The following is a 72089-nucleotide window of genomic DNA, read 5'->3' as shown; positions in this document are numbered from 1 at the left end:
AAAGGACCCCATTTGACTGAAGCACAATGTTCCATCTTTGGCTGGTTATGTAAGAGGTTTCAATTGTCCCGATTACTCTCCGCTGGCTTTTATTGGCCATGGTGGGGGGTGCACCCTCAAACACACTTTATAACGCTGATGCCTTCCAACCTTCTCTATGCCTGATAATTAGTTGCAAAGGTCTTCATCAGGGCTTGCGAAATTTCGCAGCGGACACATTTTTGATGTAGTGTGATGTGATGTCAAGGCACAAGTGATTAGAAAACTAGCATCTCCCAGGGAGACTGGAATTCATACTGTGGTCTGTAGCTGGTGGGTGGGGCTCCACTACGTGTGGTTAGCTATTTGAACTGTGGTCCACTTCATCACCACATTACTTGAGTCCTTACACCGAGATGGTCACAGCTGTAAGATGCTGTCCCATGTGAATATGCCATGGCATCCAGTGCGGGGCTTGAGAACTCACGGTGCTACATGCTGGCTGCATTTTTGCCTCTTCAAAGTATGTTCAACTTTCATTGTATGTTGTTTCACCTAAAACTATGTCTATGACTAAAAGAAAACTAGCCAGCAAATGAATATGAATAGTTTAGCATTTGCAAATGGGTGAACTTCTCATGCTTTTTAAATAATGATAAGTCATGTAGACCATTGTTTGTAAATCATGGCAGGATTCACATAACATTTTGCAGACATATTACAGAAACTGCTGTATTGACGGTGGTCCTCAGACGAAAAGGGACTTGAAGTAGGTATTGGCAGCAGAAAGCCAGAGATAGGTGGGAGTTAATAAAACCACAAGTATGGAGGGGATCCCCAGAAGATGACATGCACTATCCACAGATGCATGACATTGTAAAGAGGGAGTTTGAGAGGCACCGCAAAATGGCATGAAAGGGGGATGCAAGAAATTGAGAGGGAACTGAGAGGAGGAGCTATGACAGTGGGAGTGGTGAGCTCAGCTGCACAACATGTCCTGGGCTCTGGGGAGCTGTGATGCTGTGATGCTGTGTCGCCTAGAGGAGGTGAGGAGTAGAAGGCTGAGGTGGAGTAGCGTAGATAGTGATGTGATGCAAAGAGGAGGTCAAGAATGGTTGAATGAGGTGGAGGGCATGGAAGGTGCTGTATCACTTAGAGAGCACCAGGATTAGACAGCTTAGGTGGAACATGGGTGGTGCTCTGCCACCTACAGAGGGTGAGGACTAGAATGCTGAGGTGGAGGAGCGTGGGTATTGCTGTGCCCCTAGAGAAGGGCAGAAAGAGAAGGCTGAGGTAAAAGAACTTAGTAGGTGATGTGCCACCTAAAGGAGATGAGGAATAGAAGTAGAGAAGTGCGGGTGGTGCTCTCCTTCCTAGAGGGAACCAGGATTAGAAGACTGAGGAGAAGGAGCATGGGAAGTAGTGTGCAGTAGAGAAGAGGGTATGCACGAATGACTAAAGGCCTGCAGGGAGGAGCAGTAGCAATTCTAATCAACAACATGGAGGCAAGGACTGTCTTCTTATAAATGGAAGAGGATGCAGAGTCAACTCAAATCTCACCACATCAGTGAGGGCTCCCAATTTCAGTTTTTGTGAGAGAGAGAGTGTTATCAAGAGCCGCACTAAACATGGGGAACATAATGGCATATTTAAATGAGGCCCTAGAAGAGAGGTGAGAGTCAATCTGTTGGTGGTCCCTCTCAGGTGAGAAGCCAACTTCCCCTTGTGCTCCCACAGGTTGTCTCCTCCTTCTCTATTCCTCTGGATGTCTCTCTCTCCAATCACAGCTCTCAGACTGAAAAGTTGTGAAATACACCAGTCAATCGGAGGGTGAGCTGTCAACACAATGATCAGCCAACCTCTTCTTCCCGCGGGGTTGTCCCCATGTGCACGAGCTAACCACGTGAGCTCAAATTAAGTTGTGTGAGCTGAATTACCACAACAAAAATAAGATTCACCTTTTTGATCATTGCGAAGACAAAAAACAGGGCAATATAATAGTCAGTGCGAGTTGTATCTACACCTGTGCTGTTTGTTAGACGTTTTTACTGCATCTGTACATTTTAGCAACATGACCATTGCAATGTACTGCCTGCTAGCCGTGAATAAACACCACACACGCACAAAACGCTCTTGTGCACGCTCCGTCCTCACCGACGTCAGTGTGTGCCGAGCACTGTCATTGAAGCATGCTGACAACACAAATAAATAAGCCGAAATAATGACTACAAATTGATTTTACATCCACCCACAGTCTTTTCAATAGTTTTTTATCCATCCACTTGAGCAATACGCTTTTAAATTTAACTGCAAGCCCTTCATGCGCCCCGGGCTCCTGAGAACTTCGTATTAGCCGCGGACTTGTTCTGTTTTTAGAGTGGTTTACTTTGTTCTGAGATTCAAGAAACTTAATGAAGTTGAATCTCTCAACAGATTCAATTATAGGTTCCTGGGCTTCACAGCTATTTGTTTAGGATTTAGTCAATGCTCAGCGGGCCTAAAAACTCCAATGTGAAATACAATGTTCCCATTGCAGCCAGACACACCGCTTGAACCAACCAGGCAGGAATTAAATGGACGAATAAAAAAATGACAAAAATACATAAATAGAATAAAGTTTTCAGTAAAACAAAGCCTCATTCCAAGTGATATTTTTGGTGGCAGTACCAGCCTTGTAAATGCTCAGTTCGCAGAATGCGGCATTTATTGAGTGGCAAGTTGCCCTCCTATCCCAGGTGCTGTAGGAAGCTAGGAGCTTTTACAGGAGGAGGTAATGAGTCAAACCCTGTGACACATCTGGCCCTTAGTGCATAGAACCATTTGTGCCTGAACCGCAGTTTCCAAGACACTCAGAATGAGAACCTTCAACAAGAAGAGGCCAAAAGGATACATCATGAACATATGACATTAACTCGGAAATGACTAACTTTGCTTTGCACATGTATTTTTCCATCCGGTTCCCACAGTGTGTAATCAGGTACCAATGTGTCAGATTATAATAAAAATAGCATGCTACACCAGCTGGACACAAAAAGGCTCACAGCATATGGTGACAGAGCGTTGTGTTTGCGGTGTCTTCTGCCATGACGATGGCCTTTATTGGTGGTCTAATGGCTCCCAAAGGAGTGGTTGAAGCCCATGACTGACCCACTCTTTTTAGGGTTATCTGGCTAGGAGTGGGGTGGCGCATTTGCAAACAATGTAACTATAGAAATGGTCACACTACCAAATTATAATTATTTTTATATTATGAAAATGTTTCCTCAGACTTTTTTTTATACCTATCCAGTTTATTAAAGGGGGCCAATACCCTCACCAGACTGTTACTGCACACTGTGTGGGTGTGTCAAAATGGATGACCTATCATAATAGCACTTGGTTGTTCTTTCACTGTGAGAAAATGCCCCTTTTGTATGGTCATAACTATCTTTTTGCAGAAGTTTCCACAAGTGGCGAAATTCAGTAGGTTGCACTGCTTGAACTGATTTATAGGGGAGAAAGCTTGGCCCACGCATTAAAATCAGAGCAAACGCACCATGCGGCGCACCAGATGGCGCTGCTTTTTTCTGCCACTTCAGTATATTTTGTACTGGAGTCGCGGATTTCTCAACGTGACCTGCTGTGACCGCCCGTGTAAAGCAATCTTGCTCCCACATAGCCATGTGCAAGAAAAAACTCTGCCACGCAGCCGTTGGTGGGGTGTTTTTCCAGAATTCCATGCTTCAAGTGGTGCGCAGAGTGGGCAAACCCCTGCGAACTCCACCAGAGGAGCGGAGTTTATTGCCCACCCCTACTTGTTACTCTGGACACACTGTGGGTGGCCACAGATGCCCTGCATTAAGATAGAAGAACTTCCCCATCTTGGATTTTGGGGCCTAGTGAATTGTTTGCACAAGGATAAGCAGGAACTGCTGCAAACATGGTTAGGGTAGCCCCAGGGACTGTTTATCTCACTGGTTTAGGAAGATTCGAGAGTCAAGCTGGTACCAGGTATAAATGTGGAACACCAAGGCACCATCCACAGAACACTTTCTAGCCCTGTAGAAGAACAGATGAAGGACCATACCTGCTGTTTCAGACCTGTGAGGAGACCCGAAGAGCTGAACCTTCTACCACTTCTAACCAGGAAAAAGAAGTGGACTCGAAGGGTCAGTTGGCTGGCCTCCTATTTGGCCACAGGGAAACAACAAGCTACGACAGGCCTGTTCTCTAAAGTGCTCATCTGACAAATAGCAACTGGGCCAGGACTGTATCCTGCTTTTGGCGTACGCCTGACTCCCTGAGAGTCTCTAAGTGACTCTCCTGAAGCCTGAGGTCCTTAGAAGTATACTCCTCTTGTTGTTTGGGAACCAGAAGAAAATTGGGAAACTTTTCCGGGGGAGCTCCACAAATCATTTCAATTCAATTAAATTCACTTTATTTTCCTGACACTTTTTCATCTTAAACCTTGACAAATTTATATCACTAGTATCCCATATTGAATTTTTGTCACATTGGTGCCATTTTGCTTATTATGTTTTGCTCTATTTTTTCTAAATTGGAGCAAAATTTTATTGAGTTGTGTCTCTGACTTTTTAACTGTTTTGGTACTTTTAAAAGCTTTAAATGCTTTGCACATGTTCTATAAGTTAAGATGTTGCAGGGTTTCTGCACATACACAGAACTATGAACAGGAAAACAGGACCTCGGTGAATAGGGGTGAACTAACCTACCACATTAGTACCCAAAATCCCAAACCAACTAGCTATAGTGTCTCATTCGTTCTCCTCTAAATATCCTGGCTCTACAAATGATTAGACAACCTAGAACACAACACTCCTGACTCTCTCAGGAATCGCGGAGCAAAACGTACTCTTTCGCTCACTCACTCATTCTTCTCCACAATGAGAAAAGGCAGAGTCACTGAAATAGTTCCAAATGTTTATTTTAACTATTGTGCTCTACAATACAGTGTACGAGCCACTGCTAGCAGCAAAATGCATAAACTCAGCACAGTTAGCATTGCTACAATTCCATAGAATACAAAGGGAGAAGTCATTTTATATAAAGACTGTGGAAATAAGGGCCAATAGGCCTGACAATCCTCCCCTTGACTAGAAGAAGTTTCTTTTATAACAAGCATTTGCAATGCAATAGGTCTCACATTAGGAAAGTTTGAGCTATTGGTATTGTAAATGACAGTTTTTTCATTTATGTGTTGGTTTTGAAAATAGCGAAATTAGTAGCTTTGTCATTTACAATGCCAATAGTTTTAACTTTCGCAAATGTGACACCTATGGCATTTGTAATGCAATATGTGCTGTATTTATATAACTTAGATATACTTAGATGTATCCAAACACTTCAGATGAGCCCTCGGTGGGAAACAGCAACAGGTCGGAAATTTGGATCCATTTCAATCAGGATCAGATGCAGCATGAGACGCACTCCGGCACAGGCATCTCTCCTGTTCCTTGCCAAACCGGTTTCGGGATTGTCCTCCCTTTGTCAATGGCAGCTGTTCACTCGAAGAACCTGGTGTGCACTTTCATACTTAAGAGCCTGCCCCAGTGGGCGTGTCCAAAAAGGAATTGTGGTTCTTGTAGTGCTTCGATAATTCCTCAGGTGAGTAGGTTCTGCGTGGCAGCAAAGTTAATTATAAAAGTTTTTAAAACCCCTGTGGTCTGATGCATTGTGGCGTTGGGCATCCTGCTGTGTTTTGTCATCTGGTCACAGGACTCTGACCTCCCGAAAGGATGACACCGCTTGGCGCCATCACGGGTCCGCCCTGGAGCGGCATACTTCATTCCCGCGGCTGGACTCAGGCCGCAAAACATCCAAACACTTCAGATGAGCCCTCGGTGGGAAACAGCAACAGGTCGGAAATTTGGATCCATTTCAATCAGGATCAGATGCAGCATGAGACGCACTCCGGCACAGGCATCTCTCCTGTTCCTTGCCAAACCGGTTTCGGGATTGTCCTCCCTTTGTCAATGGCAGCTGTTCACTCGAAGAACCTGGTGTGCTCTTTCATACTTAAGAGCCTGCCCCAGTGGGCGTGTCCAAAAAGGAATTGTGGTTCTTGTAGTGCTTCGATAATTCCTCAGGTGAGTAGGTTCTGCGTGGCAGCAAAGTTAATTATAAAAGTTTTTAAAACCCCTGTGGGCTGATGCATTGTGGCGTTGGGCATCCTGCTGTGTTTTGTCATCTGGTCACAGGACTCCGACCTCCCGAAAGGATGACACCGCTTGGCGCCATCACGGGTCCGCCCTGGAGCGGCATACTTCATTCCCGCGGCTGGAACCTACTCACTTGAGGTATTATCATAAGCACTACAAGAACCAGAATGCCGTTTGGACACGCCCACATGGGCAGGCTCTTTAATAAGGAAGTGCACGCAAGGTTCCCAGAGTGAACAGCTGCCATTGATGAAGGGATGATGATCCCAAAACCGGTCTGGCAAGATGAAGGAGAGATGTCTGTGCCCGAGTGCGTCTCCTGCTGCATCTGATCCTGAATGAAATGGATGCAAATTTTCGACTGTGTTGCTGCTTCCCACAGAGGGCTCAACTAGAGTGTTGGGATGTTTGCGGCTCGAGTCCAGCCGCGGGAATCAAGCATGCCGCATCAGGGCGGACCCGTGATGGCGCCACCCGGTGTCACCTTGACGGGAGGTCGGAGTCCTGTGATAAGATGACTAAACACAGCAGGATGCCCAACGCCACAGTGCATCAGCCCACAGGGGTTTTACTAACTTTTAATTTTGCTGCCACTCTGAACCTACTCACTTGAGGTATTATCATAAGCACTACAAGAACCAGAATGCCGTTTGGACACGCCCACATGGGCAGGCTCTTTAATAAGGAAGTGCACGCAAGGTTCCCAGAGTGAACAGCTGCCATTGATGAAGGGATGATGATCCCGAAACCGGCCTGGCAAGATGAAGGAGAGATGTCTGTGCCCGAGTGCGCCTCCTGCTGCATCTGATCCTGAATGAAATGGATGCAAATTTTCGACTGTGTTGCTGCTTCCCACAGAGGGCTCAACTAGAGTGTTGGGATGTTTGCGGCTCGAGTCCAGCCGCGGGAATCAAGCATGCCGTTTCAGGGCGGACCCGTGATGGCGCCACCCGGTGTCACCTTGACGGGAGGTCGGAGTCCTGTGATAAGATGACTAAACACAGCAGGATGCCCAACGCCACAGTGCATCAGCCCACAGGGGTTTTACTAACTTTTAATTTTGCTGCCACTCTGAACCTACTCACTTGAGGTATTATCATAAGCACTACAAGAACCAGAATGCCGTTTGGACACACCCACATGGGCAGGCTCTTTAATAAGGAAGTGCACGCAAGGTTCCCAGAGTGAACAGCTGCCATTGATGAAGGGATGATGATCCCGAAACCGGTCTGGCAAGATGAAGGAGAGATGTCTGTGCCCGAGTGCGTCTCCTGCTGCATCTGATCCTGAATGAAATGGATGCAAATTTTCGACTATGTTGCTGCTTCCCACAGAGGGCTCAACTAGAGTGTTGGGATGTTTGTGGCTCGAGTCCAGCCGCGGGAATCAAGCATGCCGCTTCAGGGCGGACCCGTGATGGCGCCACCCGGTGTCACCTTGACGGGAGGTCGGAGTCCTGTGATAAGATGACTAAACACAGCAGGATGCCCAACGCCACAGTGCATCAGCCCACAGGGGTTTTACTAACTTTTAATTTTGCTGCCACTCTGAACCTACTCACTTGAGGTATTATCATAAGCACTACAAGAACCAGAATGCCGTTTGGACACGCCCACATGGGCAGGCTCTTTAATAAGGAAGTGCACGCAAGGTTCCCAGAGTGAACAGCTGCCATTGATGAAGGGATGATGATCCCGAAACCGGTCTGGCAAGATGAAGGAGAGATGTCTGTGCCCGAGTGCGTCTCCTGCTGCATCTGATCCTGAATGAAATGGATGCAAATTTTCGACTGTGTTGCTGCTTCCCACAGAGGGCTCAACTAGAGTGTTGGGATGTTTGCGGCTCGAGTCCAGCCGCGGGAATCAAGCATGCCGCATCAGGGCGGACCCGTGATGGCGCCACCCGGTGTCACCTTGACGGGAGGTCGGAGTCCTGTGATAAGATGACTAAACACAGCAGGATGCCCAACGCCACAGTGCATCAGCCCACAGGGGTTTTACTAACTTTTAATTTTGCTGCCACTCTGAACCTACTCACTTGAGGTATTATCATAAGCACTACAAGAACCAGAATGCCGTTTGGACACGCCCACATGGGCAGGCTCTTTAATAAGGAAGTGCACGCAAGGTTCCCAGAGTGAACAGCTGCCATTGATGAAGGGATGATGATCCCGAAACCGGTCTGGCAAGATGAAGGAGAGATGTCTGTGCCCGAGTGTGTCTCCTGCTGCATCTGATCCTGAATGAAATGGATGCAAATTTTCGACTGTGTTGCTGCTTCCCACAGAGGGCTCAACTAGAGTGTTGGGATACTTAGATGTATGTATTGATATTACACATAACAATGGCTTTTATTTTTTTTAATAATTAATACTTAAATAAAAGCTATTGTAATTTATAAAGGCAATAGCTTAAACGTTTGTAAATAACTTTTGTGAAGATTATGTTCAGTGTATTTTATTGTGACGAAAATCCAAGAACATAAGTGAAATATTAACATCTTTTTGTGACATTTGTAATAAAGCTTGAAACATTGAGAGAAAATATTTGAACCAATTGTTGTTGAATTGTTGCACAGATTGATGCTGTGGTGGCGCTGAGTGATGTTGTGGTGGCGACGAGTGATGCGGTGGTGTTCAGTGATGCTGTGGTAGTGCATAGTGATGTTGTGGTGCCCCTGAGTGATGCTGTGGTGGTGCTGAGTGATGCTGTGGTGATGCAATAGAGTGAGTGCGATAGATAGACAGAGAGAGGGCGATAGATAGATAGAGGGAGGGTGAAAGATAGAGGTAGGGTGATAGATAGATAGATAGATAGATAGATAGATAGATAGATAGATAGATAGATAGATAGATAGATAGATAGATAGATAGATAGAGTGAGGGCGATAGATAGACAGATAGATAGAGTGAGGGCGATCGATAGATAGAGTGATGGCGATAGATAGAGTGAGTGCGATAGATAGAGTGAGGGTGATAGATAGATAGAGTGAGGGTGATAGATAGATGGAGTGAGGATGATAGATAGATAGATAGAGTGAGGGCGATAGATAGAGTGAGGGTGATAGATAGATAGATAGATAGATAGATAGATAGATAGATAGATAGATAGATGATAGATAGATAGATAGATAGATAGATAGATAGATAGATAGATAGATAGATAGATAGATAGATAGATAGATAGATAGATAGAGTGAGGGCGATAGACAGATAGAGTGAGGGCGATAGACAGATAGAGTGAGAGCGATAGATAGAGTGAGGGCGATAGATAGATAGATAGATAGATAGATAGATAGACAGACAGACAGACAGATAGATAGATAGATAGATAGATAGATAGATAGATAGAGTGAGAGCCATAGATAGATAGATAGAGTGAGGGCGATAGATAGAGTGAGGGCGATAGCTAGATAGATAGATAGAGTGAGGGCGATAGATAGAGTGAGGGCAATAGATAGAGTGAGGGCGATAGATAGATAGAGTGAGGGAGATAGAAAGAGTGAGGGCGATAGATAGAGTGAGGGTGATAGATAGATAGAGTGAGGGGCGATAGATGGATAGAGAGAGTGAGGGCGATAGATGGATAGAGAGAGTGAGGGCGATAGATGGATAGATAGCGTGAGGGTGATAGACAGATAGAGTGAGGGCGATAAATATATAGATAGAGTGAGGGCAATAGATAGAGTGAGGGTGACAGATGGATAGTGGGAGGGCGACAGATAGATAGAGTGAGGGCAACAGATAGATAGAGTGAGGGCGACAGAAAGATAGAGTGAGGGAGACAGATAGATAGAGTGAGGTGGCCTCGTGGTGAATGTGGTGGTGACCATAGTGGTGGTGGTGGACATGGTGGTGGTGGACATGGTGGTAGTGGTGGATGTGGTGGTAGACGTGGCGGTGGTGGTGGGTGTGGTGGTGGTGGAGGTGGTGGTGGTGGACATGGTGTTGGTGGGTGTGGTGGTGGTGAACGTGGTGGTGATGGACGTGGTTATGGTGGAGGACGTGGTGGTGGTAGACGTGGTGGTGGTGGATGTGGTGATGGTGGATGTGGTGGTGGTAGTGGTGGATGTGGTGGTGGTGGTGAAGGTGGGTGTGATGGTGGTGGACGTGGTGGTGGACATGGTGGTGGTGGATGTAGTGGTGGTGGATGTGGATGTGGTGGTGGTGGTCGTGGACGTGTTGGTGGTGGGTGTGGTGGTGGATGTGGTGGTGGTAGTGGACATGGTGTTGGTGGTGGGTGATGGACGTGGTAGTGGTGGTGGTGGAGGTGGGTGTGGTGGTGGTGGAGGTGGTGGTGGTGGTGGTGGTGGAGGTGGTGATTGTGGATGTGGTGGTGGACGTGGTGGAGGTGGAGGTGGGTGTGGTGGTGGCGGTGGATGTGGTGGTGGACATGGTGGTGGACATGGTGGACGCGGTGGTGGTGGATGTGAGGGTGGTGGGCGTGGTGGACATCGTGGTGGTGGACATCGTGGTGGTGGACATTGTGGTAGTGGACGTAGTGGTGGTGGATGTGGTGGTGGTGGTGGACGTGGTGGTGGTGGTCATGGACGTGGTGGATGTGGTGGTGCTGGATGTGGTGGCGATGGTGGTGGTGGTGGACATGGTGGTAGTGGTGGATGTGGTGGTGGACGTGGCGGTGGTGGTGGGTGTGGTGTTGGTGGAGGTGGTGGTGGTGGGTATGGTGGTGGTGGACGTGGTGGTGATGGACGTGGTGATGGTGGAGGATGTGGTGGTGGTGGACGTGGTGGTGGTGGATGTGGTGGTGGTGGATGTGGTGGTGGTAGTGGTGGACGTGGTGGTGGTGGTGAAGGTGAGTGTGATGGTGGTGGACGTGGTGGTGGACATGATGGTGGTGGACGTAGTGGTGGTGGATGTGGACGTGGTGGTGGTGGTCGTGGATGTGTTGGTGGTGGGTGTGGTGGTGGATGTGGTGGTTGTAGTGGTGGTGGACATGGTGGTGGGTGATGGACGTGGTGGTGGTGGAGGTGGGTGTGGTGGTGGTGGAGATGGTGGTGGTGGTGGTGGTGGTGGAGGTGGTGATTGTGGACGTGGCGGTGGACGTGGTGGTGGTGGTGGAGGTGGTGGGTATGGTGGTGGTGGTGGATGTGGTGGTGGACATGGTGGTGGTGGTGGTGGACATGGTGGACGCGGTGGTGGTGGATGGGGTGGTGGTGGATGTGGTGGTGCTCAATGTTCAGAGGGGACTTGCCCCTTCATGCAACAATAATTGTGTTTACACAACAGAGCTGCCGGTTGCTCCCTCAGTTGTTGTCAAGGATTGTTTGGGTTTAGAAACCGGTTCTGCGGCACTTGAAACAAGTTGTGCCTTGTCAGAAATTACAGCCAGGATGCTCCGTGTTCTTTTAATATTGCACTTTTATATAATTTCAGCAAACGATCAGGTTTAATTAGAATTTTCCCGTGTGCGTCCCGGTAGACACCGGCTTAAATTAAGCCCCCTGTAGGGGCCTACATTACGCCCCTGGTTTGAGCGAGCCGCAACAGCTTTGCGTAGTGCACACATAAACAGTGAAAGGAGTAGTAATACACGGGTTGGTGGATGAGAGGAGAGGCAGAGGGGAGAGGAGGGCTGGAGAGGAACTGTTTTGAAAGAAAGGGACAGGCTGAGGGGAAAGAGGAACAGAGGGTGTCTCATGGCGTGGAGACAGAGAGTGCATGCTAAGGAAAGAAGGGGGTATAGAGAGGGGTCCATGGTGTAGAGGGGAGAGAGGAAGCGGAGGGCACACGTTTTAAAGATAAGGGCAAGCTGACAACAAAGAAGGCCAGGAGGAGACCTGATGGGGTGGAGGAAGAGGGGAATGAAAAGCACCGGTTAGAAAGGACACCCGCGCTGCGGTGGTTGCAGAAAGGGCAGGCTGAAGGGAAAGGGAGTCTAAAATTTAGTGAGGCAGTGTGCTGAAAAGTGCGGTGTAGTGATGTTGAATGCTCCAAGTGAAATGTATGAGTCAATAAATAGAATCAGTGAAAAGCTTTTGAGGTGCACAAGGGCCCGAGGAGAAGCGAGTCTCCATTGATATGCTTGAAGGTGTTGAAGAGGAGTGAATGAGACGTTATCAAGGTACACAAGTTAAATAAAAGGGGATGAGCCAGGTCCAGTTGATGTTACAACCAGGGAGTGCGCGAGATGGCACTGTAGAGAACCAACAATAAGTGCGCGCATTTGCACTCTTAATCACTCCCTGAAATGAATATGTTAGAGGGGTGATGAAGTGAGAGCTCATTCCACAGCACTAGTTACTCCTTTCACCCACAGCCATCCAACCTTACATTAAAGACTTGGTGTGTAGCAACTTTTAGTTTTTAATTGCATTTGCCCATATGTGTTCCGGCAAACACCGTCTCAAATTAAGCCCCCTGCTGGAGCCTGCGTTAGGCCCCTGGGTTGAGCGAGCCCCAACAGCCTGGAGTACTACACACACAAACACACTCAAAGGAGCTTTAAAACAATGGCACGCCTGATACACAGTAACTTATCTTTAGATCTTCTGTAGAGTGAAAATGGGCTTGCTTTCTAGGCTGTCCCCGTGTGTTTTTACAGTGCAGATGGAAAGAGCATTTGGTAATCCATCGCTCAAAAAAGACATCTTTTAATGCTCCATTCAAAGTTACAAGGTAAAGTGTATTAGCATGACCTAACCAATACGGAGTTAAAGAGAGAAGACGTCAAGCTTGTTAGTGAACAAGGAGTTTAAGATGGGGTTGTATTTATGCAGCTCTTAAAGAACTATGCTAAACATTGTGCCATTACATTTCTTTTTAGCCCTGCTGTCAGCTATTAAGATTAGGATTTTAAAGTCTGGGCATTATGTATGTGACTGGGCAACCTATGAGTGCAGTTACACCTACTCATACCACTTAGCAGCCCCCAAAAACATGAAGTTACATTTGTCCACCCTGGGGGACAAGAACCATCAATTTACTTCGAGATGCAAAAACGTTTTATAAATAGGTTTAGTATTTTCATTTCTAAGCAAGCATATGCAGCATCATGTACTGAACACAGCCAGTGATTTAATCAAGAAAGGCCATGCTTTCGCCCTAGAAAACTGCCTAAGAAAAGTGAATTACAAAAACAGCAGGTTATCTTATGCAATGAGTGCATAATCTGTCATCACTAAAAATCACTTTGGAAAACATTCGAAAAGCAGTTTATAAATAGTCTATGTGCATTATAATCAATCAATCAATCAATCAATCACAGAACTTGTAAAGCGCGCTACTTACCCGTGAGGGTCTCAAGGCGCTGTGGGGGGGGAGGGGAGAGGTGGCTGCTGCTACTCCTCAAAGAGCCAGGCCTTGAGGAGCTTCCTGAAGGTGAGCAGGTCCTGGGTCTGCCGCAAGCAGGTGGGGAGGGTATTCCAGGTCTTGGCAGCGAGGAAGGAGAAGGATCTGCCTCAGGAGGTGGTACGTTGGATTCGTGGGACGTCGGCGAGGGCGAGGCTGGCGGAGCGGAGCTGGCGGGCGGGGGTGTAGAAGTTCAGTCTGTGGTTCAGGTAGGCTGGTCGGGAGTTGTGGAGTGCTTTGTGAGCGTGGGTGAGGAGCTTGAAGGTGATTCTCTTGTTGATGGGGAGCCAGTGAAGGTCTCTGAGGTGGGGGGTGATGTGGCTGCGTCGGGGGAGGTTGAGGATTAGACGGGCTGAGGCGTTTTGGATGCGTTGTAGTAGCTGTAATTGTTTGGTCGGGATTCCCGCGTAGAGTGCGCTGCTGTAGTCCAGCCGGCTGCTGACCAGGGCTTCGGTCACTGTTCTTCTGGTTTTGATCGGGATCCACTTGTATATCCTGCGAAGCATGCAGAGGGTGTTGTAGCAGGAGGATGAGACGGCACTGACCTGCTTGGACATGGAGAGGGAGGAGTCGAGGATGACTCCCAGGTTGCGTGCGTGGTCCCTGGGTGTCGGTGCTGTTCCTAGCGTTGTCCGCCACCAGGAATCGTCCCAGGCAGACGGGGTGGAGCTGAGGATGAGGACTTCCGTATTGTCTGAGTTCAGCTTCAGACGGCTGGTCCTCATCCACTCGGCGACGGCCTTCATTCCCTTGTGGAGGTTGGTTTTGGCGGTGTGTGGGTTCTTGGTGAGGGAGAGGATGAGCTGGGTGTCGTCGGCGTAGGAGATGATGTTCAGGTCGTGTTGGCGGGCTACTTGAGTGAGGGGGGCCATGTAGATGTTGAACAGCATCGTGCTGAGGGATGAGCCCTGGGGTACGCCGCAGATGTTATGTTATGTTATGTTATTGTGTGTTTTATATAGCGCTGAGCTACTCCGAAGAGTGTCCCGGCGCTACAAACCATTAGGCGGTACCAGGCAGGTGAACGATAACCGACTCTACTGAACAAAAAGCCAGGACTTAAGCTCTTTCCTAAAGGCTAACAGGTTGACGTTCTTCCTCAGAGAGACCGGCAAGGCATTCCACAATTGTGGCGCCAGGCGTCTGAAAGAACGACCTCCAACACGGGCTCGCCTAATAGTAGGAACCGCGGCCAAAGCCAGCGAAGCTGACCTAAGCGCTCTAAATGGCTGGTAGAACACCAACCGTTTCCTGATATATTCAGCGCCAATGTCGTGAAGAGCTTTGAAAGCCAGCGTGAGCACCTTGAAAACAATGCGTTTCCGAATAGGAAGCCAATGAAGGGATTTCAAGAGAGCCCTTGCACTGGATCTCCGATGGAGGCCAAAGATAGCTCGAATTCTGAACAATTTGCAGACGTGATAAAAGATATTCCGGAAGTCCGAGATAGAGCACGTTAGCGTAGTCGAGACGAGAGCCTATTGGTGCCTGTACGGTGATTTTTCTGTGAGCGTGAGAAAGCAAAGGAAGAAATTTCCTAAGCATTTAAAGGAGGCCGAAGCATTTACCGACTAGGCTGAGGATCTGGGGCTTCAAGGTGAGGCTGTTGTCTATCTTCACTCCCAGATTTTTGGCCATAGAGGATGCGCCGGAGGGAGGGAACATGGCCTCGGGCCACCACGACTGCCACCTAGGATCGGGGAACAGCCGAAAAAGAGCACTTCAGATTTGTCCGAGTTGCACTTAAGGCTGTTAAGCTGGAACCAATCAAACACTGCCCCAAGGCAACTTCTGATGCTCTCTCCATTGAAGTCAGAATGTTTCTCACAGGAGAAGAGGAGCTGGGTATCATCAGCGTACGAAACGATCTGGGCACCGTACGCCTCCGCCAAAGGGGCCAAGAAGATGTTAAAAAGAGTAGGGCTCAAAATTGAGCCCTAAGGGACTCCTACCTCCAATGACGGCACCGCGAGAGAGAACGGGGGGGCCCAGACCGTTTGACGGCGGACCGCAAGAAAGGACTCGAACCAGCTGAACACCGCCCCCCCGCAGACCAATCTCGTTGAGTCTTGAAAGGAGACCGCTGTGGGGGACGGTGTCAAAGGCCGCCGATAAGTCCAGCATCGCCAGCATCGCCTTACCTCCCGAATCCAGAACCTCCTTGATTGCCTCAGTTACTTCCAACAGCTCTGTCTCCGTGCTCATATTTGAACGGAAGCCAGACTGAGTGCAATGCAGGATATTGTTGGTTTCAAGAAAAGTGGAGAGGGAAGAGTGGACATGCTTCTCCACAATCTCGGCGAAAGCTGGAAGGAGAGAGATGAGCCTGTAATTGGCATGTACCAAAGGATCCAGATTTGAATTTTTCAAGAGTGGCAGGATAAGGGCCTGCTTCCATGCCGGGGCACCACTCCCATGCTGAGCGATAGATAAAGCACGGGATTAATTAGGGGATTGATCGCGTGTGCTGTTTTGGCGAGGAACTTTGCCGGACAGGGATCCAGTGGAGAGCCTGATTTTAATTTGGTGAGAAGGTGCAAAGAGGCAGAGAGAGATAAACAAGGAAAACTTGAGAGAGTGGGGCCCGCCACACTCAGGGACGAAGAAGGGGGACTATAGTACAAGAGGCTGCCCCAACACCGAAAGATGGAAAAGAGTCCTGAATGGACTTAATTTTGTTGGCGAAGAAATCGGCTAGTTGGATGACCCAAGATTCGGAGTGAGAACATGTGGGAGTGCTCATGATGGGAGAAGTAAATTCTTTAACAATTGAAAATATTTCTTTGCTGGTGTTAGTAGCTGCCTCGATTCTTCTGGCAAAATAGGCTTTCTTTTCCAAAGAAATATCACTATGGTACGATTTAATGGATTCCCTGTAAGCCATCTTAGCTATGAGATCATAATAGCGACGCCAGACCCTTTCCGCTTTATTACACTGCCGCCGATTCTCAGTCAAAGCAGCGGTGAACCAGGGGGCAGAGGCCCGACAAGCAGCTTTATGGGTAATCGTAGCAGGGGCTAGTTCGTCTAGTCGCTCCACAAACCATGTTTGCAAGATGTCAAGGTCGGCCTCTAGACTACCTGACAGCTGGCAAGGGTGGGATAATAAAGCTCGCGCCAGCATGTCAGGGGAAATGCGGTGAAAAACTCGTAAAGTCTGAGGTTGGCGGGCATGCTTACTTGAGAAACGTTTGTCTGAGTGCACGATCTGAAAATTCACCAAATAGTGGTCCCACTACAGCACAGGTACTGGGGTGGCCACGCCAATCGGAACAGTGGAAAAATTTGGTCGAGAGTGTGGCCTTTGTTGTGTGTGGGAACGGAAAGATAAGGGAATGAGGCCCAGTGGAAAGGTAGTATCTAGGATCTTGATCGTGTCTGCACCATCCATCGTGTCCATGTGAATGTTAAAAATCCCCCAGAAGTAGACAATGATCAGATTTTAGACAAAGTGCTGAAACCACCGAGTGGAGCTCTTCATGAAAGGAGCCGATGGGACCAGGGGGTCTGTAAATCAGTAGCCCCGTACAGGATTGTTGCGGGGACAAGGATAGAGAGCAGCCCAGGGCCTCACTCCCTTGAATGTCGTCGGTTTGAAGGATGGAACAGGTGAAACGGTTGTCCACCACTATTGCTACGCCACCTCCCCTGCCGTTAACCCTGTCCTTTCTTAAAATAACATAGTTGGGAGGGAGTGCAGCGGCTATGTCAGGGCCCGAGCAGTCACCCAGCCACGTCTCGGTAAGAAAGAGACAGATGGGGTTGATTTCGGACAATAGGTTATAAAGATCTAAGGCATGTTTACTCAAAGATCTAGTATTCAGAAGTAAACAAATGCTCTTATTACGCAGATTATTGGGGATGGAAACGGAGAAATTGCCCGGTCGCCAACCGCAGCCGGGGCAACGTCTTCTGCCATCGGGCTGACTGGGGAAAACAGTACAACAATTTGCAGCCTTACCCCTGAGGATTGTGAGCTCATCCAAAGTATATTTCAGCATGTTGCCAGAAAAAAGGAGCAAAGACCCAGCCCCTCCTGCACCCGTCCGCATCCGGGATGCTGACGGGCGCAGACGGGCTTTCCGTAGGCGCTCCTTTGGCGCGCCCGCTGCTCGCTTCCGCTGCGCAGAGCTGAGGGCCTCTAAATTTATGGCGTGGCCGGCGAGAGACCGCACCACTAGTCAGCCGACCAGCGGGCCTGCCTCTCCCCAAGATGGCCGCTACCAAGGTGAAAGGCCTACTGGTCCCAAAATACCCTGCGGCTCCAAATCGGCCGTGAGGGTAAGGGACGATGAAAGAAAGTGCTGCGCAGCGCAACTGCCTGAAGACAGAAAGGTAAAGATAAAAATCGTTATAGAGAAAGCAAACGACCAAGAAGTCACCCGGCTTTCCACCTCAGGTAATGAAATAGAGCAAGAGGTACACAGTAAAATAGATAGTAGATGAGGTTGGTAGCTTTGGACTGGCGGGGTGGGAGGCGGACCCTCTGGGTTCTGTCGGAGAGAGGAAGGAGGTGGTCCAGTCTAGGGCTTTTCCCCAGATTCCGGCTTCTTGGAGGCGTGTTCTTAGTGTGTGGGGGCAGACCGTGTCGAAGACAGCTGACAGGTCCAGGAGGATGAGGGCTGAGGTTTTTCCGTAGTCTAGTTGGCGTCGGATGTCCTCTGTGGCGGCAATGAGGGCTGTCTCGGTGCTGTGGTTCCGCCTGAATCCGGATTGCGACGGGTCTAGGATGTTGTTGTCCTCGAGGTGGCGGGTCAGCTGCATGTTGGCGATTTTCTCAATGACCTTCGCCGGGAAGGGCAGCAGGGAGATGGGGCGGAAGTTCTTGAGGTCCGTGAGGTCCGCCTCGGCTTCTTGAGGAGGGCGTTGATTTTGGCGTGCTTCCAGCTTTCCGGGAATGTTGCTGAGTCAAAGGAGATGTTGATGACCTTTCGTAGTTGGAGTGCGATGGTGATGTCTGCTTTGTTGTACACGTGGTGTGGGCAGGGGTCTGCTGGTGATCCTGAGTGGATGGAGTTCATGATCCCTCGTGTCTTGTCGTCGTTGACGTGGGCCCAGGATTTCAGCTGGTTGGTGCAGGTGGTGTTTGGGGTGGGGTCTGTCGTGGTCGGGGCTGGCGGTGCATTGAAGCTGTTGTGGATGTCTATGATCTTGCGGTGGAAGAAAGTGGCCAGTGAGTCGCACAGTTATTGCGAGGGCGGGATGTCGTTGGTGTTGGCGCTGGGGTTGGAGAGTTCCTTGACGATGCTGAAGAGCTCTTTGCAATCGTGTGCGTTGTTGTCCAGGCGGGCATTAATGGAGGATCTCTTGGTTGTTCTGATGAGTTGGTGGTGTCTGCGAAGGGCGTCTTTGTGGGCAGCGTGGTTGTCTGACGTGCGGTCTTGGAGCCATTTTTTCTCTAGCATCCGGCATGTGTGTTTGGAGGTCTGTAGTTCTTCGGTGAACCTTCTTTGTTGTCAGTTTGCCCTTATCTTGCTGTAATGGTTGCTGGAGGGCTTCTCTAGCGGGGCTAGGGTGTTGGCGCAGTCTTTGATGCACTGTCTGAGGTTTCGGGCGGTGGTGTCGGGGTCAGTGGGGTCGGTTGGAGGGTGCCAGGCGAGGGCGGAGGTCAGTTGGTTCTCTGTGATTTTGCCCCAGCAGCGGCGAGGTAGCTGTTGAGTGTGGTGGTGCGTGGTTGCCTTCTTGAATGTGAAGTGGATGCAGTGGTGGTTGGTCCAGTAGAGTTCGGTGGTGTGGTTGAAGGCGACGTAGGTGCTTGTGGAGAAGATGGGGTCCAGCGTGTGGCCGGCGGCATGGGTGGGTTCGGTGATGAGTTGTCGCATTATAATAATACGCTACACGGCGCAAACCACTTATCCCAGGAGATGCAATTCAGAACAAATTTAGAATACCTTGTATTTAATCTACGTCTTTTTTATTTCTAAAAATATTTATTTTTTTAATCAGGTAAACAAAAACAAATTTTTAGCATTCAACAAGCAATCAGCTTATGAAATGCTGAACAAACCGTAGCTTTCAACATCTACCTGTGATTAAAATAACCCTAAAGCAATCTCCCCTGGGTCTGAGGCAGGTCTGCTAGGAAACTACATCGGTATCATGCTGACCTTGAACCTTATCGGTATCCAAGACTGGTTGTGAAAAGAAGTTATAGGCTACAACAGCAGTGAACATTTCTTTGGAGTACAAACAAGTAGCCAGTACTTAATTTGCACTGGTGCTTGCATGTCATCGGGCCTCGGAATTCATTTTACATCATCACATTCTGAACCAGAGCAAAAGGAAAAGGAAGAGAAAAAGAGAAAAAAAAAGTACGGAGAAAGACGGGGCAAGAGAAAAAAAGGAAAACAGCGACACGGAGAAGCAGGAATGAAAACATGGATGCAAGAGTGACATGAAAAGACAGACAGGAAGGGTGGTGGAAGTGGCTTGGTAACCTTACTATTTGGCAACCACTGCATTCAGAAGTGGTGAACTAATAATAAACACATTCCTTTGAAGTCTGATGCGGGGGCGGGGGAGCGGATTCCTTTGAAGTCTGATTCCGAGGCTCTGACAAATGGTATGGTGTGCGGTGTGGCTGGCGATGTGCACGCGCCTGGCTCACATGAACTGTACCAAATCCGCAGTTTGGGAAGACTTTTGAAAGCCTTACTATAATCTCGCCAAACAAGCAATGCTGTAGGCCGAGACCCAAAGGCCGAGACCCAAAAAGGACAATCTCTGGGCTTTAACAGCAGACCCCATACCTTAAGCCTGGATGTAAGGTTTACATCATAGGATCAACAGAGCTCTTCTCCATGGAACGGCTTTCTCCAAGTGTGTTAAAACAACATGCAGCAACGTAATATCAAAGCATGAGTCTTCAGTACAGCAGCTGTGTTTAACATGTTATGTCTAGGAGCTAGGGACTGACCAGAACAGAATAACAAGGGGCATTGTTGATCGACCTTGCACATCGTGTACAGACTAAACTCCAGGAAAGGCAGAGAATGTGAAAGCACCCCGTTCTCATGTGCAAGGAACAAACAGAGTCTTGCAAAAACAAATTCATGCAGTAACATGCGCAAAAGCAGCATCATGGCAGCAAAGCTCATGCTAACGTAGCAATGTCGACAATGTCCCTAAAGCCATATAACACCCTAAGAAGCATATAACACCCTCCCCTTGGTAAGGTCATAGGACATAGACAATGGACCAAAACAGACTTCATAAGTCAAGCAGAGTTTAAAGTGTTTGAAAAAACAAAATTGGAAAAAAAATTGAAACTTGCCAGATTATTTTTTCAATATTGTCATCATTGCTTATTGAAATAGAACTGTCTCCAGGATAATAAAGCTATTATGAAAGAGTTATTATGAAGGAGTTGGAAAGTCCATCAAGGTGTGTGAATCGATGAATGCAATTCCCTCCAAAATATCATCCCTATCATTGGTAGAAAAAAGGGATGACATCCAATTAAGTAAGTCGAACGAACAAATGTGCTCCTCATCATCAGATGGCACTAAAAACATTAGTGGGCAACTTGCGTGATATTTGATGAAACTCCATTGCAGGGGGTTCTGTGCAGCCACACTGATATCCCATTCAGCCAGCACTCCAAGTGCAGCCGCACGCGCAGTACTGCCATCCCAGAACAAGCCTGTTCATGAGCCTCTAAGGGACCCATCAACTGGTTAAAACCCGGGACTGGATGTGATGTGTTGGAGAGGCATATATCCATTGCCCAATAGAAGGGGCAGCCCCAACATTAAAACAATGGCTGCACGCAAGTAAAGTAGGCAAAGCGAAAAGTTAATCCATAACTGACGCCAAGGGTTGCTAATGGCAAGCATCCAAAAACCTGTTGAATGTGATCACGGTACAGCCGCAATTGGTTTGGTCTGTGCATTACCGCAAGATGAGCAGGCATTGCGCAGCAGGAACAGAAGAAGCAGGATTATAGCACCTAACGCCAAGACTAAGGGAAAGCCTACAAAGATGCTGGAAAAAACTGAATGAATAAAAGCCAGCATTACTCCAAATATTGTCTGAAAAGAAGTCACAAGGCCAGATCCTACACATTAAAAAAATGTGCAAGGCCATTAGATATCTGGTGTATAAGCTCCCCAAATTGTTGTGGGAGGTTAGTGTTCAAAACGGACTGTACCGCGCAAGATGTCATAGCCACCTGTAACTCGTAGGTCTCTCGAGCCGAAGTGAGAGCCACCTCTTGTTGGAATAATAGTGCTTTGAGACTGCTCAATTTGTTGAAATCTGTTTTCAAAGTGGGAATGGAAGGCCAAATGGAACTATCTACACTCTCATGTGGGGTTGGAAAAAGTACATTGCTGCGTTGTGAACTGTTACTAAATACGGGATTCCTGCCCATAAAGCACAGCAGTCTTGGTTGTTCAAATTAAGATAATTGCCATTGTAAGCAAAGTAAAAGCGGGAATTATTGACTGAACTGGGGTCCCCTTAAAAAAACAAGCAAGATTCGGCACTGACACATTACTTAACTTAACATGTAACTTAACATGTTTGCAAACGAGGGAATGCCCTATTGTGGAATCGCAGTCCTCCCCTGTAAGAAAAACTTCCTTACCCTCCCTCTGAAATCTTTAACCCCTTCCATGCGGGCATATTCCCCCGCTGTGCTGGGGGGCCGGGGGCATGCACAGCGCCCCGGTGCTCATGATGAGCTCAGCTCATCATGAGGTACAATGCTCGTGTGCTCATGACGAGCTGAGCTCGTCATGACCACACCCGTTCCCGTTGACCGCTCAGCACAGCAGGGGAATTATCCCCACGTGTGAGCGTTCCACGGCTCATGATGAGCTCAGCTCGTCATGAGCACCGGAGCTCCGTGCCTCATGACGAGCTCAGCTCGTCATGAGCATGGAAAAGGTTAAGTGAAAGGTAGTGACCACAATTCATGTAGAAATGCACTACCTGGTGGTTAAAAACGACCAATGATTTAAATTGAAATGGCGAAGAAGGGAGAGAGATAGCCGCATCAATTAACCAAACAGCAGAGTCCGTTTCAGCTACCGAGAACGGCAAGGGCTCTAATTGTTCAATATGTTATAGTGTATATGTAGCATCTTTCAAGGACATAAATCTTTGTTCATCAGTTAGATTGAATGTAAAAAACAGAGCAGTGGCATTCAAATAATCCCAAGTTACTTTTCCCATTTTAAAAGTCTACAGTGTCCAAGAAAATTGCTTAACAGATCTCAACTGATTTTGAGCATTATATAACACTGAAACATCACTTTGAACAATATCAATAACAGATGAATCAATATTGTCCAATGTATAAATGTGTGAGGAAAGTGTGTGAATGCTGTTATCTTCCACGGCAAGGACCTTTTCTAAATTTACTTGATCAAATTGGTGCAGACGAACAGCAGCTTCAATCTGTGGAAGCTTCCAGATTTCATTGTACACGGCATAAAGAAATTGCTTAGCTCTAGGATTCCTCAGCCCTACGATGAAATCAGCCAGATTGATTACACTTGACCAGAATGAAAAATTTTGTTTTACTGATACCAGCGTGGAATGTTCCACCCATTGTTGGCATAACTTACCCACCGAATATGTGGTGACCGAATGTGTAGTGGTTTACCAAGGATCAGGTCTAGTGTAAGTGAAACCAGGTGTAATATTATAAAAACACAATTGGCATGCATTTGTATTAGATTGCCACACCAACCACCCAGAAGGATCAACTTCAGAGACATTGAAAATGTCATTTCGAAACAAAGCTTGCAGTGCCCTGATGGTATAAGTTGTGTGAGTGCGCTAATCAACATATTCTGCCAAAGATGGAAGGGATGGAGTATTTACATTTTTGACAGATGCCATGCCATAACAATGTGTTTGGAACACTGTATCATTTCAAAACAAAATTTGAGCTGGGATCAGTCAGGTACGATGTAAAGCTTCAGTACTCTGAATCTGCCAAGGTTCGTGCCCCAGACTGATTTTAAATCAACCGTCTCTTTCCAATGATCATAACCCTGCAAAGCCAATGTATTCCTAAACAAGGTGGTCTAAATCAATTTAGTGTGGGTCAACATAAATTTTGATTGTGAATATGATTAAAGTTTAAAGTAGTAGGGTTCCGGATTAGATACGTCATAATCGGTAAAATAAGTGAACTTATCCCTAAGAGTTTTAGAACTCCCCTCTACAGGAGTAGTACAATGTTCACATTGTGTATGATTATATACAGGTCTTAGAGTGTTCGTTTTGTGGAAAAAATGATGCCCATAATGCTGATAACCAATCAAACCCTCATAAGTGGCAGAATTTAAATACAAATCTTCAGCATCAAAGGCAGCTTAATATTTTAAATCTGTAAACAATGCATGTACTGCCTGTAAGTCCCAATCATAAGAATGTTTGTCCTGTGTCACCGCATCTTATAAAGAGATACAAAACATGTATGGTACACTAAGTAGATTGATCGGGCAGTGGATTTCGTCGGCAACTTTTTCCCAAACGATGCCATCTGCAACCGGAAATGCTGAAATGCTTACATGAGACTGATCATGTTCCATGATATGGGACAATGTGTGAGGGGCCAGAATTCCATTGACCAAGTTTACAGCAGAGCATTCTGGCAAATAATGACCATTAATTAGTAAAAAAAAATTGTCAAAAATCCAATTGATATGAAGAGGAAAATCAGGATAAGCACCAACCAAGTGTAGGTCCATGGAGGGACAAGGTAAGTCTTTTTCAACCAAGAGAAATAAAAAATATTCAATTTGGTCGGTGGGTCTGCCAAACTGGATGTCGAGGATAACGACCCGGAAGAGAGGCTGGCATGATCTCCATAGTAGCCACTCGTAGGTTGATTAATCAGAAGTAGAAGTGTCTGGTACACTTGATGTTCTCCAGGACTGTTTGGTACCTCACTCACGGACTCATCAGGATGATATTGATGGAGCAAGGATTCACACGTAAAGCGACTTGCTTGAATTCATGAACCTCAAGTAGCGGTAATTAACTAATCAATATGTTTGTCTTATAAATTTGCCTCTTTTCCGACATTTTGGGTGTCCAAGAGACGCTTGCTTTTGTGTTTCCTAATCCTAATATGCTTGCAACCTAAAATGGCTGCTGCTACGCGGGAATTTCTACTGCGCATGTGTCGGTCACACTCATGTGATGTGATGTACTCGCAGTTCTGGAGGGAATCTGTTCGCATCTGCGCATTAGAGCTAAAATGGCTGTTTTGTGCTCTCACATGCAAGAAGCTTGCATTGCTGCTTTTGCTATGCTGTTCGTTCTGCTTAATCACTAAAGCTATAATTATTATAAAGCAATGGGGATAGAATAGAAGTTCATGGTATACAGTGTATTCTTTTTTTTGTGTTCTAAAGCTGTTTCCTTTCCATTTCATGATACATTGCGTAATATGGCCTACTGTCCCCTGCTGCACTCCATCTTACTTGAAACTGAGTCTGCGCGAGATCTGCGAGTCTCCACAGCAGTGACCTTCGAATTACAGCCAGATGGCAGCCCCAGCCAAGATGCGCCTGGGAAGAAAATACTCACCTAGTCGAAGAAGCAGAACTGTACCATAACAAATACAATGTATATAATGTTAAATTCACCATTGTTATGTGTAAAGCATATGTCATGAGAAGCTAGAATTCAAGGGGCGGGTAAGAAATTCAAATGAGGAGCCTGAGAAAGCTCAAATTTTAGGTGGTGTGATGACCTGTCCTTTCCTCTGCCCAATCAAAATTAGGGATCCTTACACTTGCAACATTGGGGGGTGGTACACTGACCTGGAAAAAAGTATAACTAGCGTAGGTTTAGCTAGAGAATTTGTCCGACTTGTCCGAATAGCTGACCTGTCACTGACCCAATGCACTCAATAGCTGATCGAGAACAGAGGTGCTGTGGAGCACTCGGTCAGACAGACTCACAGACCCAATCGGGGTTTTGGTGACCTAAAGTGCTGGTGAAGCACTTTGCTGGGGAATTCGATAACCCAATCGGCGTTCTGACTGATAGCTGCAGAGAGGGTGTAGCGCAGGCGTTGCAACTGAACTGCGGGTGCTGGTCTCAACTTTGGTGGTCCGGTTCTGATCCAAATGTTCATGTTTATGTTTATGTTTTGGCAATTTGTACAGCGCGCAACTACCCTGGGGTGTCTCGGCGCTTAGGATTCTGAAGTCAGACAAATAGGCACAGGGGTTAATGAGTTAACAGCCAGGTTTTGAGTTGTTTCCTGAAAATGATGAGGGTGGGCTGGTTTTAATGGTGACGGGGAAGGAGTTCCAGAGTCTGGCTGTATTAACCACAAAGCACCTGTCTCCCCAGGTAGCTTTCTTAGTACGTTGGATGGGAAGGAGGTGTGCTGAGGCAGAACGGAGTGACCTGGTGGGTGCATAAGGGCGGAAGGCATTTTTTAGGAACTGAGGGCCAGAATTGTTAATGGCTTTGTAGGCAATACATAAGGCTTTAAATTTGGTCCGGCTTCTGATGGGCAGCTAGTGAAGCTGGCGGATAAAAGGGGAGATGGAACTGAATTTGGAGATACCGAGCAGAATTCTTGCTGAGGCGTTCTGCACCAGTTGGAGTTTGTTTAGGACCTTTTCTTGTGCATTGAGGAGGAGGGCGTTACAATAGTCGGTTCTGGAAAAGATTAGGGTAGTGATGAGAGTTTTGCCAGCCGAGGGTGGAAGGAATGGAAGTAGCGTCTTAATTTTTCTTAGGGTGAAGAATGAGGTGGATACAACCGCATTAACATGGTGATTGAAAAGGAGTTTGTCGTCGAAAAGGACCACAAGGTTTCTAACCTTGCTAACGGGTTGCGGTGGGGCGCCCATCTCGCTAGGCCACCAGTAAGGGGACCAACCAGGAGACAGTTTGCCGAAGGTCATTACCTCTGTTTTATCGGAGTTAAGTTGTAAACAGTTGCTCATCATCCAGGAGCTGATGGCTAGCATTCCCTCCTGGAATGTCAGCAACTGTTTCTCCATCCTTGTGAACTGATATTACTAGCTGGGTGTCGTCAGCGTAGGAGGTCAACCTTATGCCGTGTGATTTGATCACCCTCCCCAAGTCCAAAACATAAATGTTAAACAAGGTCGGACTCAGCGAGGACCCCTGCGGCACTCCACAAGGTAGGGAGAAAACGGGTGAGTAAAAAGAACCTAGCTTTACCGATTGTGTCCGATTAGCGAGAAAAGAGGCTCGCAGATCTCTGGCTTTGTGGTTGATACCCAGGGCTGAGATACAGTCGATCAAGGTGGCATGATCGACCGTGTCAAAAGCCGCGGACAGATCTAGGAGCATGAGGACTGCCACGCCGCCTCTGTCTAGGGTCATCCTGATCTAGTCGGCTGCCTTTATAAGGGCGGTTTCGGTTCTGTGGCCCTGCCTAAATCCGAATTGTGTGTCGTCCAGGAGATGGTTTATATTGATGAATTCGGATTGTTGTCTGTTGATTAATTTTTTGAAATTTTTTGAAGGAAATGGAAGACATGCGATAGGTCTGTAGCTAGAAGAGGAAGTGGGGTCAAGGGTGGGCTTTTTCAATAGAGGTTTGATAATTGCATTTTCCAAACGGAGGGGTAGGAGCCCATAAGGAACACGGTGTTGCAAATGTTAGTAATGGAAGGTGTTACGACGCCGGGGATGAGTTTGAGGATGGAAGGTGGACAGGGGTCCAAAGGGGAGCCTGATCTAATGGAGGAAATTAGCTGAGAGATCTGTTCGGGGGGAACCTGGTGGAAGTTTGAGACGGTCGGGATGTCGCTGGTGTGGTAGTGGTCGGAGTTGGTGTGGGTGGGGTAAGGTTGAGAAGCAAAGGCAGAAAAAATGGTGGTGACTTTGTCCACAAAGAAGTTGGAAAGGGAATTGCAGAGGGCTTGAGAGGTATTGGCGGGTGGGGCAGGGGGATTGGAGAGATTGTTGACCACTTGGAACAGCTGTTTGGGAGAATTGCTTGCAGAGTTAATTTGTGTTACATAGTAGTTGCTTTTTTCTGAAAGTATGAGGCGTTTGTAGATGGCAAAGGCGCTTTTGTAGGTTAGTTTGTGACGTGGGTTGTAATGCTTGCGCCAGTGTCTCTCTAGGTTTCTGCAGTGTTGTCTCTGTAACCTAAGGGGTTCAGTGAACTAGGGGGCTGAAGGAGTGCTACGGCTGCGGAAAGTAGGCTTCAAAGGTGCCAGGGAACTGAAGGCAGCGTGTAGGTGACTGAGATAGTTATTGGATGCTGTTTCGTTATCCGACTCAAGTTCCTTGAGGGAGTTGGACAGTGTAGTTGTGAGGAAGGAGCTGTCAAAGTTTTTCCAATCTCTGGTCATCGTAGGGATGGGGGGGTTGGACTGCAGAGGGGGGACCCTCCGGGGTTTGATACTGAAAAGAACTGCATCGTGATCTGTCCAGACGAGAGGGATAGTAGTAAAGAAAGTGATGTCAGAATTATTAGTAAAATACCATCAAGTGTGTGTTCTGCTTGGTGCGTGGGTGAAGTGACTAGCTGGCTTAGTAGGTCGGAGGTAAGAAGGGTGGTGTCATTGTCAGTAGGAGATTCTAAGTGGAAATTAAAGTCCCCCAGTATGGTGTAGTTGGGGGCACCCGCTGAGAGCTCGATGAGATTGTTCAGGCCTGAGAGGAAAGATGTTCTAGGGCCTGGAGGACGGTATAGAAGGGTCCCATTGAAGGACTGATTATTGGAGAGAGCAATGGAGTACGTAAGTGCCTCACAACCCAGAAAGTTTCTGGGTTCGATTTTGATGAGGTAGCGGTCTCTATGAATGATGGCAATGCCACCTCCCTTTCTAGCGACTCTGTCGTGTCTAATAGCACAGAAGCCACCGGGTAAAGCAGCCCGGAAATCAGGCCCGTATACGTTGTCACCCCAAGTTTCCGTTATAAAGAGAAGATCTAAGTTGTGGACGGTGATTAACTCAAAGATGTCCAGATTGTGCTTTGGAAGGGAACGAGCGTTAATAAGGGCAGCGAGACAAGGCTTAGGGGCGTTGGGTGGTGGATGGGGGAAGGGACTGTAAGGAGGAGGGGTTTGGTGTTACATCGGGGGCAGTAGAAAGGACCTGCGATAGGTTCAAAGGTGAGGGCATGAGGAGGAGGGAAGGGTAGGCGAGAGGAGGTGTTAAACGCTATAAGTTGGGGTGGGGTGTAGGTTATCCTTCGGTGGTGTAGTGGAGGTGAGGTAGGACCAGGGGGTGTGGCCCTGGGCCCGGTCCAGGCGCGGACGGGCGCAGACGGGCTTGCCTTTGGAGCGCTTTCGGCGAGCCAGCGGCGGGCCCACTGCGCGCATTCGCTGTGCGGGAGGGAGGGCATAGGATTTTATGCAGGGGGAAGGCCAGCAGCTAGACAGCTAACCTTCGCGCAACCGGAAGTGGTAGGGGGACACTTCCGGCTGTGGCGCTAGTTCCCTCCACTCAATCTGAACCTTCAGCGGTGGACCGGGGAACACGCCAGGGCACAGGAGAATGGTGGGTGGGGGGTTCGGGGTTATGTTTTAAGAAACTATATGGATCGCTGATTATGCTATGATATGCTTGTTGCAGTTCCTCTGGGGTACGGAGTGCTGTGTCTTCTGTGCGATCTATCAATAAAAAGAGTTTAAAAAAAAGAATAACATTGCGAGGTAAAGTGCAGTGTGCTAAAATCCGCTAGGAAGCCCAAAGGAGAACTTCCGTCGGCGATTGGAGTGGTACTCTGTTTACCTTTAGCTCGAGTGTGGGGGCTTGACTTGGGCTCAGGAGTTAGTCGTTGCGAGCTCAGAGCGCTCTATAGTCTAAATGGTTTCCATTCTGCACCTGCTGGCCTACTGGCAACTGCATTCCTTGGGGTTCGTCTGTCCTTAACTGACCCGTGGCCAGGGTTGGTCTCCACACCGTACTAGGTAAATATAAATCTGTGAGGGAAACACTCTTACGTCCTTTTCTTACCTTTCTTAAAATCTTGCTAGAATCATAACTGCATATGTTCTTTTTCCTCTGCTCCTCCTTTCTGGGACATTAAATAAATCGTGATTCTTGCTATTTTAGCATGACCCATTTTCTCCTATCCTTTAGAATTGAAGATAAAGAACGGTTCATAAGTATATAGATGTTCCTTTTCTTTACCCTCCTTTAGCCTAATAAAGTGGTTGCTCTGAATTATTAGCGTGTTCCATTCTTCCCCTTCCCTATAGATTACATGGTTACTCCATTTATCGTCATTCCAATTTGAGTTCCTTTTGCTTTATCCACCCGTTTACAGTGATTAAACTGTGATTTATAGCATGACTCTTATTTTTCCCGTCCTTTAGAAACACCATATTAAGTCTAATTTCTGAAAGTTTCTTATTAGCATGTTCCCTGTTCTTACCTTCCCTTTAGAATTCTAAATGGTTGGCATCATATATCTCTTACATGGTTATACACTTTTCATGATTCTGGTTATCGATAGTTTGCTTGCTGTAAACCTTATGCTTTCAAACCTTGAAGAAGAATAGATAAAGGTTTTCAAAACTTCTTGAGTTTGTGGTTATTTTAAAAGAGTGCAAATGTTATATATGTTATTTTAGACTGCTTATCTTTTCAGCTAGCTCCCTGATCCATTGTGGTCATAGGTACCAAATGACAAGGAATGGTAAGTCCATGGTATAGGAATTAGTAGGTTTAAATAACTGGTAGTAGAGTGTAGGTTACCCGATTAAATAAATATGGTGAATTGAATTATGGGCCCTAATGTGCATATGGTAAAATTATAGTCGGGTGACCTGCGCGCTCTATCAATATATATACCAACATCCATAATGGATGATAGAGGTCAGACCGGTGAAAGATCAATGATAGTGTTCATCACTTTCTTAGCTTTACGAGGACCAGTGGAGAAAGATGAAGTCTGTGGATCCAATGAAATTGTGTTGCACAAAACTGCAGGCGTGACACTATTCAGAATCCGCCACATGGTGTAGCTTGACATTGTCCACTGAAATGTATCTGTTGTCTTTACAACCAGGTATCAATGGTAAAATAACTGTGTTAGTACCCTTCTGTCCAAGCACTGGTACGGGTGCATGATAAGAAGGGCCAAATTCTTTTTTTGTTCTCCAACTTTTCTCGTACCAGATCTCCGATTTTAGGAAGCCAGCCGGCAACAGGAATCAGCAGTGGTGCATCAATGGAAGAGGGTAAATGTCCAGTTGCATAGCTGTCACATGTCTTTTGTAGATCCTGTAACACAGTAGAATGATTATCTACGTCAAAGGTTGCGGGAGCAGCAACAACGTCTAGACCATCAAGGTCTGGCACAAACATTTTAATGCCAAAGAGAGTTTTGTAAAGGGTCCACCCACCCAGTGATCGTCTAAGGAAGATTATTAAGTGGACGTTGAACCCAGTATAAGTGAGCCAGCCAGTTCCTGCCAGTACCTAAGACTCTAGCTGTCAAGGGTTGCTTTAAGTCGCAGTTAGTTCGCTCCACAATTGAATTGACCTCAGGCCTGTATGGAGACGAAAACTGCGCCAGCACCCCTATAGACTTAATCGCATTCTTGTACGCCTTAGAGGTGAATGCCAGACCTTGGTCTCAATCGAAGGTGCAGCAGGCAAACATCCCGACAAAGACACGTAAATCCCTGATGACATTTCAAGCGCCAGCACTGTGTTGTGGCCAAACCCAAAGGAATCTAGTGCACGAATCAGCTGCATCAAATATATATTTATACGCAGAATCAGAAGAAAGAGGACCACAGTGATCAAGATAGATACAGCCAAAAGGTTGATTAGAAATACACAGCTGTAATTGTGGTGGGTGGGTGACTGTAGACTGCTTGATTGGCTGACAAATGTCACAAGAAAGTACATAATTACGGGTCTGTTTATATAAACCATGCTGTCAGTAATGTTGCTGTAAAATAGAGACTGCCGCTGACATACCGACATGTGCAGACGCTATGCCTTCATGTGCAGCTTTGTGGGCTTGCTTTCTAGGCTGTCCCCGTGTGTTTTTACAGTGCAGATGGAAAGAGCATTTGGTAATCCATCGCTCAAAAAAGACATCTTTTAATGCTCCATTCAAAGTTACAAGGTAAAGTGTATTAGCATGACCTAACCAATACGGAGTTAAAGAGAGAAGACGTCAAGCTTGTTAGAGAACAAGGAGTTTAAGATGGGGTTGTATTTATGCAGCTCTTAAAGAACTATGCTAAACATTGTGCCATTACATTTCTTTTTAGCCCTGCTGTCAGCTATTAAGATTAGGATTTTAAAGTCTGGGCATTATGTATGTGACTGGGCAACCTATGAGTGCAGTTACACCTACTCATACCACTTAGCAGCCCCCAAAAACATGAAGTTACATTTGTCCACCCTGGGGGACAAGAACCATCAATTTACTTCGAGATGCAAAAACGTTTTATAAATAGGTTTAGTATTTTCATTTCTAAGCAAGCATATGCAGCATCATGTACTGAACACAGCCAGTGATTTAATCAAGAAAGGCCATGCTTTCGCCCTAGAAAACTGCCTAAGAAAAGTGAATTACAAAAACAGCAGGTTATCTTATGCAATGAGTGCATAATCTGTCATCACTAAAAATCACTTTGGAAAACATTCGAAAAGCAGTTTATAAATAGTCTATGTGCATTATAATCAATCAATCAATCAATCAATCACAGAACTTGTAAAGCGCGCTACTTACCCGTGAGGGTCTCAAGGCGCTGTGGGGGGGGAAGGGGAGAGGTGGCTGCTGCTACTCCTCAAAGAGCCAGGCCTTGAGGAGCTTCCTGAAGGTGAGCAGGTCCTGGGTCTGCCGCAAGCAGGTGGGGAGGGTATTCCAGGTCTTGGCAGCGAGGAAGGAGAAGGATCTGCCTCAGGAGGTGGTACGTTGGATTCGTGGGACGTCGGCGAGGGCGAGGCTGGCGGAGCGGAGCTGGCGGGCGGGGGTGTAGAAGTTCAGTCTGTGGTTCAGGTAGGCTGGTCCGGAGTTGTGGAGTGCTTTGTGAGCGTGGGTGAGGAGCTTGAAGGTGATTCTCTTGTTGATGGGGAGCCAGTGAAGGTCTCTGAGGTGGGGGGTGATGTGGCTGCGTCGGGGGAGGTTGAGGATTAGACGGGCTGAGGCGTTTTGGATGCGTTGTAGTAGCTGTAATTGTTTGGTCGGGATTCCCGCTTAGAGTGCGCTGCTGTAGTCCAGCCGGCTGCTGACCAGGGCTTCGGTCACTGTTCTTCTGGTTTTGATCGGGATCCACTTGTATATCCTGCGAAGCATGCAGAGGGTGTTGTAGCAGGAGGATGAGACGGCACTGACCTGCTTGGACATGGAGAGGGAGGAGTCGAGGATGACTCCCAGGTTGCGTGCGTGGTCCCTGGGTGTCGGTGCTGTTCCTAGCGTTGTCCGCCACCAGGAATCGTCCCAGGCAGACGGGGTGGAGCTGAGGATGAGGACTTCCGTATTGTCTGAGTTCAGCTTCAGACGGCTGGTCCTCATCCACTCGGCGACGGCCTTCATTCCCTTGTGGAGGTTGGTTTTGGCGGTGTGTGGGTTCTTGGTGAGGGAGAGGATGAGCTGGGTGTCGTCGGCGTAGGAGATGATGTTCAGGTCGTGTTGGCGGGCTACTTGAGTGAGGGGGGCCATGTAGATGTTGAACAGCATCGTGCTGAGGGATGAGCCCTGGGGTACGCCGCAGATGTTATGTTATGTTATTGTGTGTTTTATATAGCGCTGAGCTACTCCGAAGAGTGTCCCGGCGCTACAAACCATTAGGCGGTACCAGGCAGGTGAACGATAACCGACTCTACTGAACAAAAAGCCAGGACTTAAGCTCTTTCCTAAAGGCTAACAGGTTGACGTTCTTCCTCAGAGAGACCGGCAAGGCATTCCACAATTGTGGCGCCAGGCGTCTGAAAGAACGACCTCCAACACGGGCTCGCCTAATAGTAGGAACCGCGGCCAAAGCCAGCGAAGCTGACCTAAGCGCTCTAAATGGCTGGTAGAACACCAACCGTTTCCTGATATATTCAGCGCCAATGTCGTGAAGAGCTTTGAAAGCCAGCGTGAGCACCTTGAAAACAATGCGTTTCCGAATAGGAAGCCAATGAAGGGATTTCAAGAGAGCCCTTGCACTGGATCTCCGATGGAGGCCAAAGATAGCTCGAATTCTGAACAATTTGCAGACGTGATAAAAGATATTCCGGAAGTCCGAGATAGAGCACGTTAGCGTAGTCGAGACGAGAGCCTATTGGTGCCTGTACGGTGATTTTTCTGTGAGCGTGAGAAAGCAAAGGAAGAAATTTCCTAAGCATTTAAAGGAGGCCGAAGCATTTACCGACTAGGCTGAGGATCTGGGGCTTCAAGGTGAGGCTGTTGTCTATCTTCACTCCCAGATTTTTGGCCATAGAGGATGCGCCGGAGGGAGGGAACATGGCCTCGGGCCACCACGACTGCCACCTAGGATCGGGGGACAGCCGAAAAAGAGCACTTCAGATTTGTCCGAGTTGCACTTAAGGCTGTTAAGCTGGAACCAATCAAACACTGCCCCAAGGCAACTTCTGATGCTCTCTCCATTGAAGTCAGAATGTTTCTCACAGGAGAAGAGGAGCTGGGTATCATCAGCGTACGAAACGATCTGGGCACCGTACGCCTCCGCCAAAGGGGCCAAGAAGATGTTAAAAAGAGTAGGGCTCAAAATTGAGCCCTAAGGGACTCCTACCTCCAATGACGGCACCGCGACAGAGAACGGGGGGGCCCAGACCGTTTGACGGCGGACCGCAAGAAAGGACTCGAACCAGCTGAACACCGCCCCCCCGCAGACCAATCTCGTTGAGTCTTGAAAGGAGACCGCTGTGGGGGACGGTGTCAAAGGCCGCCGATAAGTCCAGCATCGCCAGCATCGCCTTACCTCCCGAATCCAGAACCTCCTTGATTGCCTCAGTTACTTCCAACAGCTCTGTCTCCGTGCTCATATTTGAACGGAAGCCAGACTGAGTGCAATGCAGGATATTGTTGGTTTCAAGAAAAGTGGAGAGGGAAGAGTGGACATGCTTCTTCACAATCTCGGCGAAAGCTGGAAGGAGAGAGATGAGCCTGTAATTGGCATGTACCAAAGGATCCAGATTTGAATTTTTCAAGAGTGGCAGGATAAGGGCCTGCTTCCATGCCGGGGCACCACTCCCATGCTGAGCGATAGATAAAGCATGGGATTAATTAGGGGATTGATCGCGTGTGCTGTTTTGGCGAGGAACTTTGCCGGACAGGGATCCAGTGGAGAGCCTGATTTTAATTTGGTGAGAAGGTGCAAAGAGGCAGAGAGAGATAAACAAGGAAAACTTGAGAGAGTGGGGCCCGCCACACTCAGGGACGAAGAAGGGGGACTATAGTACAAGAGGCTGCCCCAACACCGAAAGATGGAAAAGAGTCCTGAATGGACTTAATTTTGTTGGCGAAGAAATCGGCTAGTTGGATGACCCAAGATTCGGAGTGAGAACATGTGGGAGTGCTCATGATGGGAGAAGTAAATTCTTTAACAATTGAAAATATTTCTTTGCTGGTGTTAGTAGCTGCCTCGATTCTTCTGCCAAAATAGGCTTTCTTTTCCAAAGAAATATCACTATGGTACGATTTAATGGATTCCCTGTAAGCCATCTTAGCTATGAGATCATAATGGCGACGCCAGACCCTTTCCGCTTTCTTACACTGCCGCCGATTCTCAGTCAAAGCAGCGGTGAACCAGGGGGCAGAGGCCCGACAAGCGGCTTTATGGGTAATCGTAGCAGGGGCTAGTTCGTCTAGTCGCTCCACAAACCATGTTTGCAAGATGTCAAGGTCGGCCTCTAGACTACCTGACAGCTGGCAAGGGTGGGATAATAAAGCTTGCGCCAGCATGTCAGGGGAAATGCGGTGAAAAACTCGTAAAGTCTGAGGTTGGCGGCCATGCTTACTTGAGAAACGTTTGTCTGAGTGCACGATCTGAAAATTCACCAAATAGTGGTCCCACTACAGCACAGGTACTGGGGTGGCCACGCCAATCGGAACAGTGGAAAACATTTGGTCGAGAGTGTGGCCTTTGTTGTGTGTGGGAACGGAAAGATAAGGGAATGAGGCCCAGTGGAAAGGTAGTATCTAGGATCTTGATCGTGTCTGCACCATCCATCGTGTCCATGTGAATGTTAAAAATCCCCCAGAAGTAGACAATGATCAGATTTTAGACAAAGTGCTGAAACCACCGAGTGGAGCTCTTCATGAAAGGAGCCGATGGGACCAGGGGGTCTGTAAATCAGTAGCCCCGTACAGGATTGTTGCGGGGACAAGGATAGAGAGCAGCCCAGGGCCTCACTCCCTTGAATGTCGTCGGTTTGAAGGATGGAACAGGTGAAACGGTTGTCCACCACTATTGCTACGCCACCTCCCCTGCCGTTAACCCTGTCCTTTCTTAAAATAACATAGTTGGGAGGGAGTGCAGCGGCTATGTCAGGGCCCGAGCAGTCACCCAGCCACGTCTCGGTAAGAAAGAGACAGATGGGGTTGATTTCGGACAATAGGTTATAAAGATCTAAGGCATGTTTACTCAAAGATCTAGTATTCAGAAGTAAACAAATGCTCTTATTACGCAGATTATTGGGGATGGAAACGGAGAAATTGCCCGGTCGCCAACCGCAGCCGGGGCAACGTCTTCTGCCATCGGGCTGACTGGGGAAAACAGTACAACAATTTGCAGCCTTACCCCTGAGGATTGTGAGCTCATCCAAAGTATATTTCAGCATGTTGCCAGAAAAAAGGAGCAAAGACCCAGCCCCTCCTGCACCCGTCCGCATCCGGGATGCTGACGGGCGCAGACGGGCTTTCCGTAGGCGCTCCTTTGGCGCGCCCGCTGCTCGCTTCCGCTGCGCAGAGCTGAGGGCCTCTAAATTTATGGCGTGGCCGGCGAGAGACCGCACCACTAGTCAGCCGACCAGCGGGCCTGCCTCCCCCCAAGATGGCCGCTACCAAGGAGAAAGGCCTACTGGTCCCAAAATACCCTGCGGCTCCAAATCGGCCGTGAGGGTAAGGGACGATGAAAGAAAGTGCTGCGCAGCGCAACTGCCTGAAGACAGAAAGGTAAAGATAAAAATCGTTATAGAGAAAGCAAACGACCAAGAAGTCACCCGGCTTTCCACCTCAGGTAATGAAATAGAGCAAGAGGTACACAGTAAAATAGATAGTAGATGAGGTTGGTAGCTTTGGACTGGCGGGGTGGGAGGCGGACCCTCTGGGTTCTGTCGGAGAGAGGAAGGAGGTGGTCCAGTCTAGGGCTTTTCCCCAGATTCCGGCTTCTTGGAGGCGTGTTCTTAGTGTGTGGGGGCAGACCGTGTCGAAGACAGCTGACAGGTCCAGGAGGATGAGGGCTGAGGTTTTTCCGTAGTCTAGTTGGCGTCGGATGTCGTCTGTGGCGGCAATGAGGGCTGTCTCGGTGCTGTGGTTCCGCCTGAATCCGGATTGCGACGGGTCTAGGATGTTGTTGTCCTCGAGGTGGCGGGTCAGCTGCATGTTGGCGATTTTCTCAATGACCTTCACCGGGAAGGGCAGCAGGGAGATGGGGCGGAAGTTCTTGAGGTCCGTGAGGTCCGCCTCGGCTTCTTGAGGAGGGCGTTGATTTTGGCGTGCTTCCAGCTTTCCGGGAATGTTGCTGAGTCAAAGGAGATGTTGATGACCTTTCGTAGTTGGAGTGCGATGGTGATGTCTGCTTTGTTGTACACGTGGTGTGGGCAGGGGTCTGCTGGTGATCCTGAGTGGATGGAGTTCATGATCCCTCGTGTCTTGTCGTCGTTGACGTGGGCCCAGGATTTCAGCTGGTTGGTGCAGGTGGTGTTTGGGGTGGGGTCTGTCGTGGTCGGGGCTGGCGGTGCATTGAAGCTGTTGTGGATGTCTATGATCTTGCGGTGGAAGAAAGTGGCCAGTGAGTCGCACAGTTATTGCGAGGGCGGGATGTCGTTGGTGTTGGCGCTGGGGTTGGAGAGTTCCTTGACGATGCTGAAGAGCTCTTTGCAATCGTGTGCGTTGTTGTCCAGGCGGGCATTAATGGAGGATCTCTTGGTTGTTCTGATGAGTTGGTGGTGTCTGCGAAGGGCGTCTTTGTGGGCAGCGTGGTTGTCTGACGTGCGGTCTTGGAGCCATTTTTTCTCTAGCATCCGGCATGTGTGTTTGGAGGTCTGTAGTTCTTCAGTGAACCTTCTTTGTTGTCAGTTTGCCCTTATCTTGCTGTAGTGGTTGCTGGAGGGCTTCTCTAGCGGGGCTAGGGTGTTGGCGCAGTCTTTGATGCACTGTCTGAGGTTTCGGGCGGTGGTGTCGGGGTCAGTGGGGTCGGTTGGAGGGTGCCAGGCGAGGGCGGAGGTCAGTTGGTTCTCTGTGATTTTGCCCCAGCAGCGGCGAGGTAGCTGTTGAGTGTGGTGGTGCGTGGTTGCCTTCTTGAATGTGAAGTGGATGCAGTGGTGGTTGGTCCAGTAGAGTTCGGTGGTGTGGTTGAAGGCGACGTAGGTGCTTGTGGAGAAGATGGGGTCCAGCGTGTGGCCGGCGGCATGGGTGGGTTCGGTGATGAGTTGTCGCATTATAATAATACGCTACACGGCGCAAACCACTTATCCCAGGAGATGCAATTCAGAACAAATTTAGAATACCTTGTATTTAATCTACGTCTTTTTTATTTCTAAAAATATTTATTTTTTTAATCAGGTAAACAAAAACAAATTTTTAGCATTCAACAAGCAATCAGCTTATGAAATGCTGAACAAACCGTAGCTTTCAACATCTACCTGTGATTAAAATAACCCCAAAGCAATCTCCCCTGGGTCTGAGGCAGGTCTGCTAGGAAACTACATCGGTATCATGCTGACCTTGAACCTTATCGGTATCCAAGACTGGTTGTGAAAAGAAGTTATAGGCTACAACAGCAGTGAACATTTCTTTGGAGTACAAACAAGTAGCCAGTACTTAATTTGCACTGGTGCTTGCATGTCATCGGGCCTCGGAATTCATTTTACATCATCACATTCTGAACCAGAGCAAAAGGAAAAGGAAGAGAAAAAGAGAAAAAAAAAGTACGGAGAAAGACGGGGCAAGAGAAAAAAAGGAAAACAGCGACACGGAGAAGCAGGAATGAAAACATGGATGCAAGAGTGACATGAAAAGACAGACAGGAAGGGTGGTGGAAGTGGCTTGGTAACCTTTCTATTTGGCAACCACTGCATTCAGAAGTGGTGAACTAATAATAAACACATTCCTTTGAAGTCTGATGCGGGGGCGGGGGAGCGGATTCCTTTGAAGTCTGATTCCGAGGCTCTGACAAATGGTATGGTGTGCGGTGTGGCTGGCGATGTGCACGCGCCTGGCTCACATGAACTGTACCAAATCCGCAGTTTGGGAAGACTTTTGAAAGCCTTACTATAATCTCGCCAAACAAGCAATGCTGTAGGCCGAGACCCAAAGGCCGAGACCCAAAAAGGACAATCTCTGGGCTTTAACAGCAGACCCCATACCTTAAGCCTGGATGTAAGGTTTACATCATAGGATCAACAGAGCTCTTCTCCATGGAACGGCTTTCTCCAAGTGTGTTAAAACAACATGCAGCAACGTAATATCAAAGCATGAGTCTTCAGTACAGCAGCTGTGTTTAACATGTTATGTCTAGGAGCTAGGGACTGACCAGAACAGAATAACAAGGGGCATTGTTGATCGACCTTGCACATCGTGTACAGACTAAACTCCAGGAAAGGCAGAGAATGTGAAAGCACCCCGTTCTCATGTGCAAGGAACAAACAGAGTCTTGCAAAAACAAATTCATGCAGTAACATGCGCAAAAGCAGCATCATGGCAGCAAAGCTCATGCTAACGTAGCAATGTCGACAATGTCCCTAAAGCCATATAACACCCTAAGAAGCATATAACACCCTCCCCTTGGTAAGGTCATAGGACATAGACAATGGACCAAAACAGACTTCATAAGTCAAGCAGAGTTTAAAGTGTTCGAAAAAACAAAATTGGAAAAAAAATTGAAACTTGCCAGATTATTTTTTCAATATTGTCATCATTGCTTATTGAAATAGAACTGTCTCCAGGATAATAAAGCTATTATGAAAGAGTTATTATGAAGGAGTTGGAAAGTCCATCAAGGTGTGTGAATCGATGAATGCAATTCCCTCCAAAATATCATCCCTATCATTGGTAGAAAAAAGGGATGACATCCAATTAAGTAAGTCGAACGAACAAATGTGCTCCTCGTCATCAGATGGCACTAAAAACATTAGTGGGCAACTTGCGTGATATTTGATGAAACTCCATTGCAGGGGGTTCTGTGCAGCCACACTGATATCCCATTCAGCCAGCACTCCAAGTGCAGCCGCACGCGCAGTACTGCCATCCCAGAACAAGCCTGTTCATGAGCCTCTAAGGGACCCATCAACTGGTTAAAACCCGGGACTGGATGTGATGTGTTGGAGAGGCATATATCCATTGCCCAATAGAAGGGGCAGCCCCAACATTAAAACAATGGCTGCACGCAAGTAAAGTAGGCAAAGCGAAAAGTTAATCCATAACTGACGCCAAGGGTTGCTAATGGCAAGCATCCAAAAACCTGTTGAATGTGATCACGGTACAGCCGCAATTGGTTTGGTCTGTGCATTACCGCAAGATGAGCAGGCATTGCGCAGCAGGAACAGAAGAAGCAGGATTATAGCACCTAACGCCAAGACTAAGGGAAAGCCTACAAAGATGCTGGAAAAAACTGAATGAATAAAAGCCAGCATTACTCCAAATATTGTCTGAAAAGAAGTCACAAGGCCAGATCCTACACATTAAAAAAATGTGCAAGGCCATTAGATATCTGGTGTATAAGCTCCCCAAATTGTTGTGGGAGGTTAGTGTTCAAAACGGACTGTACCGCGCAAGATGTCATAGCCACCTGTAACTCGTAGGTCTCTCGAGCCGAAGTGAGAGCCACCTCTTGTTGGAATAATAGTGCTTTGAGACTGCTCAATTTGTTGAAATCTGTTTTCAAAGTGGGAATGGAAGGCCAAATGGAACTATCTACACTCCCATGTGGGGTTGGAAAAAGTACATTGCTGCGTTGTGAACTGTTACTAAATACGGGATTCCTGCCCATAAAGCACAGCAGTCTTGGTTGTTCAAATTAAGATAATTGCCATTGTAAGCAAAGTAAAAGCGGGAATTATTGACTGAACTGGGGTCCCCTTAAAAAAACAAGCAAGATTCGGCACTGACACATTACTTAACTTAACATGTAACTTAACATGTTTGCAAACGAGGGAATGCCCTATTGTGGAATCGCAGTCCTCCCCTGTAAGAAAAACGTCCTTACCCTCCCTCTGAAATCTTTAACCCCTTCCATGCGGGCATATTCCCCCGCTGTGCTGGGGGGCCGGGGGCATGCACAGCGCCCCGGTGCTCATGATGAGCTCAGCTCATCATGAGGTACAATGCTCGTGTGCTCATGACGAGCTGAGCTCGTCATGACCACACCCGTTCCCGTGGACCGCTCAGCACAGCAGGGGAATTATCCCCACGTGTGAGCGTTCCACGGCTCATGATGAGCTCAGCTCGTCATGAGCACCGGAGCTCCGTGCCTCATGACGAGCTCAGCTCGTCATGAGCATGGAAAAGGTTAAGTGAAAGGTAGTGACCACAATTCATGTAGAAATGCACTACCTGGTGGTTAAAAACGACCAATGATTTAAATTGAAATGGCGAAGAAGGGAGAGAGATAGCCGCATCAATTAACCAAACAGCAGAGTCCGTTTCAGCTACCGAGAACGGCAAGGGCTCTAATTGTTCAATATGTTATAGTGTATATGTAGCATCTTTCAAGGACATAAATCTTTGTTCATCAGTTAGATTGAATGTAAAAAACAGAGCAGTGGCATTCAAATAATCCCAAGTTACTTTTCCCATTTTAAAAGTGTACAGTGTCCAAGAAAATTGCTTAACAGATCTCAACTGATTTTGAGCATGATATAACACTGAAACATCACTTTGAACAATATCAATAACAGATGAATCAATATTGTCCAATGTATAAATGTGTGAGGAAAGTGTGTGAATGCTGTTATCTTCCACGGCAAGGACCTTTTCTAAATTTACTTGATCAAATTGGTGCAGACGAACAGCAGCTTCAATCTGTGGAAGCTTCCAGATTTCATTGTACACGGCATAAAGAAATTGCTTAGCTCTAGGATTCCTCAGCCCTACGATGAAATCAGCCAGATTGATTACACTTGACCAGAATGAAAAATTTTGTTTTACTGATACCAGCGTGGAATGTTCCACCCATTGTTGGCATAACTTACCCACCGAATATGTGGTGACCGAATGTGTAGTGGTTTACCAAGGATCAGGTCTAGTGTAAGTGAAACCAGGTGTAATATTATAAAAACACAATTGGCATGCATTTGTATTAGATTGCCACACCAACCACCCAGAAGGATCAACTTCAGAGACATTGAAAATGTCATTTCGAAACAAAGCTTGCAGTGCCCTGATGGTATAAGTTGTGTGAGTGCGCTAATCAACATATTCTGCCAAAGATGGATGGGATGGAGTATTTACATTTTTGACAGATGCCATGCCATAACAATGTCTTTGGAACACTGTATCATTTCAAAACAAAATTTGAGCTGGGATCAGTCAGGTACGATGTAAAGCTTCAGTACTCTGAATCTGCCAAGGTTCGTGCCCCAGACTGATTTTAAATCAACCGTCTCTTTCCAATGATCATAACCCTGCAAAGCCAATGTATTCCTAAACAAGGTGGTCTAAATCAATTTAGTGTGGGTCAACATAAATTTTGATTGTGAATATGATTAAAGTTTAAAGTAGTAGGGTTCCGGATTAGATACGTCATAATCGGTAAAATAAGTGAACTTATCCCTAAGAGTTTTAGAACTCCCCTCTACAGGAGTAGTACAATGTTCACATTGTGTATGATTATATACAGGTCTTAGAGTGTTCGTTTTGTGGAAAAAATGATGCCCATAATGCTGATAACCAATCAAACCCTCATAAGTGGCAGAATTTAAATACAAATCTTCAGCATCAAAGGCAGCTTAATATTTTAAATCTGTAAACAATGCATGTACTGCCTGTAAGTCCCAATCATAAGAATGTTTGTCCTGTGTCACCGCATCTTATAAAGAGATACAAAACATGTATGGTACACTAAGTAGATTGATCGGGCAGTGGATTTCGTAGGCAACTTTTTCCCAAACGATGCCATCTGCAACCGGAAATGCTGAAATGCTTACATGAGACTGATCATGTTCCATGATATGGGACAATGTGTGAGGGGCCAGAATTCCATTGACCAAGTTTACAGCAGAGCATTCTGGCAAATAATGACCATTAATTAGTAAAAAAAAAATTGTCAAAAATCCAATTGATATGAAGAGGAAAATCAGGATAAGCACCAACCAAGTGTAGGTCCATGGAGGGACAAGGTAAGTCTTTTTCAACCAAGAGAAATAAAAAATATTCAATTTGGTCGGTGGGTCTGCCAAACTGGATGTCGAGGATAACGACCCGGAAGAGAGGCTGGCATGATCTCCATAGTAGCCACTCGTAGGTTGATTAATCAGAAGTAGAAGTGTCTGGTACACTTGATGTTCTCCAGGACTGTTTGGTACCTCACTCACGGACTCATCAGGATGATATTGATGGAGCAAGGATTCACACGTAAAGCGACTTGCTTGAATTCATGAACCTCAAGTAGCGGTAATTAACTAATCAATATGTTTGTCTTATAAATTTGCCTCTTTTCCGACATTTTGGGTGTCCAAGAGACGCTTGCTTTTGTGTTTCCTAATCCTAATATGCTTGCAACCTAAAATGGCTGCTGCTACGCGGGAATTTCTACTGCGCATGTGTCGGTCACACTCATGTGATGTGATGTACTCGCAGTTCTGGAGGGAATCTGTTCGCATCTGCGCATTAGAGCTAAAATGGCTGTTTTGTGCTCTCACATGCAAGAAGCTTGCATTGCTGCTTTTGCTATGCTGTTCGTTCTGCTTAATCACTAAAGCTATAATTATTATAAAGCAATGGGGATAGAATAGAAGTTCATGGTATACAGTGTATTCTTTTTTTTGTGTTCTAAAGCTGTTTCCTTTCCATTTCATGATACATTGCGTAATATGGCCTACTGTCCCCTGCTGCACTCCATCTTACTTGAAACTGAGTCTGCGCGAGATCTGCGAGTCTCCACAGCAGTGACCTTCGAATTACAGCCAGATGGCAGCCCCAGCCAAGATGCGCCTGGGAAGAAAATACTCACCTAGTCGAAGAAGCAGAACTGTACCATAACAAATACAATGTATATAATGTTAAATTCACCATTGTTATGTGTAAAGCATATGTCATGAGAAGCTAGAATTCAAGGGGCGGGTAAGAAATTCAAATGAGGAGCCTGAGAAAGCTCAAATTTTAGGTGGTGTGATGACCTGTCCTTTCCTCTGCCCAATCAAAATTAGGGATCCTTACACTTGCAACATTGGGGGGTGGTACACTGACCTGGAAAAAAGTATAACTAGCGTAGGTTTAGCTAGAGAATTTGTCCGACTTGTCCGAATAGCTGACCTGTCACTGACCCAATGCACTCAATAGCTGATCGAGAACAGAGGTGCTGTGGAGCACTCGGTCAGACAGACTCACAGACCCAATCGGGGTTTTGCTGACCTAAAGTGCTGGTGAAGCACTTTGCTGGGGAATTCGATAACCCAATCGGCGTTCTGACTGATAGCTGCAGAGAGGGTGTAGCGCAGGCGTTGCAACTGAACTGCGGGTGCTGGTCTCAACTTTGGTGGTCCGGTTCTGATCCAAATGTTCATGTTTATGTTTATGTTTTGGCAATTTGTACAGCGCGCAACTACCCTGGGGTGTCTCGGCGCTTAGGATTCTGAAGTCAGACAAATAGGCACAGGGGTTAATGAGTTAACAGCCAGGTTTTGAGTTGTTTCCTGAAAATGATGAGGGTGGGCTGGTTTTAATGGTGACGGGGAAGGAGTTCCAGAGTCTGGCTGTATTAACCACAAAGCACCTGCCTCCCCAGGTAGCTTTCTTAGTACGTTGGATGGGAAGGAGGTGTGCTGAGGCAGAACGGAGTGACCTGGTGGGTGCATAAGGGCGGAAGGCATTTTTTAGGAACTGAGGGCCAGAATTGTTAATGGCTTTGTAGGCAATACATAAGGCTTTAAATTTGGTCCGGCTTCTGATGGGCAGCTAGTGAAGCTGGCGGATAAAAGGGGAGATGGAACTGAATTTGGAGATACCGAGCAGAATTCTTGCTGAGGCGTTCTGCACCAGTTGGAGTTTGTTTAGGACCTTTTCTTGTGCATTGAGGAGGAGGGCGTTACAATAGTCGGTTCTGGAAAAGATTAGGGTAGTGATGAGAGTTTTGCCAGCCGAGGGTGGAAGGAATGGAAGTAGCGTCTTAATTTTTCTTAGGGTGAAGAATGAGGTGGATACAACCGCATTAACATGGTGATTGAAAAGGAGTTTGTCGTCGAAAAGGACCACAAGGTTTCTAACCTTGCTAACGGGTTGCGGTGGGGCGCCCATCTCGCTAGGCCACCAGTAAGGGGACCAACCAGGAGACAGTTTGCCGAAGGTCATTACCTCTGTTTTATCGGAGTTAAGTTGTAAACAGTTGCTCATCATCCAGGAGCTGATGGCTAGCATTCCCTCCTGGAATGTCAGCAACTGTTTCTCCATCCTTGTGAACTGATATTACTAGCTGGGTGTCGTCAGCGTAGGAGGTCAACCTTATGCCGTGTGATTTGATCACCCTCGCCAAGTCCAAAACATAAATGTTAAACAAGGTCGGACTCAGCGAGGACCCCTGCGGCACTCCACAAGGTAGGGAGAAAACGGGTGAGTAAAAAGAACCTACCTTTACCGATTGTGTCCGATTAGCGAGAAAAGAGGCTCGCAGATCTCTGGCTTTGTGGTTGATACCCAGGGCTGAGATACAGTCGATCAAGGTGGCATGATCGACCGTGTCAAAAGCCGCGGACAGATCTAGGAGCATGAGGACTGCCACGCCGCCTCTGTCTAGGGTCATCCTGATCTAGTCGGCTGCCTTTATAAGGGCGGTTTCGGTTCTGTGGCCCTGCCTAAATCCGAATTGTGTGTCGTCCAGGAGATGGTTTATATTGATGAATTCGGATTGTTGTCTGTTGATTAATTTTTTGAAATTTTTTGAAGGAAATGGAAGACATGCGATAGGTCTGTAGCTAGAAGAGGAAGTGGGGTCAAGGGTGGGCTTTTTCAATAGAGGGTTGATAATTGCATTTTCCAAACGGAGGGGTAGGAGCCCATAAGGAACACGGTGTTGCAAATGTTAGTAATGGAAGGTGTTACGACGCCGGGGATGAGTTTGAGGATGGAAGGTGGACAGGGGTCCAAAGGGGAGCCTGATCTAATGGAGGAAATTAGCTGAGAGATCTGTTCGGGGGGAACCTGGTGGAAGTTTGAGACGGTCGGGATGTCGCTGGTGTGGTAGTGGTCGGAGTTGGTGTGGGTGGGGTAAGGTTGAGAAGCAAAGGCAGAAAAAATGGTGGTGACTTTGTCCACAAAGAAGTTGGAAAGGGAATTGCAGAGGGCTTGAGAGGTATTGGCGGGTGGGGCAGGGGGATTGGAGAGATTGTTGACCACTTGGAACAGCTGTTTGGGAGAATTGCTTGCAGAGTTAATTTGTGTTACATAGTAGTTGCTTTTTTCTGAAAGTATGAGGCGTTTGTAGATGGCAAAGGCGCTTTTGTAGGTTAGTTTGTGACGTGGGTTGCAATGCTTGCGCCAGTGTCTCTCTAGGTTTCTGCAGTGTTGTCTCTGTAACCTAAGGGGTTCAGTGAACTAGGGGGCTGAAGGAGTGCTACGGCTGCGGAAAGTAGGCTTCAAAGGTGCCAGGGAACTGAAGGCAGCGTGTAGGTGACTGAGATAGTTATTGGATGCTGTTTCGGTATCCGACTCAAGTTCCTTGAGGGAGTTGGACAGTGTAGTTGTGAGGAAGGGGCTGTCAAAGTTTTTCCAATCTCTGGTCATCGTAGGGATGGGGGGGTTGGACTGCAGAGGGGGGACCCTCCGGGGTTTGATACTGAAAAGAACTGCATCGTGATCTGTCCAGACGAGAGGGATAGTAGTAAAGAAAGTGATGTCAGAATTATTAGTAAAATACCATCAAGTGTGTGTTCTGCTTGGTGCGTGGGTGAAGTGACTAGCTGGCTTAGTCCGGCTGATAGTAGGTCGGAGGTAAGAAGGGTGGTGTCATTGTCAGTAGGAGATTCTAAGTGGAAATTAAAGTCCCCCAGTATGGTGTAGTTGGGGGCACCCGCTGAGAGCTCGATGAGATTGTTCAGGCCTGAGAGGAAAGATGTTCTAGGGCCTGGAGGACGGTATAGAAGGGTCCCATTGAAGGACTGATTATTGGAGAGAGCAATGGAGTAAGTAAGTGCCTCACAACCCAGAAAGTTTCTGGGTTCGATTTTGATGAGGTAGCGGTCTCTATGAATGATGGCAATGCCACCTCCCTTTCTAGCGACTCTGTCGTGTCTAATAGCACAGAAGCCACCGGGTAAAGCAGCCCGGAAATCAGGCCCGTATACGTTGTCACCCCAAGTTTCCGTTATAAAGAGAAGATCTAAGTTGTGGACGGTGATTAACTCAAAGATGTCCAGATTGTGCTTTGGAAGGGAACGAGCGTTAATAAGGGCAGCGAGACAAGGCTTAGGGGCGTTGGGTGGTGGATGGGGGAAGGGACTGTAAGGAGGAGGGGTTTGGTGTTACATCGGGGGCAGTAGAAAGGACCTGCGATAGGTTCAAAGGTGAGGGCATGAGGAGGAGGGAAGGGTAGGCGAGAGGAGGTGTTAAACGCTATAAGTTGGGGTGGGGTGTAGGTTATCCTTCGGTGGTGTAGTGGGGGTGAGGTAGGACCAGGGGGTGTGGCCCTGGGCCCGGTCCAGGCGCGGACGGGCGCAGACGGGCTTGCCTTTGGAGCGCTTTCGGCGAGCCAGCGGCGGGCCCACTGCGCGCATTCGCTGTGCGGGAGGGAGGGCATAGGATTTTATGCAGGGGGAAGGCCAGCAGCTAGACAGCTAACCTTCGCGCAACCGGAAGTGGTAGGGGGACACTTCCGGCTGTGGCGCTAGTTCCCTCCACTCAATCTGAACCTTCAGCGGTGGACCGGGGAACACGCCAGGGCACAGGAGAATGGTGGGTGGGGGGTTCGGGGTTATGTTTTAAGAAACTATATGGATCGCTGATTATGCTATGATATGCTTGTTGCAGTTCCTCTGGGGTACGGAGTGCTGTGTCTTCTGTGCGATCTATCAATAAAAAGAGTTAAAAAAAAAGAATAACATTGCGAGGTAAAGTGCAGTGTGCTAAAATCCGCTAGGAAGCCCAAAGGAGAACTTCCGTCGGCGATTGGAGTGGTACTCTGTTTACCTTTAGCTCGAGTGTGGGGGCTTGACTTGGGCTCAGTAGTTAGTCGTTGCGAGCTCAGAGCGCTCTATAGTCTAAATGGTTTCCATTCTGCACCTGCTGGCCTACTGGCAACTGCATTCCTTGGGGTTCGTCTGTCCTTAACTGACCCGTGGCCAGGGTTGGTCTCCACACCGTACTAGGAAAATATAAATCTGTGAGGGAAACACTCTTACGTCCTTTTCTTACCTTTCTTAAAATCTTGCTAGAATCATAACTGCATATGTTCTTTTTCCTCTGCTCCTCCTTTCTGGGACATTAAATAAATCGTGATTCTTGCTATTTTAGCATGACCCATTTTCTCCTATCCTTTAGAATTGAAGATAAATAACGGTTCATAAGTATATAGATGTTCCTTTTCTTTACCCTCCTTTAGCCTAATAAAGTGGTTGCTCTGAATTATTAGCGTGTTCCATTCTTCCCCTTCCCTATAGATTACATGGTTACTCCATTTATCGTCATTCCAATTTGAGTTCCTTTTGCTTTATCCACCCGTTTACAGTGATTAAACTGTGATTTATAGCATGACTCTTATTTTTCCCGTCCTTTAGAAACACCATATTAAGTCTAATTTCTGAAAGTTTCTTATTAGCATGTTCCCTGTTCTTACCTTCCCTTTAGAATTCTAAATGGTTGGCATCATATATCTCTTACATGGTTATACACTTTTCATGATTCTGGTTATCGATAGTTTGCTTGCTGTAAACCTTATGCTTTCAAACCTTGGAGAAGAATAGATAAAGGTTTTCAAAACTTCTTGAGTTTGTGGTTATTTTAAAAGAGTGCAAATGTTATATATGTTATTTTAGACTGCTTATCTTTTCAGCTAGCTCCCTGATCCATTGTGGTCATAGGTACCAAATGACAAGGAATGGTAAGTCCATGGTATAGGAATTAGTAGGTTTAAATAACTGGTAGTAGAGTGTAGGTTACCCGATTAAATAAATATGGTGAATTGAATTATGGGCCCTAATGTGCATATGGTAAAATTATAGTCGGGTGACCTGCGCGCTCTATCACTATATATACCAACATCCATAATGGATGATAGAGGTCAGACCGGTGAAAGATCAATGATAGTGTTCATCACTTTCTTAGCTTTACGAGGACCAGTGGAGAAAGATGAAGTCAGTGGATCCAATGAAATTGTGTTGCACAAAACTGCAGGCGTGACACTATTCAGAATCCGCCACATGGTGTAGCTTGACATTGTCCACTGAAATGTATCTGTTGTCTTTACAACCAGGTATCAATGGTAAAATAACTGTGTTAGTACCCTTCTGTCCAAGCACTGGTACGGGTGCATGATAAGAAGGGTCGAATTCTTTTTTTGTTCTCCAACTTTTCTCGTACCAGATCTCCGATTTTAGGAAGCCAGCCGGCAACAGGAATCAGCAGTGGTGCATCAATGGAAGAGGGTAAATGTCCAGTTGCATAGCTGTCACATGTCTTTTGTAGATCCTGTAACACAGTAGAATGATTATCTACGTCAAAGGTTGCGGGAGCAGCAACAACGTCTAGACCATCAAGGTCTGGCACAAACATTTTAATGCCAAAGAGCGTTTTGTAAAGGGTCCACCCACCCAGTGATCGTCTAAGGAAGATTATTAAGTGGACGTTGAACCCAGTATAAGTGAGCCAGCCAGTTCCTGCCAGTACCTAAGACTCTAGCTGTCAAGGGTTGCTTTAAGTCGCAGTTAGTTCGCTCCACAATTGAATTGACCTCAGGCCTGTATGGAGACGAAAACTGCGCCAGCACCCCTATAGACTTAATCGCATTCTTGTACGCCTTAGAGGTGAATGCCACACCTTGGTCTCAATCGAAGGTGCAGCAGGCAAACATCCCGACAAAGACACGTAAATCCCTGATGACATTTCAAGCGCCAGCACTGTGTTGTGGCCAAACCCAAAGGAATCTAGTGCACGAATCAGCTGCATCAAATATATATTTATACGCAGAATCAGAAGAAAGAGGACCACAGTGATCAAGATAGATACAGCCAAAAGGTTGATTAGAAATACACAGCTGTAATTGTGGTGGGTGGGTGACTGTAGACTGCTTGATTGGCTGACAAATGTCACAAGAAAGTACATAATTACGGGTCTGTTTATATAAACCATGCTGTCAGTAATGTTGCTGTAAAATAGAGACTGCCGCTGACATACCGACATGTGCAGACGCTATGCCTTCATGTGCAGCTTTGATCAAAGTAGGTCTGCTGTCCATATTGTGAATCAGCCAGAATCTCATTATCTATTTTAGTCATGTACCTTGTAGCTTCCAGCTACGGAACACGTGGCTACTGCAGACTTGGCTGCTTCATCAGCTAAGCAATTACCAAGTGCATGTGCTCCCACATGCTGATGGCCAAGAGTATGTATAACATGTGTGAGGGGCAGACATTGTTTAAGATATGCCACACAAACCAAAGTGTTTTATGCTTAATTGCGCTGCCTTTAGAGTCACGGTAGTCATTCCAAGACCAAAAGAATAAATTGTCATTAAAAGGCTGGACACAGTATTAAGAATTGCACACAATAAGAGTATTCACATTTCGATCAGCAAATTCGAGAGCAAGTACAAGAGCACGCAGTTCTGCCAATTTTGCCATACAGCCTCCAAGTGCCTGAGTGTGCACAATGGAAGACTTAAATTCTCCATCAACAACTGAGCAAGCAACAATTGCGCAAGCCGCAGAATAAACATGTTTGGAAACTGTGGCCGGTTGAGCTGAGCCATCGGTATAAATGATGCAGGTGTACTCATGTAGAGGTAGCAAAGACAAGGGAGGAGGATGAACGTGTTCATACTGTAAAAACTCCTGCTGTATCTGTAATGAGGGATCAAAGATAAACGCGACATCGGACGATGTCAAAAAAGTAGCCCATTGTATCCAGAGGGGATGTAGTGCTTTCGAGTTAGGTACACTCGCCTTAGTCACGGCGTCCAAAGCAGGGAAGGGCATGACCATAGCAATGCGTTTCCCTTGCGCATGTGAGCGTTCTTTCAGAACCGCCATCTGTACTGCCATCAAGATTTTTTCAACAGTTGAAAAGCACATTTCAGCAGGTGTATAAATGTGATTTGTTTGCAATAGGTATTGTGTCACCCTCATTGAACGTCAAGTAAGTGAAACCCACTGTCCCAGCAACTATATGTATTACCAGGTTTGTGGTGTTATCACGTGTCAACAAGTAGTTAGTTGCAAGCAAGTCAGTCTGCAAAGAGGTTAGAATAGAAGTATGTTCCGGAAGCCAGCTGTTAGAAGAAAAAGTGGGTTGTATCAATGCATAAAGCGGTTAGATACCCTAGGCATAATGGGGATTGTAGGTTCTCCCGAAATTCAAAAATCTCAGCAAGGACTGAAGTTTCTTCAGTGTAGAAGGGGGTTGCAAATGTGCACATTTCTCCAAGAAGTGGGGGGCTAAGTCCTTTCCTTCATTATTGAGCTCATGGCCCAAAAAGACACTTCCAAATGGGGGATGTGCGACTTTGTATAATTGAATTTATATCCATAGTCGGCAAAGGACAAAATATTCCTGTTGACCCGGACAAGGTGCGGCATAAGCTCATGGTCCATCAGATAAATGTCATCTATGTACGAGAACGCATCAGGATCTATATCATTCTACAAGGACACAATCCGTGGCGCAAATGCCCCGGGTTTATTCTTATACCCCACATGCAATCGTGTAAATGTTTTCTGATTTCCAACGGCAGTGAATGCTGTCAGATCAGGGCTCTCAGGTGCTAGATTGTGACTGTAGAAACCATTAGAAATATCAAGTGTAGTTTTGTACTTTTTACGAAAAAGATTGTTCACCAGAGCAGAGCTGTGTGTGTTGTGCACTGCAAAAGTGTGATGTATGTCATTACGACGCTGTGTTTACACCGCACTACCATTACAACACAGTTATTACAACGCAAGTCATTACAACAACTTGCGTTTGAGGGCGCTGGATTGTGGATTATTTTAATTTTCTATTCCAACTCCAGCCCACCTAACAGTAGGGAAGGTGTTGGAATAGAAAATTAAACTATTCCATGAGCTAGAGCGCCATCCAGCGCAAGTCGTAGTAACGACTTGCGTTGTGATGGCTGCGTCGTAAAGGCCCCGCGGTGTAAACACCGCGTTGTAGAGGATGTTTCCCGCAAAAGTGCCACAATGACTATTTAAATCTTGGTAATCCAATACAATCCGATATGAACTATCAGGTTTTGATATCATAAAGAGATGAATATTCATCGGTGATGTACATGATTCAGTCACTCCTTGATACTCCAACTGCATTAGAATATCACAAATGGAAGCTTTTGCTTCACGTTTGATTGGATATTGCAGTTGTGGCTGTGGCATAGACCGTAAAGGTATTTCATGAGCCGGGGAATCAACATCCCAACCCACCTGATTACGATATCCTGCCAGGGCTAGGGCCAGAGCCCACTCAGCTGGAAAAGCCTGTGCATGTTCTTCAGGGACATAACGTGAAAAACTCTGAAGTATCATGTCTTCCCCTCTAGAAGTGGCTAACACAAAGGGTGGAGGCCAATCTGCCTCTGCTAACAAAATGTCACAGGAGGAGGTTAGATTCTCTCAGAACACCACCTTGATTGGATGAGGTACATCACCTTCAATTTAGAACATTATTTCATAGAGCCTAGCCGGGGGGGGTAACCCAGGTGTCTGCAGTGTCTACTGTAATGAATGTATCAGTTGCTGTTGCCTCCAGACAGGGGCGCAGAGCCTCCCGCACTATAGTAACCTCTGCTGCGCGGTTGAGCAGAGTCACTGCCCATGTCCAGTCCAGGAGTCACATTCTCACTGTCTGAGGCATATCTCGCTGTTAAAGCAGCAACCTTTTTCTTCTGAAAAGGGGGTCGAAAACGAGGCAAATCCTCTTGTTTTCCATTGACTTCGAACTGTTGTGGCTGATTTCCTACCTGTGGCGCAGATTAACTCTTGCCACAATCTTGGCGTTCTCTACCACCGACTTGAGAGCCATTGTACCCTGTGAAGATTGAGGAGAACGCTGATAAGGGACTTGAAATTTATCAGGAGACTTAATTTTACCACAGTCGCACAAGTCATAAGTACGCTCAGAAGACTCAGGTGTCCGTGAACCAGCTTGCTTCTGTTGTTGCTGCCCCTGTTTTTTATTTTTCAAGTTCATTTTAGGAAACAACGCATGCCCATCTTTAGCAGTCTGGGCTTTTTGTGATTTTTAGATTGAGTTTGCGTTTGAGTAAAAGGCTAAATTTCAGGCCATTGCGGCCTATAGTCTTATAAGTTTTTGCAATAATCTTTGGTAATACGCATGGTTTGTCCACATCTGGGACAGCCTCAAAGCGATTTGCCACTTGAAAGCTTACTGCATCGCCCTTGACATTTGCAAGGATCAAATCAGCAACCACATGGAATACCCCCACCTGTCTAATCCCCAGCGCTGCAGCCGCTTTCGCTCCATGTTCATCCTGAACACTCTTAATCATGGAGCGGAGCGCAGTAATGGAGGGAGTGCCGAAACACTTTGAATATACCCCCACGAACACCTAACCCCAGGTTTATGTTTATGTTTATGTTTATGTTTATGTTTATGTCGGTTTATATAGCGCCAAGTCACCGACAGGTCTCAGGGCGCTTTTGACCGCAATGACATCACAGCTCGGGCAGCAACAGGAAGCGGGGTAGGTCTATACTGAGCTCAACGCTGTTCTAAATAGGGTTGTCTTTAGGGCTTTCCTAAAGCGTAACAGGTTTCCTTCCTTACGAAGAGCTTCCGGCAGCTCATTCCACATTTTGGGCAGTAGGACCGAAAGGGATCTCCCTCCTTTTGTTGCTAGCCTGAAACGAGGACTTACAAGCAACTGAGCCTCGGAGGACCTTAGGCTTCTTTCGGGCCTGTATATGACTAGTCTTTCCTTGATATAGGAAGGGGCTTGCCCATAGATGGCCTTGTGGGCTATGCAGAGGCTCTTAAAAGCCAATCTTTGCGTCACTGGTAACCAGTGAAGATTCAGCAACAGCGGGGATGCATGTGATCTCCTTGGAAGTCTGAAGATTAATCTTGCCGCGTCGTTTAAGACTACCTGCAGTCTGTTTATTAAGGCTTTAGGTAAGCCCAGGTAGAGCGCGTTTCCGTAGTCCAGCCTCGACAGTATGGTGGCAGAAACTATTGTGCGGATCGTGGACTGGGAGAGAAGTGGAACAAGTTTGCGCAGTTGTCTTATGATGCCGTTGCAAGTACCTACTACCGCAGAGATTTGATTGGTCATTGAGAGGGCGCCGTCTATTCTAATGCCCAGACTTTTGACCACGATTGCTGGCTTAGGGGTGGGCCCTAATTCCTGGGGCCAGTAGCGGTCACACCAGGGGGAACAGGTGGATGATACAATTAACACCTCTGTTTTCTCGGGGTTAATCTTCAGGAGATTCCTGGTGTTACAATCAGCTAACTCTGGAAGTAAGTCTTTATGCAAACTAATAGTCAATATCCTGTGTTTCTCCACAGGAGAGGTATTTGGAAAAACAGCCTCTAGTTGTCTGAATTTTCAGCAAGCCAATAAGTTAACTCAGCCTTATTCTGTGATTGCTTGCCTGTTACCGAATTAACCATAATGGAACTGATAGCTACACCACTAGGTCCCACAGATTGAGTGTGATGTACTCAATAACAGCCCTATTCACGTGTATTAAAGACGTATGTAAGACTCGAAGATCTCCATCTGCAAGAGTTAAATAAAGTGGGTTTGGGGTGTACCCAAGCAAAACAGGCCAAGTGGCCCCATCTATAGACAAAGGACCTAAACGAACCAGTGATACTGGGTGAGGAAGGGTGCCATTAAACCAAATTTGGTGTTGCCAAGCAGTGAGTGGAAGCTCTAGAGCCCTACAAGGCTGATAAGCGTGAGGAAGGGCTGTGGCAGAGTATTCGTGAAGCAAATCATCTATTCCATCCACTACCGGAATATAAGCTCCGCATCAGGCACTCCATATTGAGCCAAATAAGCCTTGAGCATGGTGCAGCTATGAGGCGGAAAAACAACCGCAATCACAAAGAACTAAGATTACCAACCTAGAGCGCGGCAGCGCAATAATAGGTTAAAAATAAAGAGAAAAAGCCTTTTACAACTTCAAGCTTGAAAGAACCTATAAAAACACCAATATAGGAGGTCACACCTTCACAGCTGTCTCTGGAAACAGAAGTGAGGGTATTGTGGACAGGCACAAGCACTACTCAAGCGTCTCGCAGAAAACAACCAGACCAAACGTTGGTGGCGCCATGTTGCAGGGATTCTGCACATACACAGAACTATGCGCAGGAAAACAAGACCTCAGTGAATAGGGATGTACCAGCCTACCACATTAGTACCCAAAATCCCAATTGTGCCTAGCTATAGTGTCTCATTCATTCTCCTCCAAATATAACGGAGCTACAAATGATTAGACAACCCAGAACACAACACTCCCCACTCTCTCAGGAATTGCAGGAGCAAGACGTACTCTTTCGTTCACTCACTCGTACCTTTCCACAATGAGAATAGGCAGAGTCACTGAAATAGTTCAAAATGTTTATTTTAACTATTGTGCTCTACAATACAGTATACAGGCCACTACTAGCAGCAAAATGCATAAACTCAGCACAGTTAGAATTGTTACAATTCCATAAAATACAAAGGAAGAACTCATTTTATATAAAGACTGTGAAAATAAGGGCCTTTAGGCCTGACCACCCTCCCCTTGACTAGAAGAAGTTTATTTTATAAAAAGGACAATCTCTGGGCTTTGACAGCAGACCCCATACCATAAAGCCTGGATGTAAGGTTTACATCTTAGGAACTGCAGAGCTATTCTCCATGGAACAGCTTTCTCCAAGTGTGTCAAAACAACATGCAACAACGTAATATCAAAAGATGAGTCTTCAGTACTGCAGCTGTGTATAGCATGTTATGTCTTGGTGCTAGGGACTGACGAGAACAGAATAACAAGGGGCATTGTTGATCGACCTTGCACATCGTGTTCAGACTAAACTCCAGGAAAGGCAGAGAAAGCAAAAGCAGCTCGTTCTCATGTGAAAGGCACAGACAAAGTCTTGCAAAAACAAAGGGGCCGATTCACAGAACTAACTTAAGACAACATCCTAAACTTACTACTTTTGGTATTCACAGAAGTTAGGATTTTGTCTTAAGTTTGTCTTAAGACAGACTTAAGACAGACTTAAGTTAGGATTTTGTCTTAAGTCTGTCTTAAGTCTGTCTTAAGACAAACTTAAGACAAAATCCTAACTTCTGTGAATACCAAAATTAGTAAGTTTAGGATTTTGTCTTAAGTTAGTTCTGTGAATCGGGCCCAGAGTCATGTAGTAACGTGCACAAAAGCAGCATCATGGCAGCAAAGCTCATGCTAACTTAACAATGTCGACAATGTCCCTAAGGGCCATATATAACACCCTAATGACCATATACCATACACTGTCTGCTCTGTGCCACAGCTACCAGGGGTTGAGCTTAAGTTTAAATTATTTAAATATTTGCCGGAATCTAATAGGTTGGTGACTTTATTACTTGTGGTTGACTGGTATCCACCCCAATCAATAATTAGCTTTCATATGTCCACTATCTGAGGCGTGGTTAATGGCCGAGTCCAGACTTACCAAATAGTAACCTTAGGGAAACGACAGTGTAAACAAAGGTATATGCTAGTTTTAAACAACTATTGGATGCAACAGAACTTCAGCCTCAATAATATCTAGCCTAATTGTCTCTTTTGGGGGAGTTTATATAGCATGAACTCGACCCGAAGGTATCAGCGTGCTTTACATGAGCACCAGTTACATTACAAAGGGACAGATATAATTTCTTAGGTATGGAGAGATTAAGTGATTTGCCCCGAATCACAGGATGTTGGGTACCCCTGCCGAAACTCGAACCCGGTTCCCCACCTTCGAGGTTGACTGCTCTAGCCATTAGACGACATTGTTTTGTGCCTTAAAACTGTAAAGTAGGCATGACTGTGTCTGTATTATGCGAATGACTTCAAACAGTTTGTGGGTGTTATCACTTTATTTCAAAATTTAATTGGACAATGCTGAAAGAAATCGAGAAAATTAACTAAGATCCCCAATGGCTGCAGAGATGCAGTAAAAACAGAATTAACCAGGCTCATTCAATGTAGCCACTGCCATGTCTTTTGAATGTGCTGAAATGCAGGCTTCTGGGGGCGGTTTTTGATGAATGTAGAAAAATATTAGACGTCAACATTGCGCCTGAACCCTTAACTGCTTTGCTGGATTATGTTAAAGTATCAATCAGAAGTTTGAGGCAGTAGCACTTTTATGAGCGATGAGCCGCATATCAATGTAAAGGGGTAGGAGACCGTTCCCTACCTTTAGCAGATGGGTGCCCGACCTCACTTACTGTCATGTTGCATCAATAACCTGTGCCTATTAATGCTGCTTAAATCCAGTCGTGAAAATATCCTGGCGCCCTACTAGGCGTACTTGGTACAAAGAGCTTCGACAATGATACCATGGATGAGTCTGTTGATAAGGTATAGTTGTGGAACTGGGTGCTTACTATTACCTCTCTATCACTGAGTTATTAAATTATAACCGCGTGCCCCTAGCATTGATGCCAGCTGACTGAAGTCACTTTCAGTGTTGACTTACCACAATACCATCCATATGTTGCTGATGAACTTTGAAGATACTTGTCGATTTTTCAAATTTCTTTTTGCCATTCAGTTCTAATTTGTAATTTTTGCTTTAATACTGGAGAAATAAAGCATGAAACACCTTTGTGCCTGTACTCCGTAATGAGGGCCACAGATGAAATAAGTTTGTTATTCCGTTCTTCAAAACGATGCAAGTTTGCCTGTTTTAATGTTAACTACACCTGATGCATTCGCTTTCCTGCCGCACTGTTGTAGGATATCACCTCTCACATCAATCACATTTACATTAAACTGTCATTGAAAACTGAGGGCGCTCCTGTCCTGATAACTGCGGCCTACAGGGTCGAAACAAAACTGGACTATTACTCCTCAGACTGAATTGAGACAATGGCTTAAGAGCTACTGGGGCATTTATTCCCCTTTGCTCATTTTAGCAAGCGATTCCACACTGATTTCCATACTACTTGCACAAAATCCATTTACTTTCATATTCTCTAATCCGTTTGAATGTCAAAATAGAATAGCAATTCCACTGTGGGCTGCAAACGCTCAAGGCAACACAATCTACCGTATATATTTATATTGCATCGTCAATTTTACCTGTACCATTTATTTCGGGGATGGGATTTTATTGCAACATTACAAGTGGCACATTTAATGCTCTTTGATAAGCACATATTTCTTCAGGCTTTCTTCTTTTGGTTAACCATCTCAAGTTGAGAGAGATACGTTTTACATACAAAATGACCACTGTTTGAGTTTAGAGGTTTTGCAAGGCCTCCGACTTTTTTTTACATTTTCCCCCATTTCAGAATAATTTCTTCATACAACTCAGAAAAGAGAGAAAATATAATTGGCTTAATGCATTAGTTGGAACTCACAGCATCCGGCATTTGATCCCTGACAGAAACCCTTGCAGAGGGCCACTTGGCATGCAGGGGTTACTAGGTCCAACCGTGTGGATTGAGGCCTTTTACTCATGATTTCCCAGGGTCCGACCTACTATGGATCCTGAGGAACTGGGCCAAGTACTGCTTCTGCACTTGACTCAGTGGTAGCTATGGACGAGCAATCCAAGGCTCCCTCAGGGAGAAGCGTGAATACAGCTTAGTGAACACGATTCATAGCTCAAAGAACAGTGTCAAAAAATCAATGTCCAGTCTAGCACTTATTTTTATATTAAAAAGGAGTATTTTATTTCTAACTCTATGCATTCAGAGCAATGTTACAATACCCAAAAACATGAACATATTTTCCCTAGACGTTTAGAATGTAGGGTGCAGCTAGCAAATCCCTTTCCTCCCAGCTCTGTGTAATGTGGTAGGGTGTATTCCCCATTCACTGGTGGTTGTATTCAGGGAATAGGCACTAGTAGGCCTTATCTCAAGAGTCCACTCCAGTCAAAATTGTCTTGGTGCCACAGTGGCAGTAGTAGCAAGTCACTCGGGGCCTGATAGCGAGGTGGCTGGCAGCATCTCAGAGGGTGTACCAACACTCGCTCTGCTCCTGTCCAGACTGCGAAGTTTGCTACAAGCGGAGAGTATGATAGTACCCTGCATGCGGGCTCTCTCCTGAGCTTATGTGGCTGTCTCTGGAAGTGATTGGAAATGCTTCGGTGCTCCTCCTACATGGTAACTCTGTTTTTCTTTTTTTCTTTTTTTATCATCATTTACCTCAGACCTTAGTGAACATGCGAGCCACCTGTACCGTTACTCAATATTTGGAGAGATGTCAGCTGTTATATGGGGACCAGGAGGAAGTGCCCCGCCTACCGTTACCTCAGCAGACTAGGATGACACTAACCCCAAAGTAATGGGGGTGGTCACTCTCCCAATCAGTCGTGATGACCAAGGCAACTGTTGATGTTGGCGAAGAGTGGAAGAAAAACTGGGAATGCCCAACACAGTCAGAAGAGTTTCAAGGAGGCATAATCATAGGAGCAAAGTTTTCTTATAAAGCAATACTGATAAATGAATAGATAAATAAAGATAAAGAGGGGGCATCAGACCTCCCAAGCCTAAGCATTGGACCATTTTAAAAGGACATCCCATAGTGCTTTCTTTTTTGTGCTTTGAGTTCTGCACAGATCCATCCTAGATGTCCTAAACAATGAGGACAGCCATTCAGAATACAAAGGGGGGACAGCTTCTACCCAGCTTTTGCATATTTCCTGGCCAGCAATATAGTATAAAAAAGGAAAGATCTAGCATGACCCGTAATTTCACTGGATAGCCCAAAAATCATCAGGGTAAGATTTATTCTACTCTTTCCCAAAAATCTGCTACGTCCGGGCACTCCATGAACATATGTACATCAGAGGCTCTCTCCATCTCGCATTTTTTACAACTAACTGGAGGACCCTTTGAAATTTTAGTCAACCTTCACGGTGAAAAATAGGCCCATGAAGTGTGAACCGTGCACAGTCTAAATATCGATTCCTAAATATCGACCTACAGTAATATCGAGTTGGAAATATCGAAGGTGAAGAATATCAAGGTCAAGAATATCGTTGGACAGAATATTGACCCTAAGGTAAGTAATATCGATGTAAATAATATCGAAGTTAGTAATATAGATATCAAATATATCGATGTTACTAATTTCAATGCTACTAATATCGATATTTGTTTGTTGTTATGTATTTTATATATGTATTTTATATGTATGTGTTCTATGTTTTTTGTTAAGTATTTAATTTGTTTTAAATTATATGTGTAATATTTATTGTATATTAATAATGTTATTTTTAATTTAATTTTATGTTTTAGTACTGGGGAGGGTTGTGGGTTTATAGGGGAATAGGGTGGTAAGTAATTTAATTATAGTAAATTAATCATTAATTTTTAGTAATTGTAAATTAATTTTAATTAATTTTTGCGTTTAAGTTCTGTAGCGGGTTGTGGGTTTATAGGGGAATTGGGTGGGAAGTATTTTAATCATAATTAGGTAATGATTTTCTTTTCATTGGTATTGATAATTATTTTATTTTTAATCAATTATTAATTGTTCATTAATTATTTTAATTAGTAATTAATTTTTTTAATTGGTCATTAATGTTAGTAATTGGCAATTACATTTTTTAATTGGCAATAATTTTTTTTAATAGGTAATTACTTTTTTAAAACTGGTAATTCATATTTTTAATTGTTAATAACTTTTTATCAATTGGAAATTATATTTTATTATTTGGTGATTATTTTTTCATAAGAAATATTTTTTGATGTAAAAATAAATTTATTGTTTACCATTTTTTAATTGTTAATCAATTTGTAATTATTAATATGTTTTTTCTTTTGAAAATATTTTAGTGTTCAATATTTATTTGGTAATTAATATTTATTAATTAATATTTATTGGTATTTATTGTTCATTTATTGTTAATTTATTATTCAATTGTAATTATGTTTTTAGTAATTATTAATGGGTATTTGCAAATGATGTAGAGTTATTTAAAAATTCAATTATAAATTATTTTATTTACAACAATTATTTATAAGTATGTTATATTTAACTTCTACGCTATCCAACGCTTTCCCTACTGTTGCACTCTCTGGAGTTGGAATAGTAATTTTGACCCCTATGCTAGCCAACGCTTTCCCTACTGTTGCACTCTCTGGAGTGGGAATAGTAATTTCTACCCCTACACTATCCAACGCTTTCCCTACTGTTGCACTCTCTGGAGTTGGAATATTAATTTTTACCTCTACGCTATCCAACGCTTTCCCTACTGTTGCACTTTTTGGAGTTGGAATAGTAATTTTTTTCCCTACGCTATCCACAGCTTTCCCTACTGTTGCACTCTCTGGAGTTGGGATAGTAATTTTTACCCCTACGCTATCCAACGCTTTCCCTACTGTTGCACCTTCTGGAGTGGGAATAGTAATTTTTACCCCTACGCTATCCAACGCTTTCCCTACTGTTGCACTCTATGGAGTTGGAATAGTAATTTTTTCCCCTACGCTATCCAACCCTTTCCCTACTGTTGCACTCTCTGGAGTTGGAATAGTAATTTTTTCCCCTACGCTATCCAACGCTTTCCCTACTGTTGCAATCTCTGGAGTGGGAATAGTAATTGTTACCCCTACGCTATCCATCGCTTTCCCTACTGTTGCACTCTCTGGAGTGGGAATAGTAATTTTTACCCCTAGGCTATCCAATGCTTTCCCTGCTGTTGCACTCTCTGCAGTTGGAATAGTAATTTTTACCCCTACGCTATCTAATGGTTTCTCTACTGTTGCGCTCTCTGGAGTGGGAATGGTAAGTTTAAGTTCTATGCTATCCAACATTTTTATTGCTGTATTTTTTTACAAATGGATTTTGAATGGTATTTTTATTTATTTAGCTATTTAATATTTCTTGTATAATTATAGATAATGTAGTATATAATTAATTTAAAAAATATTAAAAGTATATTACATTTTTTAAATTTATTAAACATAATTATATACTTTTTATTTATGTTTTTGTTTTATTTTTGTAAATGTATTTGTAATTTATAATATTATTAATTAATTTATAAAATATTAAGTACGTATATATTATACATTTTCTGTATATGTTTAATTAATGTATTATTATTATATATGTAATATTTATTAATATTAAACTTTATTAGATATTTTTAACTATGTTTATTTTATTTATTAGTGTTATTTACTTTATTTTACATTTATATTTTTACAGAAAAAAAACATTATTTTTAACATCGATATTTTTAACATCTATATTTTTATTTCGATATTTTTGTACTTACCATGTTGTAGATAGGATGTCGATATTCTTGCCTTCGATATTTCAGCATCAATATTTCTGTAGGTCGATATTTTCTAGGTCGATATTTTGTCAATGATTCGCGTCAACAAATGATTCCACCTAAGCCAGGCTGGTTTAATGGTGGCAAACAAGATGTTAAAGGATGTTTGCCACAGATGTTCCCACTGTTCATTTGGTATGGGAACCCCCCACAATTCTTCAGCTAATTTGAAATCCCCATCCACAGCCTCCTCAATAGACCAGTAGAGGAAGGAGACTTCCTTCCTCCCAGCCGGTCTTGTAACTAGCTGCTCCTCAAGAATGTTACCTATGCGTTTTTCAAATTTTGGGACCAACTCTGCAACTGGATGTATTTGATTTTAGACAAACCCTCTTTCACCCTGTTGTATAATGATGACCAAGATAGAAGCATCCCTCATGAGCCAGGTCTCCCCATTCCTTCAACCTAGCTGCTCTACGTGGAAGAGTTAGCATGTCCTTCAGGCAGTCTGGTACACCTGGAGAGTCCCACAGGGGGGCACGGCTCGCAAAAAGTAATTAAGACCTGTCAGCTGTTTAATACTAGCTCCTTTTCTAACCATTCTCTGCAGGACATTTAGCTTGACCTTTTTGAATAATTTCTGTTCTCCAAATTGAACACGCAATGCTACTGAGATAGGCCAGCCCCCTTTATCATTGCAGAAAACATGTCCCCCACCCCTGTGTTCGCTGGAGTTTTTAACAGCATCCTAGAATGCAATAGTTGAAAGGCCTATGCGTAATATTGCAAATCCGGTAGTGTAAGTCCTCCCTTTTCCCTCCTGCATCTCAACTTCTTCCAGGCAATCCTGGTACCTCTCTATGCCCAGACAAATGAGTTAATAGCCTGTTCGAGCTTAACTATAGCGGGTTTGTTGAAGTGTAGTGGAGTGCCATTAAAGAGGAAGGTTATTTTTGGGAGCACCACCATCTTTACAAGTTAATCCTCCCAAGAATGGTTAAAGGGAGGTAAACCCGGGACTTCATAAGTTTTTGGCACTCTCCTTGAAAAGTTTGCCAGGTTGGTCTCTGAGATCTTATCAATATCTTGAACTATTCTGACCCCCAGATACCTCCGCCAAGTTCCAAGTCATTACCTCAGTTTTCTCACCATTCACTAATTCGATTAATCAGGAAGAATAACAGAAGTAAGGGGGGACGAAACTCATTGGCTGTCCAAACCAATAATTGTTCTGTTTGATGTTGGATTATAAAAGATTTCAACACTTTTGAAGAATAATAATCTGTTCAAATAAACAACTGAATATAAAGCTGGCACTGGGCTTTCATCATTTGGACTACAATATTTGATTGTTGAACTGTTTGAATATCCACGCTCCTTCTGGACTTTTCATTCTTGGATATGTGAGTGGTTTTGACGGTGGGCCACATGAAGTGGAGCGTCTCAATTCATAAATAGTTGCCTTATTGAATTTTACATTGAATATTCACCAGTGCATACCAAAGTGTAACCCCCACCATTAGTCATTATTTAATCTTTTCAGGGGTGTGTGGCACGGGAGTATTGTTAATACTTGATACTTTGAAATGATTATGGAAGACGATTGAGAAAGATTAGCAGCAGAAATATTTCAACATAGTAAGACAACAAGTGAAATTGTAAGGATCATTTACCGAATAGTAGTTTAAGGGACACATTTTTGAAATTGGAAAAGGTAAAGAAATAAAAAAAATTCTAAATGGTGGGATGGGGTGAATCTCAAAAACTATATAGATGAAAAAAGAATAAGACTCAATATACAGGTCGAAGAGGAGGGGAGAAAGGGGGCAGCCCTGCCGAGTACCCCTAGTGATCTTAAAAGTTCTGGTCAGGTTACCATTAACCAGAAGTCTAGCTGACAGATTGTGGTAAATTAGTTGGATAGCACGGCAAAACTTCTCCCCCAGATTGAATTTCTCCATGACTGCTGATAGGTACACCCAATTGACCCTATCAAAGGCCTTGGTAGCATCTAATGTTATTGCAGCAAGGGGGAGAGAATAAGTTGTGGCCAGGTCTATTGCCCCAATAAGATCATCGTTAAAGTCAGATAGGTTCCTGCCTTTAACAAAACCTTTTTGATCGGTGTGATGCATATCACCCAAGACCAAGGTTAACCTGCCCACCAGAATCCTGGCAAAGAAATTATAATCTGCATTCAGCAGTGAGATGGGCCTATGAGACACGCAACAGGCTGGGTTCTTCCCCGGTTCCAGGATCAAGGTGATGGTAGCCTTTCCCCATGAGCCTGGGAGCCTCACACCATCGGATAGGATCTTATTAAAGAGCTGTGCCAAGATGGGAATTACCACCTCTTCCAAAGATCTATAAAGTTCTATTGGCAGTCCACCTTTTACAGGCAAGAATGGCCTTTCTCACCTCCTCCTGAGAGATGTCATGCTCTAGATCTTCCTGCTGAGTTAAATTAAGGGGGGTAAGCATGCTCCCATGCAGCCATTCCATGGCCACGGTTTTATCCATCGTATTATCTTCTTGGTGCAGATCCTGCGAAAAATTGAAAAAGGCGCCCCCTATCTCCTTGTCTGTGGACAGAGCAGTAGCCCCACCCGTGTTGTCTATTTGTTTGATTAGATTACTCCCATCTGCGTGCAACCCTAGTCTGAAGGATGGTGTCTAGCTGATCTTTTAATCTTCTTAACTTGACCAAATGTTCCTGCAGTTTCTCAGAGTCGTTCTCCTTGTTCAGGCCCAACTCTACCTCCTTCTGTGCCACCTCTTCTCTATATTGTCTGTTCCTGAAACAAACCCTATTCATGATCCTGCCCCTTAGAAAGGCATTTAGGGAGTCCCAAACCACCGAAGTTGCACCTGAGACTACTTTGACACCCAAAAATCCTGAGATAAGTATTTCATATCCTCACCATCGAGAAGTGGAGATGCATGGTAAGTCTTGGACTTCCCAAGTGGGGTGGGTTGGATTCCGATGCTCCGAGCGGGGGTCCTGGGTATGCATAGTGGTGACTCCCGGTCACACGGTTCACAGTACCAGTAACTTTTGTAGTGGCAGCCCCCCCTGGAATACAAGGTTGCTGGCCCTCACCACATGGTAGTGCGCACAACCACAGGCATTTCAGGTTGCAGCAAGGCTCCACCACAGCGGTCCGTCTTGGCATATTGTGTTGCCACAACTGGCGCATCACAGGCTTCACTCACCTCGCACAACACTCCGCTCATTGCTATCTTCACAGCAGCCCTCTGCTGGCTTACCGGGTCATTGACTGGAAGCTGCACATGGCCAACAACCCAATAGGTGCAGCAGCTGTCTATTCACACCTCACACTGAGAGTCCACTCTTTTGGCCCCTCAACTGGATCTCACTCCCTGGAACGCTCACCTCTTCCTCAAAGGGCACACTGGTCTTGGCAAGCAGGCTAGTGCTCCAGGCTCTAGAGCAGGTGGTCTTGGTTTCCCTGGATGATGTACCCTTACCCAGCAGGGAGACTAGAAGGCCTGGGCCCCCAGTCCTGGTCACAGGCAGAAATCTTGCGAGTTTCCCCTCCTCACACAGCCCATCTGGCTCCCTGGCAGATGACACATTTTTGAGGTCTCAACATTTCCTTCATTGAGTCGATTTCCTGACAGCAAATGTGATTTAAGTCTGGGTGTTTGAAGTTTTATATTGGGGTTCTGCTTCTTTTGAAGTGCACATTTCTCTTCTCCCTCTGTCTCTTGAAAGTCTGTCTGTCACCGTGGGACAGACTCTGAAGCTGATAGTCCCACAACACAGGCCATATGAGAGACTAGAGTCCCCACCTGGATGTCAGTCATAGTAATACATGCATTGAACGGTTAAGCTGGGGCTCCCAGCTATACTTTTTATGATTCCCTTATCATCCCCATCTCTTTCCTGAGATGCATACAGGCCCTTTCCGTGTGATCTCTCACTGAATCAAAGAGCACCCTTTGAAGCTCACTTTGGAGTATCTCTTCTCCACTGTGTCCCACCCAGCTTACAGGAATACAGCAATGCACAAATCTGTCTGGGGTTCTTCTACCTTGTCATATCCTCACCAGACATGCCTGGGCTTCCCAAAAGGGAATCTAATGTCCTCCTTGTAATGTACCACTACAGGCACACTTGAACTCAATGTATATACCAAACACACACACTGTCCAGTACGGTTACCTCCATGTATTGATCCACCCCAGGCCCACATACATTCAGCACACACAGGCACTCTACATACCCTGCTCAGTACTGTAGCCTTCCAATATTGTGCCAAAGTATGCAACATGCAAGCACACATTCTGCTATGCACACATTCACCATGAGTGCCCTGCACAACACTTCACCCTTCATGTGTTGTACTTTTCACAAGTGTGCATACACCCAGTACATGCATTCACTGTGGACGCACTGCACAGTACTACAATCCTCATGTAATGTATTCCTTACAGGTATACATTCACTAAGTACATGCACTCCCCATGCATGCTCTGTACAGCACTACTGTATCCTGGTACTGTACCTTTCCCAGGCACACAAACAACCAGTACAAAGTACATAGTGCTGCACTGCTCAGCACACCAAATCTAACTGATGTACATCAATGGGTGAGCTGCAGCGGAGCTTTTAAAAGGGTGAGTGTGCCAGTAGGCCTCACTTCAGTGATACAGGTTAAAAAGTACTTGCTCACTCCTATATACACTTTCTACATGGTATGCTGACACTACCTCGTTTATGCAGCTTTACTCCGGGTGAACTTTATATACACACAAAATCCTGAGCATTCATTTAATACTGCTGTTTAATGATTAAACAGACTGAGACGATTGTCTAATTTGATTGGTCTTTAGTAATTTAATTACCTTTTCCTTATGTCATTTTTTGGCTCATTCAGATATTATTGAAACATGTCTTTTAAAAAAGACACACCACATAACGAATAAACATGTATGCATACCGTGTTAAACATAAATATAAAACAGTATATGAAAAATACGAACCAAATTAACATATAAACCAGTCAATTCTTTTTTAACTATACAGGCAGTTGAGTAACAATTTGTAAACAGTTCTTCACAAAAAACTGGTTGTTGGCTAATGGGTACTCCTTCTTGAATGTCTAACGGGCATAAATCATTTCAAACACAATGCTCAACGTAGACAGTTATTTATCAATTATGTTATACCAGGATGAGTAACGGCCAACGCGTTTTGAGTCCATACACTGTTTTCAGGGTTCTCTTCTTTTGACTGGATAGAATCTGGAAATCAAAAGAATCCAGAAATATTTTGTTATAATTTTACAACTCTCTCAGTTATTCCTAAATGCTGCATTTTCATTTCAGTTAAGAGTGTTGTTTCATTGTCTCCTCCTCCTGGATTGGGCTTGATGACACTTAGGGGGTCATTAGGATGGCGGGCGGACTTTGCCTGCCCGCCATCCTCGTGCAAAACGGGACCGCACACCATAGGAGCGGCAGTCCCGCCTTGAGCATTAGGATGCGCCCGCCACACAGGCGGGAGCATCCTGTATTTTTACCATTGCGGTGGGCGGTGCAGAAAGCGCCGCCTGCCGCAATGTTGAAAATGCACGTTGTGCATTTCAAAGCACAACATGACAGGCACCGCACGGTGCCTGCCATGTTGCAGTTTGAAATGCAGGGGGGTACCACAGGTACCCCCCATGTGCACCCCCACCCACCGGGCTCCCAGGCAGCCCGCAACGGACCCCGCAGGGAGTCTCCACATGCCTCTCCGTGGCGGAAAAGCATGTCAGGAAGGGCATCCTAATATGGCATATTATTCCTTTTCCGCCCCGGTCGCAAGGCGACTGGGGGGGAAAAGCGGCGGACGGTCTTTCCGTCCGCCGAGGTCCCCCCCGCCATGATAATATGGCGGGGGTCTTTAGTGCAACGATGTCGGGCAGATTACCCCCGTCAGACTGGCAGTGGCTACCGCCAGCCTGGCGGGGGCAATCCGTCCGACATCGTAATTGGCCCCCTGGTACTGTCCATCTAAAATCATGTTCACTGTGATTAATTTCCATAAAATGGTTGAACATCGGGGCGGTGACTACTTTAGTTTTAATCCTGGACCTTTGTCTTATTTCTTGGTTAGTTTTTCCTACATACAGTTTTTTGCAAGGACATATTACTGCATATATCACGTTTTTTGTTTTACAGTTAGGGATATCTTTCTGTGTCCATCTGATGTACCGATGTACAAATTCAGAGCCTTCAATTGTTGTATCATACATGGAGCAGTTACCACACTTGTGGTGTTCTACAACAGGTTTCAAATTCCACTTAAGTAGTAGGTCTCTTTTCTTAGTTATTGAAGTAATCTCTGCACAAATGATTTGTTGGCCTATACTGGTATTCTTTCACATGGCAAATAGAGGCAATTGTAGAGGTTGCTCGATGTTTTTTAATAAATGCCAGTTTTGAAGGATAATCTGTCGAAATTTGTTGTATGGGGACCAAATGTGCTTTTCTTTCTTGAGAAATAAACATTTCCTTGGTGTATAGTGAGCACTTTTCATAGCATGTTTGAGCATCTTCTTGGGGTACCCACAATCTTTTAATTGGGCTTGAAAAGCTTCTGCAGGTACAATGTAATCTTCTTGGCGTGGACAGTTTCTTCTTATCCTCAGCAATTGTCGGTATGGTAAGTTATCCTTCAGACTGCGAGAGAGATAACTCTTATAATGAAGAATTGTATTTTGGTCTGTTGGTTTCTTATGTAAGGTTGTGATCAATGTGTTCTGATTATGCTTGACCGCCATGTCAAGGAATGTAAGACTAATTGTACTCTTGGTGAGAGTAAATTGGAGATCAAGATGTCTGGAAATAATCCATTGAAAAAAGCTGTCCAATTCCTGTTCTGTGCCTTCCCAAAAGCACCAATTGTTGTCTATATGGCAGTACGACTGCTTCAGGTGTTTCAGATGAGGATTATTATTGAAGATGTATTCGTCCTCAAATCGCGCCATATACAGTATGGCCATCTCAGGAGCGAAGAGACAACCCATCGCCGTCCATTTTGTTTGGAGATAGAATGAATCCTCAAATTTGAAATTGTTTTTTTTTCAATGCTATTGAAGCCAATTTCAGGGTGAACTCAGATGGCATCTAATGTGGACAAATTCACAGATCAAGGTAGTATTCCAATGCCTCTATTGCCTCTTCTTGTGGAATTTGTGTGTATAATGATACAATATCTAGAGATACTAGCGACTGCTTGGAAGGATCAAAGTGTTTGCCTACCATTTTATTAATAAAGTCCATTCTGTCTCTCAAATGGGAGGGTACTTGTTGGAGGAGGGGTTTCAAGAAAATGTCCAAATACTTGGATATGGGTTCAAATAAGGAATCACAACGAGAAACAATTGGTCTGCCCAGTAGCTCCTTTAGGTCTTTCAGATTTTTCGGTAGGAAATAGATCACAGGAATTCTGGGATTTTTCTTGGTTAGATAGTAATGTTCTTTTTTCCCAAGGATCCCTTGTTCAAAGGCTTCCTTTGTGATTCCATTAACCATACTCTGGAATTCTCGTGTGGGATCTTCTTTAATTTGTCTATAACAGACCTGATTCATGACCTGTTTCCGTCCCTCCTTGAAGTACATTTCCCTTGGCCAAATGACAACAGCTCCACATTTGTCAGCCGCATTTATGACGACTTTATCATCTTTTTTGAAATCTTAAATGGCCTTTTATTGGCCCAGCATCAAATTGTTCTTCATATAAAAGTTCTGTTTCTTTAACTGTTGTATAGATGAAAATACAACTTTTTCAAAGGCAGCAACTTCCTTTGGGATCATGTGTGTCTGAGGAATAAATCGCGATTTGTTACTGAAGCCCGTAGTTTCATGAGGCAAAACCATTTCTCTAGTTGAAAAGAAGGATTTCAGCCAGATTTTCCCCAAAAATTCAATCGCTTCAATTTTATTTAGCGAAGTCTGTTCTTCTGTTCAGAACAATTTTCAGGCCTAGCTGAAGTACTGATGTTTCATCTTTCTTTAAGGTTTTATTTGACAAGTTCACAATTGAATCGAGGTTTTGTAAAATTGGCACCTTGTGCGCGTTTCTCATGGTTGTTGCTTGAACCAGACTTTGTTTTTCTGTTGACCTTTCTCTAAAAAGTATTGCCTCTTTGTTGATTCATGTTGGAGGGGCCTTTGCCCGCATCTGAGTCTCTGTTGGAGTCTGATGATGACTCTAAGAATGTAAGAAATGTATTCCTGGATCTTCCTGGAAATTCAGATAGAGAATCTGTTCTTGTATAAAAGTCGTCCTTAAGATATGGGTATATTGCTTCTAAACTAAAAGTTTGTATGTCTTTTTCCAACTTCGATGTTTTTAAATTGATGGTGTTGTCCTTAAAAGTGTCTAGAATCACAGTGAACATGATTTTAGATGGACAGTACTAAGTGTCATCAAGCCTAATCCAAGAGGAGGAGACACTGAAGCAACACTCTTAAGAAAAGAGGCTTATTTAATTCTTAAATTTAACAGCACAGTATATGGTCTTAATGAAATGTCAGAAATAGGAACTTAAGTTTGAACTTCACTTTAATGACATCCTGAGCTGATTTAATACAGTTGCAACTTATTTGATTCCTTCATATCAACATCAATAAAAATGACTTTGAAAAAGTGTAACTGAATCTAGAAACTAAAGAATTGGACTTTCTATGATAACATCAGTTTCAAGATTTCTAGCCTGGAATCACACATTGCAACTGGTTTATTCATATCATCATTAACTTAAAAACAAAATTTTTTTAAGGTAGTTTAAATAAACTACAAAGCCCATAATTCACTGGTACACGGGGAAGCTAAATGCGAGCATAACCAGAAATCTGGACTGCAGCAGCACAAAAAGAATTTCCGAACCAGGGAAAAGAGAGAACTTTGAAATGTGTGAGGTAAACGTTGTATCACTGGTCGCATTCCTGTCTGCTTTATAGTGCGCTAAAACAAAGTTGCAATTGAACGAGACCGCGGAGCGGTTACACAGAACCAACCACGTTTTTCGCACCAAACATTCACAGCCCGCTACGCCCCTCACTGATACGGATTTCTAGAAGAGAAACATTTCAAATATAAATTCCAACATTGCACATTTTTACTAAGAAGTTATCAGAAAGTAAACAGTCTTAAATCTATACAATGGCTTTCTGTTTTCACACAGAATAGTAACCAGTGATGAAAAAATCTTAATGAATACTTGGAACAAGTCAAGAGGCACATCAGAAAGAGATATGGCCCACTGTTACTTTCAGCTCGTGTGATTAGATATAACCTGATTGTAAGTTTAAGTACCATTAATGTGCACATATTATTTCTATGTTTTAAATAAGAAGCCTCCACAATTGTAAATAGCCACAAATTTAATGTATGGTTTTTCTGTCCTTATACAGAACAGCAAAAATTACCAATGAGTTCACTACTCTTTTAACCCATAAAGAAGACGCCATTCCCAGACTTACAAAACAGGTACCATTCCTTATAATACTGAGATAAAATTGCAGCATTTCGGAATAACCAAGAGAGCGTTGTAGGATTATAACCTTGGGGCATATTATCAAGCCCATTATCGCCACTTTAGCAGCCGTTTTCGGCTGAAAAACGTAGGTAATGGCATTGCACTATTAGCAAAGATGCGCTACCGCCTGTTTCCTTGTCTTAGCACCGGTTCTCAATATGTCTTACGCCTTGCATCGCATCTCTAATG

The sequence above is a fragment of the Lissotriton helveticus genome, chromosome 1_2 (assembly GCF_964261635.1).
Source record: "Lissotriton helveticus chromosome 1_2, aLisHel1.1, whole genome shotgun sequence".
Taxonomy (NCBI): Eukaryota; Metazoa; Chordata; class Amphibia; order Caudata; family Salamandridae; genus Lissotriton; species Lissotriton helveticus.
The sequence above is the reverse complement of the archived record's forward strand: the minus strand, read 5'-3'. Positions refer to the sequence as shown.